The following is a 60,128-nucleotide window of genomic DNA, read 5'->3' as shown; positions in this document are numbered from 1 at the left end:
AAAAGTTCTTCACCAACACTTCTTGATTCACTTTTTTTGATTTCATGACACATGGAGCAGACTCCTCGGTGTATATACAGTATATAAACTTTATTTACAAATAACTGAATCCCATGGTCGTACAATGAACAGGTACAGCTGAGAAACTCATTACAGATTACCAATATAAACAGTCAAAGATCCATGAGAAGCATGTTTGTTACTGAAGCAGACAGAAAATCAGCAGAACAGAAAGAAGAGAATCAAATGTAAAGAGCACGTTGTTGTTCAGCCTGATTACAGCACCCCCTTTTGACTGATCTGTGCCAACATTTACCTGAAACATTCACACATTTATCTCTGTAAAAACAGACGTGGCTATTTGATTATTTGGAGATAAACTTCCGTTCACTATCAGGAATCTGTGGACGCTGGAACAAAGTCACAGAGGAAAAGTCTTTAAATCAGATGGGCAGAGACTGAGCTGTGACCACAGCGCCACCTGCTGACACTACTGTAAACAGGCAGAAATCTGTCTCTATATTCATCTAGGTGAGTATTTGTTTCCTGTTTGTACATTAAATGTTTGTGTTTTCCTTTGGCGAGGGAAGCTTAAGGCGTTGGTCACAACAAAATGTAGTTTTCTTAATAAATCCAGTGACTTCCTGTTGAGTTTTCTGACCCTTTGGTCCCTGGACACTCGATAAAATCTTTGCATTAAAGTAAAGAAAGAAAAAAACAAAAACAAGAAACAAACAAATCCTTCCTTTGTTAAAAAAGAAAAACATGGCTTCGGTGCAGACGCAGCGTACAGGTTATTAAATGATGAACAAGCAACAAGATGCCTGAAAACCTGTAAGTCAGATGTTTTGCAGTGAGGGAGGGGTTTCGTCCATAAATCAAACATCACTGTCAAAGAAGGCAGCTGTCGACCAATCAGAGGACAGCAAAGAGTAACGTCACACTGATCCCTCCCCATCAGACAGACGTGGACACAGTTAGAAACCAGAGTGTGTGTTGAAGTGGTCCAGGACTCCCCTGGCCCCGCCCACAGCAGGACTCACTAGTCTGAAACTGGAAACACTGGATATGTACACATGATCACCGGCCCAGACCAGAACCACGGCGCCATGAACACGGAGATGGAAACAAACATGGCGGGAAAAACATCACACAGCCGCTGCTTTTTACATTTAAAGGGTGTTTAGTTTGCCTTTCACCCCTCAAAATCTGATAATTGACTAAAAATTCTGTAATTTTCAGGCTCCTGGGGTTGAAATCCATGTGGTTTTACCAGCCGTTCCCTCAGTTGTCATCCAATGACGTCATTAGTTTTTGTTAGAGCACTGGAAAAGAGAGTAACGACACCACCATTGACTCCCGTGGTAAGGGTTTAAGGGTTTAAGGGTTTAAGGGTTTTGTGCCCCCTAGTGGCAGGATATGGGTATTGCAAAAGTGCCCAGAAAACTCATTCACTCCAATGTATGTGTGTTGCCCACTGGCTTGTAAATGGATGAAAACGGCCGTGTTTTTGTTTTTAGGTGTCTAGGTCATATCAAATTACACTTATAATTTGTTTATTACAAAATGTAGATTGAGACATTAATGTAGACAACTGTTTTTTTTTTTGTTTGTTTGTTTGTTTTTACTCACCTATGTGTTAATGTTTATCTGTAAAGGATCCTCAATGATGCTATTAACGTGGGTGATCTATAAATGTCCTTAAATTATTAAAAACACCACACTGCTCATTCACCAACAATGCAGAGATGTCAGTTCTTTTGCAAAACCCATATTCCTCCACCAGGAGGCGCTTCCATTGGACCAATGCGTGTCGTTAATCTCTTTTCCAGTGCTCTAGTTTTTGTATTTGCATAATCCCACCCCTACCTGCCAGTACAGCTACAGGTAGAGGGGGCGGGGCCTGGTGAGCAGTGGCACATTTGCATTTACAGGGACAGACACTGAAACCAGCCGTTCTGAATGGAGAGAGCTGTGATGTTTGATCATTGGGGGATTTTGACCGAAGCGTGTCAGTCACAGACACGGCTTTAAGAACCTGGGAACTGTTTTAATCTGTGGAAAAGGGGCAGAATGTGTCTCTGATGAAGCTGGTGTCACTGGTTGAAGCAGAGACCCGTTGGTAGTTGTCTGTATTTACATCAGAGTCACACTGACATCTAGTGGAGAAAAAAATCATTCTTAAGATTACATCATAACTCCAGCTCCAACTCAGAAAACCAACATCTACCATATGGAGCTTCAACACAAACATCTACCTTTATACTGTATGGAGCTTTAATACAAACATCTACCTTTATTCTGTATGGAACTTTAACACAAACATCTACCTTTATACTGTATGGAGCTTTAATACAAACATCTACCTTTATACTGTATGGAGCTTTAATACAAACATCTACCTTTATTTTGAAGGAGCTTTAATACAAACATCTACCTTTATACCGTATGGAGCTTCAACACAAACATCTACCTTTATACTGTATGGAGCTTTAATACAAACATCTACCTTTATACTGTATGGAGCTTTAACACAAACATCTACCTTTATACTGTATGGAGCTTTAATACAAACATCTACCTTTATACTGTATGGAGCTTTAACACAAACATCTACCTTTATACTGTATGGAGCTTTAATACAAACATCTACCTTTATACTGTATGGAGCTTTAATACAAACATCTACCTTTATTCTGAAGGAGCTTTAACACAAACATCTACCTTTATACTGTATGGAGCTTTAACACAAACATCTACCTTTATACTGTATGGAGCTTTAATACAAACATCTACCTTTATACTGTATGGAGCTTTAATACAAACATCTACCTTTATTCTGAAGGAGCTTTAACACAAACATCTACCTTTATTCTTAAGAAGCTTTAACACAAACATCTACCTTTCTCAGTGACTGAAGTTTGAATTCATCAGCTCCTTTGTAGAATTTACATTCGTCCTCCTTAGGTTTTAAATCACATTTCAAAACTTTCCTTTCTTTTTTCAGTATTGTTCAAAATATTTGAGTACAAACACTTCCCTGCATCTTTTTGAAAAATAGTTATTAAGTCCAACGTCTGTAACAGTTAATGTTCCTATAATATTTAAATTAAAAAGAAGTCCTTCAAAAGTAAACCGCAAATGACACAAAACATGATTAAATATTTGTTATAAAATGCTATATATGGTTTCAACAAAGCGTGAAGCAGCAATGAATGTGGTCCAAATTAATTTATACCAGGTGAAAATGCAGCTAAATTACAAGATCCTGCCAAGTGATCATCTGTGTGTGATGGAGGCTAGTCTGACTGGTTTTCATTGTGTTGATCTGTCTCTTTAAATTATTCCTCGACCAAGAAGAGACCACAGAGTTAAGTTTCACTTTCGTCTGAGGTGCTGGTGGTGTAACGCAGACTGACGGTGCAGTGTGTCCTCCTCTCTCTGTGACACCGACATGTCTCATAATGACTCAGGTGAGAGCTGCTGTACAGTCTGAGTCCACATGTTGTAAAGTAGTGTTATCATTACGGGGAGGTGATTAGGTTACCAGCATGGTGGCATTCATAACGTGAGCGTGTGGCTCGGGCGGGGTTCACCTGAACGCGTCATCAGTCCGTCGCAGGGAAGAAGACCAACACAACAACACTGACATTAACACACTGCGGGCAATTTAGAGTCATAAATCAACCTTTACAAGATATGTGTTGTAAACTCAGCGAGGAAATTGAGCCCAGAATCGTTTTGCTGCGAGCCAGGCTGCAGTGATAAGTAACTAACTAGTCTACCGCCCTGAACAGCCTATTCATGTGTCACCTTGTTGTATTTGGTGGACAGCAATGTACTAGTACTGCTACTGCTACCTACTGCTGGAATTAAATAATATACATTACATTGTATATGGTGGTTGACATGGTGTTGATATGGTGTTTATGTACATGTACATGATTGTGTCAACAACCTGTTGTTGTCGTCGTCCTACACAGAGTTTCTCTCAACACAAGAGGAGGAGCTGAGGATCGTCATCGTGGGGATGGATGGGGCTGGGAAGAGCAGCAGTGGAAACACCATCCTGGGACGAAGGTGCTTTATTTTGGAGTCAGTGCCGCACTGCTCCGAGCGCAGTGCTGTGTTGAATGGACAACACATTTCTGTCATTAAAACCCCATACGAGTTTATGGGACGTCCATATGGAAGACTGATGGACCAGTGTGTCCATTTATCTGCTCCTGGACCACATGTCTTCTTGGTGGTCACCAGACTGGGCAGATTGAATGAGGATGAAAAGCAGATGATGGAGGACATGAAAGAAAGGTTCAGTCCAGATGTGGACAGATACTGTATGGTTCTCTTCACCAGTGGAGACCAACTAGAAGACACGATGGAGGAGCTCCTGGACCGAAGCCCAGACCAGCGAGACCTCGTGGCCTGGTGTAACGGCCGGTACCACGTCTTCAACAACAAGCTGAAGGATCAGTCTCAGGTCACCGAGCTGCTCCACAAGGCCAGGAACATGGTCCAGGAGAACGGAGGACGACACTACACCAACAAGAAGCTCCAGGAAGAAACAAGGAAAATCGAAGAGGGGAAACGACAAAGAGGAGCTATGGTGCCCAGAAGAAAAGCGTGGTGATCAGAGGCCTGAATGCTGCTGTAACATTATATAGAGAGTTTAGCTGTGATGGGTTTAAGCTTCAGTCTGCAACTGGTTGAACAACATGTACATGTTAATGTAAACAAGGTCTGAAATAAAATGAGAATCAACAAAATCTGAAGTGCCTTCATGTTTTAAAGGGGACATATTATGGAAATATCACTTTCTGAAGGCTCTTTAACATATATTTGGGTGTTTGGTTTGCCATTCGGCCCCCAAAATGTGAGAATTGACTAAAAAATCTGTGATTTTCATTGACTGAAGCAGAACAGACATGACTTTAAGAACCTGGGAACTAGTTTAATTTGTGGAAAAGGGGCAGAATATGTCTCTGATGAAGCTGATGTCACTGGTTGAAGCAGAGACCTGTTGGTAGTTGTCTGTACATCAGCGTCACACTGACATCCAGTGGCCGGTTTTAATTTCAGAGTAAAAATCATTCTTAAGATTACATCATAACTACAAACATCTACCTTTATTTTGAAGGAGCTTTTAACAAAAATATCTACTTTTATTTTGAAGGAGCTTTAATACAAACATCTACCTTTATTCTGAAGGAGCTTAATACAAACATCTACCTTTATTTTGAAGGAGCTTTAACACAAACATCTACCTTTATTTTGAAGGAGCTTTAACACAAACATCTCCCTTTATTTTGAAGGAGCTTTAATACAAACATCTACCTTTATTTTGAAGGAGCTTTAACACAAACATCTACCTTTATTTTGAAGGAGCTTTGACACAAGCATCTACCTTTATTTTGAAGGGGCTTTAACACAAACATCTACCTTTATTTTGAAGGAGCTTTAACAGAAACATCTACCTTTATACTGTATGGAGCTTTAACAGAAACATCTACCTTTTTACTGTATGGAGCTTTAAAGGGATATTCCGGTGTAATACCCAGGGGGCAAAGCAAAAAAACGGACACGGAGCGTTGTAAAAGGTTTGACACCAGAAATTATATCTAGGACCTTCAAGGATTAAAACCTGGGTGGACAACCCGGTCAACTAGCTGCTGGAAAGCTACAGGGGCCAAGACCCCTTTCTGGGGTCATTTTGCTGGCGAAATGATGTAAATGCAAATATTTAGGTACTACAATGGCATAAATAGTCATACAACTATAACATTTGGCAGAGAGTATCTTGACACATAGGGGGAGGCATGAAAAAAAGATTCTGGGGTTTGTTGCAACTCGATTTTAAGATATCACATTCAACATCCCAAAAAAGACCAAAAAAAGTACTGTTCACCTGACAAATTCTCATGAAAATTATGATTTTTCACCACTTTATGGAGAATATCTATGCCTAACATGTATATAGAAAATTTCCTTAATTCATAAGCTTCCATTTGAGTCCAAGATAGCCTTTCTATCTCAAAAGCCCCACTTGCTGTGGCCAACGGTCTTCTCTATCTATCTGTTCACTTTGGGGAGACCAGAAATAGAATGGTTTCTGATCAGGCCAGTTAACACGAGTTTTTCACAATAGGTGTTGCATTGTTTGGAGACAGCCTGTAGCTTTCCAGTAGCTAGTAGAAAGGCTATCTTGGACTCAAATGGAAGCTTATGAATTAAGGAAATTTTCTATATACATGTTAAGCATAGATATTCTCCATAAAGTGCTGAAAAATAATAATTTTCATGAGAATTTGTCAGGCGAACAGTACTTTTTTTGGTCTTTTTTGGGATGTTGAGGGTGATATCTTAGAATCGAGTTGCGACAAACCCCAGAATCTTTTTTTCATGCCTCCCCCTATGTGTCAAGATACTCTCTGCCAAATGTTATAGTTGTATGACTATTTATGCCATTGTAGTACCTAAATATTTGCATTTACATCATTTCGCCAGCAAAATGACCCAAGAAAGGGGTTTTGGACCCCTGTAGCTTTCAAGCAGCTAGTTGACCGGGTTGTCCACCCAGGTTTTAATCCTTGAAGGTCCTAGATATCATTTCTGGTGTCAAACCTTTTACAACGCTCCGTGTCCGTTTTTCAAAAAACTGGGATTTTGCCCCCTGGGTATAAGTTTAACCCATGGTCCAACACACCATAACACCGAGTTAGACCCCCCCCCGAGAGATGAAGTCTGCTAACCGCTAGCTTCTCTAGTTGAAGCAACTTTAGCAATGACCGCACCATAACAAACAGCACAGTATACGGATCCACTATCAATCCATCAAAAAGCCCCTTAAAGCCACAAATAATGCTCAGAACAACACCAAACGTCATCAACAGTACAAACAGGGTCCCATCCCATAATACGAGGCATCAAACATCTGTTAGCTTAGCCTGGTTTCTATTGAAAAGAGACGAAAACAACTCACCCACTCTACTCCAGTGATACGCTATGCAGCAACTTTCCGCGTCCAGCATAGAGTCCAGCACTGACAACACACGTCCGAGTCCGACTGGTAGCACAAAAATCTGGTTTCAGCGGCCACCGACAGGCCCTGACCACACTGACGACTTCACCAGCATTTAGACTCCACCGGCTCTCTCCCTCTTTCACTTTACTCCTCCATTTCCTTCAGCTTGTCTTCAGTAAACTCGGTCTCAAACTGATAGTTGGCACCCATTGAAATGAAACCAGTCGTCGTTGTTCTCAAACTGCATAAACTCAGCCGTGTTGGCCGCAAATAGCACAAAAAAACACGATTAAATAAATAAATGAAAAATTCTGTATGGTTTCAACAAAGTGTGAAGCAGCAATGAATGTGGTCCAAATTAATTTGTACCAGGTGAATATAGGCTACATCCTTTATACATCATTTTGTATAAAAAATATATTTTTCAAGATATTTGAGTACAAACACTTTCCTGAATCTTTTTTTATGTCCAGATATTTAATAATACAGTTGTCATTTTTTATCCTTCATAAGCAATCGGAAATGGCACATTTCGAACTGTGTGTAATGTAGCCTGACTGGTTTTCATTGTGTTCACCTGTATCTTCCGATTCTTCTTTGACCAATAAGAGACCAAAGAGTTAGTTTCACTTTAGTCTGAGGTGCTGGTGGTGAAACGCAGACTGACGGTGCAGTCAGTCAGAGACTTTGTTCTTCAGCTTCTTCACCTCCGCTGCTGTTTGTCCTCCTCTCTCTGTGACGCCGACATGCCTCATAATAACTCAGGTAAGAGCTGCTGTACTGTCTGAGTCCATGTCATTATGGGGTGGGGTGGCATAGAAGCCGAACAACACACTCACATTCACACACTGCGGACAATTTGTTGGATATTTGTTGGGACACTCGGAGATTAAATCGAACACAGAATCTTTTTTGCTGCGAGGCGACAGTGATAAGAAACGAAAAAACAGAGATACCTGTCAGGCAGGTTTTTCCTGACAGCAAACTTTACCTGAGACTCCGCCCTCTTTGTTTTTGTTTTGTGACGTCACGCCATTCCATTGTTATGTTCTCATGGCGACAAAGAACGACTTCTTGGGTCGTTTAATGAATGTTCGGTCATGGCGGGAACACCCTGATGAAGGAGCTCGATAAAAACACAACAAAAAAAATTGTTAATGTTTCTCAACTGATTTCAATGAATTGTTTTTAAAGACAGAAACTAAGCAGGATCTCTTGTTGATGACAGATAAGACTACACAGATATACACATGGTAACATGGTAGATGATAAATAACGTTATCCACCGCTCCATGGATTGATTTCTCACCGGCTTCGTTGTTGGAAACAGATGCACATGGAGGAGAGGAGGGTTAGAGACACAGAGGAAAGGTCCCCTTTAAATGTTATGATAACTGATGATCTATAGGCTACTTCAAGTTAAGACATTTGTTGTACGATGTTATTACTTCTAGGCCTGTTTGTAATTGTTTAAGCTGCAGTCATCAGTGTTACGTTAGATGAACAGAATCACCTTACAGTTGTATTTAATTAAATTAAATATTATTTCTAGTTGAACACAATGGTAATACTGCAATAACCTATGTTAACAGCCTATTCATGTGTCACCTTATTATACTTGGTGGACAGCAATGCACAATATAGCCTACTGCTGGACAATATAATATACATTACATTGTATATTATGGTATGATAAGGTCCTACTGTATATGGTGGTTGACATCCAATGCAGTGTTTATGTACATGTACATGACTGTGTCAACAACCTGTTGTTGTTGTCGTCCTACACAGAGTTTCTCTCAACACAAGAGGAGGAGCTGAGGATCGTGATCGTGGGGAGACGTGGGACTGGGAAGAGCAGCAGTGGAAACACCATCTTGGGAAAAGAGTGGTTTTATAGGACAATGTTTAGGTTGTCATTGCTGCACTGCTCCAAGGACAGTGCTGTGGTAGATGGACAACACATTTCTGTCATTGACACCCCATACACGTTTATGAGGTGTCCATATGGAAGACTGATGGACCAGTGTGTCGGTTTATCTGCTCCTGGACCACATGTCTTCTTGGTGGTCACCAGACTGGACAGATTCACTGAAGAGGAAAAGCAGATGATGCAGGACATGAAAGAAATGTTCAGTCCAGATGTGGACAGATACTGCATGGTTCTCTTCACCGGTGGAGACCAACTAGAAGACACGATGGAGGAGTTCCTGGACCGAAGCCCAGACCGTCGAGACCTCGTGGCCCGGTGTAACGGCCGGTACCACGTCTTCGACAACACGCTGAAGGGGAAGGATCAGTCTCAGGTCACTGAGCTGCTCCACAAGGCCAAGAACATCGTCCAGGAGAACGGAGGAGGATACTACACCATCGAGATGTTCAAGGAAGTGATGAGGAAAATAGAGGAACAACTCCAGAGGAAAATGGAAGAGGAGGAACAACGGAGGCAGGCAGAGGAGGAAGAGGAGAAACAACTGAGGCAAACAAAGAAGGAAAAGGAGCGTGGTGGTCAGAGGGCTGAATGCTCCTGTAACATTATATAGAGAATGAGTTGAAGCTTCAGTCTGCAACCGGTTGAACAACATGTTCACTTTACACACTACATGTTAATGTAAACAAGGTCTGAAATAAAATGAGAATCTTTTTACCATCAAAGTGTCAGATATCACTGATTGAAGCAGAGTCCTGTTGGTAGTTGTGTCACACTGACATCTAGTGGCCGGTTTAGAGTAAAAGTTATAGAATCAAGCTTTAACACAAACATCTGCCTTTATTTTGAAAGAGCTTTAACAGCAGAAATATCTCCCCTTATTTTGAAAGCTTTAACACAAATATCTACCTTTATTTTGTAGGAGCTTTAACAAAAAACATCTGCCTTTATTTTGAAGGAGCTTTAATACAAACATCTACCTTTATTTTGAAGGAGCTTTAATACAAACATCTACCTTTATTTTTAAAGAGCTTTAACAGCAGAAATAACTACCTTTATTTTGAAGGAGCTTTAATACAAACATCTACCTTTATTTTGAAGGAGCTTTAACACAAACATCTACCTTTATTTTGAAGGAGCTTTAACACAAACATCTACCTTTATTCTGAAGGAGCTTTAACACAAACATCTACCTTTATTTTGAAGGAGCTTTAACACAAACATCTACCTTTATTTTGAAGGAGCTTTGACACAAGTATCTCCCTTTATTTTGAAAGCTTTAACACAAATATCTACCTTTATTTTGAAGGAGCTTTAACACAAACATCTCCCTTTATTTTGAAGGAGCTTTAAGACAAACATCTACCTTTATTTTGAAGGAGCTTTAAGACAAACATCTACCTTTATTTTGAAGGAGCTTTGACACAAACATCTACCTTTATTTTGAAGGAGTACTTTCAAAATAAAGGCATTATTTAACCGATCGTGCGTTCGCAGGTTTGGCGTGAAGCTAAAGAAACGACACCGACGCAGCCCAGTAGTTTGTCAATAGGACATTTTATTTCATACGTCTGTTGTCTTTATTCAAATTACAGTAATATACTTGCTGAGATGACCACCGGCTGCAGCCTGGACAGCTAAAACTGACAGCTGTACTACTTGAAGCAAACTTTTTTTTTTCTTTTTTTTATTACCGTTTTTTTTTTTTGTCCTCCTTTGTTTTTTAAAATTAATCTTGCAACAGAAAAAAAGCACATACTGTATATGCCATGAGATGTGATGAGTGGTGGTGGAGGTGGAGGTGGTGGAGATGTCAGGTAGGTCGGGTTATAGTGCTGGTCTAAAAAAAAAAAAAAAAAAAAAAAAAACAGAAACAAAAAAAGAAAAAAGAAGAAAACCAACCAGAAAAAACAAAAAACGAGAAAGAAAAAACAGAAGAACAAAAAGAAGAAAACCTTGCACGTTGTACATGTTGTAAAAGGATCAGAATATGGCACATTTGGTCCACGTTGGTAGTTTTATTATCTCGTTTTCAAACATGTAATAAACAAAAAGAAAAGGAAAAAGAAAAGAAAGAAAGGAAACAGATCATCATAGTTGTACGTGTCGTTTGTTTTTTCCCCAGAAGCACAGCATTAATTAATGACAGCATATTGAAACACGACTGTAGAGGGGGCCGCTCTTGCTCTTTGTTATTAAAATCTTGGATTCATCATCAGCCAATCGTTTGTTTCTATTTCTCCCTGGTACAGTAATCATCATCATCATCATCTTCATCATTATTAATAATATCTTCTTTCCATCCAAAATGAAGAAGGAGTGGGTGGGGCGAGGGTGAGGGGGCGGAGCTTCGTGGATGATTGACAGGGGATGGCGGCGGCGACGGCTTTGGGACATTCACAGGAAGTAGTCGGGAGTGCGTCTGGTCACGTGGGGCTCGCCGCGGCGGGGGGCGGGGTCAAACTGAAGGCTGAGGAGGAGGAGGAGAAGAAGAGAGTGTTAATGACATCATCATCATCATCGTCGTCGTCGTAGCAACACGTCGTAGTTTGTACTTTTGCTTCCAGTGTTACTAGAAAAAAGAAAGCATTTCCAGCAGGAAATGCGTGTGAATGCTGAAAGCAGCTGAACGCCATCGCTAAAGAAATGCTGAATGAGCTGAAGAAATCATTGATACAAGAAAGAAAGAAAGAAAGAAAGAAAGGAAGAAAGAAAGAAAGGGAGGGAAGGAAGGAAAGAAAAGATAGAAAGAAAAGGAGGGAAGGAAGGAAAGAAGAGATAGAATGAAAGGGGGGAGGAAGGAAAGAAGAGATAAAATTAAAAGGGGGGAGGAAGGAAAGAAAAGATAGAAAGAAAAGGAGGGAAGGAAGGAAAGAAGAGATAGAATGAAAGGGGGAGGAAGGAAAGAAGAGATGGAATGAAGGGGGAGGAAGGAAAGAAAAGATAGAAAGGGAGGGAAGGAGGGAAAGAAGAGATAGAAAGAAAGGGGGGGAGGAAGGAAAGAAGAGATAGAATAAAAGGGGGGAAGGGAGGAGGAGGAAAAGAGAAAGAGGGTGTTAATGACATCATTGTCGTCGTCATAGCAACACGTCGTAGTTTGTACTTTTGCTTCCAGTGTTTTATTTTTTAAGCTCAGAAGCACGACAGCTACATCGAAACACTTGCAAGTAAAGAAAAACACTATAAACACATGTAGAGCTGCAACAATTCATCGATTAATTGAACAATAATTGATTATTAAATTAATTGTCAATTATTTTGATCATCTAATAATCGGTTTAAGTCGTTTTTTTAAAGAAAAAAAGTCCAAATTCTCTGATTCTAGCTTCTTAAATGTGAATATTTCTGATTTCTTTGTTCCTTTATGACAATAAACTGAGTCTCTCTTTGGTTTGTGGACATTTGAGGACGTGGTTTGATATTTTTCAACATTTTTAATCATTTTATTGACCAAAAACTAATCGATTAATCGTTTAAATAATCCATAGATTAATCGATAATGAAAATAATCGTTAGTTGCAGCCCTACACACATGTAAATTCACATAAATACAACAAAAAGCCAGGGGAAACGAAAAGAAAGAAGCATAAATAACCAGGAATGCCGGCAACTCCAAGATTCACCTCTACGCTGATGACACCATCCTGTACTCAGAGGGCCCTTCTCTCCACTCTGCTGCGGCCACTCTACAACACAGTCTCACTTCTGTTGAACAGCACTTCCATAGCCTTCATCTTCTCCTCAACACCAAAAAAACCAAATGCATCATCTTTAACCGTAAACACACTCCCACCCCTGTCCCAAAAATCCTCTGTGCCGACGGCTCTGAACTAGAGTTTGTCTCCAGTTACAAATACCTTGGCCTCTGGTTGGATTCATCACTCTCCTTCACCACCCACATCAAACACCTTCAGTCCAAAGTCAAAGCTCGTCTGAGCTTCCTTTACCGGAATAAGACCTCCTTCACCCGTGCAGCCAAACATACACTCGTCAAAATGACCATCCTGCCCATCTTCGATTACGGTGACTCCATATACAGAACGGCATCTCACTCCACTCTCAGCAAACTGGACCCACTCCACCACTCCGCCATCCGTTTTGCCACTGGGGCTCCATTCACCACTCACCACTGCGACCTCTATAACCTGGTAGACTGGACTTCTCTTCACACCAGACGGCTGCATCACTGGTTTCTGCTCATTTACAAAACCATTCTCGGCATCACACCTCTCTACCTCTCTTCCCTTCTGCACCTCTCTCACCCTGCCCGCAATCTAAGGTCCAGTGCATTCATCAACCTCTCCATCCCCAAAGTCCGCACCGTCTTTGGACGCAGTGCCTTCCGGTTCGCTGCAGCCTTTGACTGGAACACCTTACAAAATACCCTTAAACTTTCTGTCCTCACGTCTCTCTCTGTTTTCAAACAAAATTTACTACAAATCACAGTCGACTCCTGCACTTGCTAACAGGCTTCTTGTCATGCCCCATTGATTAATTACATTGTATTGTATTGTATTTTATTGATTATATTGATATATTGTATGTAGCCTACTGTATTGTATAGAATTTTTCTGTGTAATTTATTAACCTTGTTTCACTTTTAGCACTCCCCTCCCCCTTCCCCCTCAGGCTGCACTTGAAAATAAGAATTTTGTTCTTAAATTGCTTGCCTGGTTAAATAAAGGTTAAAAAAAAAATAAAATAAATACAACTAGAAAAAAGAAAGCATTTCCAGCAGGAAATGCGTGTGAATGCTGAAAGCAGCTGAACGCCATCGCTGAAGCAACGCTGAATGAGCTGAAGAAATCGTTGAAACAAGAAAGAAAGAAAGGGAGGGAGGGAAGGAAGGAAAGAAAAGATAGAAAGAAAGGGGGGAAGGAAGGAAAGAAAAGACAGAAAGGGAGGGAAGGAAGGAAAGAAGGAAAGAAAAGACAGAAAGAAAGGGAGGAAAGGAAGGAAAAAAAGACAGAAAGAAAGAGAGGGAAGGAAGGAAAGAAAAGACAGAAAGAAAGGGGAGGGAAGGAAGGAAAGAAACAACAGAAAGAAAGGGAAGGAAGGAAAGAAAAGACAGAAAGAAAGGGAGGGAAGGAAGGAAGGAAAGAAAAAACTGAAAGAAAGGGAGGGAAGGAAAGAAAGAAAGAAAGAAAGAAAGAAAGAAAGGGAGGGAAGGAGAGGAGAGGAGGAAAGAGGAGAGGAGAGGAGGAAAGGAAAGGAGATGAGAGGAGAGGATAAAAGAGAGGAGATGAGCGGGAAAGGAAAGGAAAAAAGGAAATGGAAGGAAAGGAGAGGAGAAAAGAGGGGAGAGGAGAGGAAAATGAAAGGAAAGGTAAAAAGGAAATGGAAGGAAAGGAGAGAAGAGGAGAGGAAAGGAAATGGAATCAAAGGATATAAGGAAAATTAAAGAAAAGGGGAAAAAAGGGAGGGAAGGAAAGAAAAGACAAAGAAAGAAAAAATAGAACAGAAAGAAAGAAAGACGGAGGGAAAGAAAGAAAAATAAAAAACAGGGAAAGAAAGAAAAACAAACACTGCCAGAGATATCCATCATATAGTTCCTTTTCATAGCTTTCTTGTTTCTGTACTTACAAAGAGTATTTCAGAGTGTCGTCCAGTTCCATGATGGCCGCCTGGTTTCCACAGCGGTAGCAGTAGTTTGGAGCACTGAAGATGGTCACCACGTTCTTGTCGTGGCCCCAGTTGTAGCCCTGAGGGAACAACGCAAAACAAACGCACCTTAGATTCAGACTCAAGTTACCTTTAGAATCAATAAATAAAACTTATCGACTGACTGGACGAATCCCTGACCCTATCCACATGTTTCTGAACTTCAACAAACGGAAACCGGTCTCCAGAATAGGGATGTCACAATTACTTGTTTTCACAATTAATCGCGGTATTAAACGCCACAATTATTTAATCGTATAGATTCCTAAATACCGTTACTTTCACAAAAATTTGATGTTGGAACCTTATCAGCAGATGTGCACAAAAATAAAGGTAAATGCACAGATACTGGTCCATTTAACTAACGTAACATTGAATTGGTAGGAATTTAAATGTAAGCGTCTCATTTTTAATTAAAAAAAAAAAGCTAAACAAAACAAAAAACGATTAAAATAAATGCAAACATTTGGTATAGATGATAATTCATGACCTGTCCTGAATATTTCAAACATTTCCCCTGGGGGATTAAGAATTGGTCCTATATTAATAGATACTTGAAATATTTTGTGTAAACAATGAGTAATGTAATTATATTTTGACTATATTTGATTTTACACATCCATAGTGTTGTGAAATTAATTAATTAATGCAGAATAATCGTAATAATCGCAATACCGTGATTATTTTTCTGGCAATAATCGTATCAAGAAAATGTATAATCGTGACGTCCCTACTCCAGAAACATCTGGATAAACCGTCTGGTGTGAAGTCTTGAGTTGTGACGTCACTGTGACCTCGACCTTTGACCTTTGGCCTCCTGAACCTCAGACCAGTTCGAGTGTCGAGGTCCAACTGAACGATACAGATCCAGGAAACACAGGAGGAGGAGGAGGAGGAGGAGGAGGAGGAAGAGGCCTCACATCCTCATTACTCCAGGTTGCCATGGAGACACGGGGATCCTTTTTATAGGATGTCTCAGTTCAAACTGACTGAAAAAACACTGAAACACTGAGACCAGAGCAAACTGGGTCTAGAAGAACCAGTTCCTTTTCCACTGTGACGAGTTCAGTCAGAGCTTCTTCGCCTCCCGTTGCTGCTGCTACGGCAACAAACCGACCTGGACGTTAAAACCTGCTCCGACCCGCGGGTGTCGAACAGTGATCAGTGATAACTCTCAGCCTAAACTGACTGCTGGAAAAAGAAAAGAAAAGAGGAAGTCGTCTTCGTTGTAATCTCAGCGACCGGCGACTACGTTTTAACGGCGAGATGTTGTGATACGACACCGCGTCCTGACACACAGCGAGCGAAACAAAATCTCATCCGAAGGTGTCCTGAAATGCAGCGTGACGATTTTCTATTGGTTCAGAATCCAAACCAATCAAATTATCGAGGGACGTAAACTAACAAACAAACTGGTGCTATTTTTTTTAGATTCCTGACATTTCCTAGTTGCCGTTTTTCACATCGTGGAGTATTTTTTTTAATCTCATTTCTCTCATATTCTCCTCTCTCTGCTAACTGGCTGGTCAAGAGGAAGCAGCGTGGAGAAGTGTTTAGGGGCGGCACACCGCCACGAAATGTCGTCCAGATAGAGACAGAGTGATGTCGCTCGCGGCGTGTCAGGACAGGCTGATTGGAAAGTAACGCATAAATCACTTTTCCTCGCTCCCATCTCTGTCAGGATGCGGTGTGAGCGTTAGCTGCTGTTAGCCAGCGCCTGTAGCTCAGCGACTTAGCTTTAACTGTGCGTTCTAGGGCTGACCCGATTATCATATTTTGATAATCGCAGCTTTGCGGACATAAAATCGATTTTAATCGAAGCTTCGACGGCTGGGGGGGTGTGCGATCGTAAAGTCTGACGGGGGTGGGGGGGTGGGTAAGTAATGGCAAACAGACACTGCATGTCTCCAAAATCAGGCAGGTTCCCAGGATGCCAAGTCGCCTACTCATTTTAATGTAACAATTGCCGATGAGAACCGGTGTCAAACAGGAAAAAAGGAAGAAAAAAAACAATCAATCACGGACTTCATGATCGATTACCATGGCAACGAACGAAGCTTCGAAGCGTCGATTTTTTTGGGTCAGCCCTGGTGCGTTCACACCAAAAGCGACCGGAGCGATGGCCGCGATCAGCTGTCATTCATTTTCAATGTACACTGGCGACAAGGAGCGATTGAACTTGATGCAAATGAGCAGCGGCGCGACCATGGCGACAGCCAATTGCGGACTGGGATTCTCACAGCGGGATAAATTGAGAGAGCCTGATTGGACACATCTGCAGCACAGCTTGCAAGTCCCGCCCCTTTGGTCGCTTAGTGCAAGGGCTGGCAAGAGACGCGAAAGGAGCGACCGGAGCGACTACAGGCGATTTAATCGCTTTTGATGTGAATGCACAGTAACTGTGTTTACATCGATTACACAGCAGAAAAACAAACTTAATACGGCATCCATAACGTCTCTGTATCTTCACGCTGGTCCTGTTGCTCAGGTAACCCCGCCGCCAAGACCTGGAAGAACCGGTTCCTAGTTCTAGACCAGGAGTTAGTGCTGGTCTGGGACCAGTTTTAAGAACAAGGAGCCGGTACTAAGTCAGACTCTGGCTCTGAACCAGCTGGGTGGAAAAGGGGCCAGTGATCCCCAGTCTAATCCCCAAGACAGACCATAATATACGCCCAGATGTGGTCTCTGATCAGCAGACTATACAGGGGACCAGAAAATAACTTTTCCCTGACCTATGAAGGACTAGCCTCGTAAACCAGCCACTCCCGGAAATGCATTTCATTTCATTTCTCAGAGAGTCTGGCCTCATCCCCCCTGTAAGCGTTTGGAGTGGGTGGGAGTAGTAGCAAAGAAGGTTTAATATCTTTGGTAGTAGCGTTGACAGACAACCCCATTCAGCCAATCAGCAAGTTGGTGTAGTGACGGGGCGTTGCACCAGTCGGTCCCTGATTGGCCAACAGCGGTGACGCTGATTGGCTCGGCCTTCTGAGGGTTTCAGGCCAAACGCTTACAGCGGGGATGAGGCCAGACTCTCCCTCGGAATGAAATGAAATGCATTTCCGGGAGCGGCTGCTTTACGAGGCTAACGAAGGGCGAGACTTCGCCACTAATGGCGGCTCGCCAGTCTGATGTCAGTGCGGAGGCTGGAGACGCAGGTTAGCGCCAGGTGGAAACGTGGAGAATCTGAATCTAAACTTCACGTCCTGGTCGTTCTCAAGTCGTCTGACGTCACAGCTCAACTACTTCCTGTGTTTCATGTTTGCGTGTGTGTGATGTGATGTGTGTGCGTTACCTCCATGACCAGCTGATGGGCGCGGGACACCAGGGTGAGGCCGTTGGCGTGGTTGAAGGTTTCGGAGATGTCCTGTCCGAAGGTGTAGCCGGCGCCGCGGGGGGAGATGCCCCACCCACCGCGGTCGTCAGGGTCCGACCACAGCAGGTCGCACATCGGGCCCTGAGCGGAAAACACACACACACACACAAACAGTCAGCTTCTGTCTCTGTGTGTGTGTGTACGACGAGCCTGGTGTGTGTGTGTGTGTGTGTGTGTGTGTGTGTGTGTGTGTGTGTGTGTGTGTGTGTGTGTGTGTGTGTGTGTGTGTGTGTGTGTGTGTGTGTGTGTGTGTGTGTGTGTACCTCATGTGGGACTTCTTGCAGGCGGTCCAGAGCTCGTATGTGATCCAGAGTGTCTATGGAGGGAGACAAACCTCCGTGGAGACAGAAGATCTGAAACACGAAGAGGAACGAGTTTCAGTTTCAACTCAGACACTCGTTCTATGACTTCATCAAACAGGGTTAAAGGGCAATTCCGGGCAAATTCAACTGGGGGCTGTATGTTCCTAACATTTTAGGTCTAACAGAGGGAATCTGAAGGTTTTCAGTTTAATGTCTCCTGTTTTGCGGTAGTTGTGTCTGTTGCCCGCATCGCCACGGCAGCAATGAATGGGAGCGGATTGAAGTTACATCCCTCAAAGCCACAGACAGCGTCAGACGGCGACTCAAACATGCACCCAGAAGTTTATTTTACTTGAAGCAAGTCATGAGTTGATATTCCTGTGTTTATGACACAAACGGGAGCTTCCAACTGCACCTGAACACACAGAGCGTCAACTTGGACTTTGAATTAGATCTAGTTTTACAAACACGTCGGCTTGACAGAGTTGTTTTAGAGGGAAATTCATGCAAAACCGCTGATGCGTGTTGCCTTCAGGGACAGTTTTTCATCAACAGTCTCTGTATTTCCCTCTAAAACAACTCTGTCTGGTAACGTTGTGTTATTATCTCATAGCGTGGTGAATGTGCAGGTCACAACTTGTCCACCAGAGCGTTGTGGAGTTGTTGGATTGTGTATTTGATGAGTTTGATGAGGGAAACCAAGAAATCCCATGATTTTAAATTGATAAAAAATAGCTTGCAGCGACAATTAAAGGTAACGAACCTACTGCTGTGACTATAGGGATTATGGCAATGGGAACAATTTGCCTAAATGTTGAACTATCCCTTTAACCATCAACTCTTCTTCTCTCAGTCTGTGAACACTAAAGCGACTGACCTGTCCGTCGACCAGCGCGGTGAGCGGCAGGTAGTCGAACAGGTCTGTGAAGTACTTCCACACGTTGGCGTTGCCGTACTTCCTCAGACACTCGTCGTAGAAGCCGTAGACCTGCGTGATCTGTCGAGACTCGTGGTTCCCTCGCAGGATGGTGATTCGCTCCTGGAATCGAACCTGGAAACAAAACAACAACCAGTTAATGACAAAGAGCCAGAGCTTCTACACCGACCACAGTTTGTTCTTTAGATTTTACTATTTTATTATGTATAGTTGGTTCTTTATATTCTTATACTATATGTTATCGTCACTGTGTGTAATGCTGCTGCACTGTTAGCTAGCTAGCTATCTATCTATCTATCTATCCATCTATTCAACTATCTATCCATCTATCGATCTATCCAACCATCTATCCATCCATCCAACTATCTATCCAACCATCTATCCAACTATCTATCCATCTAACCATCCATCCATCCAACCAACTATCTATCCATCTATCTATCGATCATCCATCCATCCAACCAACTATCTATCCATCTATCCATCTATCCATCTATCGATCGATCGATCCATCCATCCATCCATCCATCCATCCATCCATCCATCCATCCATCTATCAAACAGCTGATCGATGGTTGTTCCATAATCAATTAACATCTTGATTATTGATGATGAAGATGAAGATGTGTCGTTTCCTTTTAACAGTTAGAAACTCAGAGATTTTCAGTTTTACAGTCACATCTAAGAAGCTGGAGCCAGAAAACATTTTAAATTCTGCCAATCGATCGATCAATCAATATGTTTTCATTTTCTGAGTCACAATCAAACCACCGGAACTGCAAAGAATTCTAGATAAAAAATAAAGGTGAGATGTGTTGAAACGCTGACAGGAAGGACGGCGGTCGGTACAAAAACTAAAAGTTTTAGATTTTATGAGCAAAACTGAAGCACTGACTGAACGTTGCTGTGGCGATGACATCACTTCCTGGTTTAACTCACCAAACACTGATCATGTGACTGATTTTACACAGTATTGATTTATTGATTCAAGCTCCTGTTCAGATGCCTGATGCTTCTTTTAGATATTATTGTAGTTATGTATTAGGTGCATGTCAATATAGTAGAATATCATGGAAAAGTTTTATTTGTGTCAGTGATTCAATTAAAAAAAGTGACACCAACACATTATATAGATCCACTATTACACAGGATGAATCACATCAAGTCTTTGTTTTAATAATTATGGCTTCACATCTAATAAAGACCTACAACAGAGTATTAGTGCCACATTGACAAATAAAAATAATCACAAACCGAGAATAAAGTCGTACATTTACAACTTTATTCTCGTAATGTTATGACTTTTTTCTCGTATGAAACGTACGACTTTATTCTCGTAAATTTACGACTTTATTCTCGAAGTCTGTGTTGTTTTTTTCTCAATGTGGCCCTAATACTCCGTCGTAAAGACCTAAAATTCAGTATCTAAAAAAATATTGAATATGACAAAAGACCAATTAAAAAAAACATTTTAATATGGAAAAGCTGTCCTTCTGAAAGGTTTGTCCTTCTACTGCTCTCAATACTTTGAACTACTGGACTATCATAGACTTTTCCATGATATTCTCATTTATTTATTGATCTTTATTCCATGTCCACCATCTTGGCTACAGTTTCCCTCCAGTTCAACAGGAGAAACTCCTGCGTCGGCATCAGAGTCACTCGTGTTTCTACCGACGTGTTTATTATGACGCAGTGAAACTTTAAACTCATCAACAGAGACGAGACGACCACCAACACCACCGCAGCTGCAGCTTCCTGTTCCTCTGTTTTATCACTTCTGTTCTGTTTGAGGAATTAACTAACTAACTAACTAACTAAAAAGGAATTCAGCCGCTGGTCGTTGGTTTGTTATTAACGGTCGACCATCAACACATTCACACAGACACCTGCAGTCAATACAGATCTGAATCAATACAGATGGATGAGCAGGTTTGATCTTCATTCATCGAGGAAGTTAATCCAACACCACGGAAAACTCTCAATGTATAAAACTTACTATTTTATTGAGTTCTGTGTTCATTTGTATCCGTGGAAACAGTTTAAACCCCTGACGTCGATTAAAACCGTTGCTGTTTCGTATTTTAAATCATTTCTGTGTTTTTTGTTGCTCGACTGCCGAAAAATAATAAATGAATAAATAAATAAATCTAATCTTCAACTCAGATATTTCAGTCTCTGTGACACACGAGTGGGAACCACAGGAAACCAGTTTAGACCAGCGGGACAGTGAACGTCTCACATGACTGGAGAGAGAAAAAGTCCCTGAAGGATCCAGAGAATCGTCCTCTGTTCCTCTCTCTCCGTGTTTACACACAAACACACACACCCGGGTTTCATGGGAACTGACAGGACGGCACATCTTCATCATCATCAGAACAAGTCCAATGTTTCCCAGGTTTTACGTCTCCATCACTCGTTTTCACCATTAAAATCCACCGTTAATGAACTAAATACGTCTGTAATGTGTTTCTCCACTAAAGATAAATGAGTTAATACCATAATGTCAATTTACCTAATGTGACTGGTAGGAATTTAAATGTTAGCGTGTCATTTGTAAGAAAAGAAAAACAAGAAATGATTGAAATAAATGTAACGTTTGGTCTAGATGACGGTTAATGTCGGATCAATAATCGGTTTTATATTAACAGATACTTATATACACAATAACCCTGACTTTTATAGACCCACCTCTTCTCACCTTCAGCTTTTACTGTCATTTTGTTAACTTTTATTGTTCATTTATGTTGTTTTCTCACTGTTATTCATATTTGCTGGCACTGAACTGTACTCATGTTGTTTTTAAACGTGCTATATAAATCAAATTTGAGTAATATATCATTTTGTGTATATGAGTAATATCATTATAATTTTGACGATATTAGATTTTACACATTCATAGTGTTGAGATAGTAATTAATCAGGGATGCAAACGGGTCAGGACCAAAAAAGAGAGGAATTTCCCGGGGGGGGGGGGGGGGTGCTCACCATTAACAAATAAGTACATTACAATATCACTGAAAGGCAATTTCCAGTAGTTCAACCCCAACCAAGTATTGAGTGCATATAGATAGACATAGTTTTCCAGAAGGTCAACATTTCTATATTAAAAATGCTTAAAAAAAAAAAAAAACCTTTGCAATATTTCCATTTTGGAGATACTGATTTTTAGGTCTTCACTGAATGTTAGTCATAATTATTACTATTAAAATAAACTGAATAAATAAAGACATGTGATGTTTCATTCAGTGTGTAATGGACATATAGGCCTATATAATGTGTTAGTTTCACTTTAATTGAACACATTGTACATCGCGGAGGTTTATGTCTTTCCACTCAGGGCTTCCTTCACCTCTGAAACGGGGCAGAGCTCCGTGGAAACACCTGCCTGACACAGCAACGTAGGGAACCGTGCATGTCCGCGGCCACAGCTCCACATGCACGGGGGGAAAAACGGCGTCGCCGTCGCACCGACTGCACGCGGATACGCGCCGCTTTAATGAGCGCGGATGTCGCGCGTCAACATTGGAGGTAGCTGTTATCAGTATAATCAGAGACAACCATGAATGAGTTCGCCTCAGTTTCACATGATTGTCACTGTCAGCCTGTTAGAAAAACATTTTACTGACCCCAGCTGAGACCCCCCCCCCTCCCAAAAAAAAAACTCTTCGGATCTGAACGATTCACACAAGTCACCTAATTGGTCATGAAAAAAGCGAGTTTCGCTTTTCGGCGCGCTGTTTGCATCCATGATTAATGCATAATAATCGTGATGATCGTAAAGCCCTGATCATTTCTATGATAACATATACATACGACATATGATAACAATAATCGTACCAAGAAAGAAAAATCCTGACATCCCTAACTGGGGGTGAGGACCCTGAACGCATCGTTACATCAAGGCTGCAGTTTGTTGCAACACGCAAAAACTGAACAAACCTCAGTGTGTGTTTATAATAGTAAGTAATATCAATAGATTATAGACAGAACTCCAGCTGTTGGCGGCGGTCTGACATGGCGTTATCGTTGGCGATGGCGACGTGTACCTTTAGCGTGACGAGCAGCGTGACCGTCTCCACGGAGTAGTAGCCTCTGTCGACGTAGTCTCCCATGAACAGGTAGTTGGTGTCCGGGGACTTCCCTCCGATCTTAAACAGCTCCATCAGGTCGTGGAACTGACCGTGGACGTCGCCGCACACCGTCACCGGGCATCGAACCTGCGGAGGGAGGAGGGGGGACAGACGGGTCAGGTCGAGTCAATCACCGTTAAATCTGGACTTTTTAGATTTTATTATGAGTCGACTCTTTAAATAAAGTTGGTTCTTCACAGTTAATGTGAGACAAATGTTTGAGAAAGTAAAAAATGTAATTTTATGCAACTGCAGAATGTAAATGTTTGTTTTTGTTTTATTACCATGTTTATAACCGTACTTATTTTTCTTGTACTGTCCCTTTATGTTGAGCTGTTCATTTTTCTTAAGCCAATAAAAAAAAGCACTTAACCAGAAGTTATAAAACAGACTTTTAGAACAAATCTTCTGCTCAGAAAAGATGAAAATCCTCTCCAATGGTTCTGTTGTTACTGTTTAATACAATTAATCGCACAATTATCTATTATTACATTAATAGTCAGCTATTTTAATAATCTAATAATCAGTTTGAGTAGTAAATTCTCTGATTTCAGCTTCTTCAATGTGAATATTTCTGGTTTCTTTGAGTCTCGACAGAACAAGACATTAGAGGACGATGTCGTCTGGTGGTTTGGGAAACATTAATTGATATTTTTTAACATTTAATTGGCCAAACAATTAATCGATTAATCGTTTAAATAATCCACAGATTAATCGATACTCAAAATAATGGTGTTGCAGCTCTAGTTCAGGTTGAAAACATTTACAAATAACTGAATCTTCCGTCCCGCTGAGAGCTGCAGCAGCTTAGACGGGGCTCAAACAGGCGATCGTGGGCTTTTACATGAAGTTGAACAGAAACTAGAAACAGACTCGACTTCGACCTCTAACGGAGACTTCACGGTGTTTAACCAACGACTGAAGCCTGGACAGGTGCGTTAAGCCCCGCCCACCACGCAGGTTACGGAGAGTTTTACATTAAAACTTTATTTCACTCTTCACACAAACACACAGACCTTAACATGATGCATTTAGGGGACGTCTGTAAATCACAGCGCCACAAAACAACCAGGTTAAACTGACTGAGTCTCTGATCTTTTAATCTGTGAAACAACGCGTTTGTTTGGTTTTTCTACGTTAATTAGTAATAAACTATTTCTCTCCTTGGACCGACTCGGGTGGGAACTGTTTCTACAAAGTGTTTGTGTTGTTTAAAACCAGATTCTGTTCATTTTTTCCCCTTTAGAAACATCATCAACGTCCATTATTAATTATTATAGTCAGAGTTTCAGTCCAGCTGAAGCATCTGTTGTTCAGGACGTTAACGCGACTTCTTGCACAAAAACCATTTATCATCTTTTCTATTTTCTTTATTATTTTAATTCTAGTTCTTTTCCAGCAGCTCGATGTTTCACCAGCTCGGTGTCGCTGCTTCTCTGCTGGTTGTTGGTCTGGTTGTTTGGGGTTTTGGGGCATTTTTCCTTTACATTTTGCAAATTATTCCTTTAAAACAATTGAAGTTGGTTGATACGAGTGAAGATATTTAACATCACTAGTTTGCTCTCCACACTTAACTCGCCCAATTATATAATAAGTAGAGCTGCTGTCTACGTATTATATAACAGGGCTGGGTTTAAAAAATCTATGTTCTGATTCATATCATATTCATTTGAACGATCGATATTGATTCATAAAATCGATCTTTTAATGTACGTTTGCTGTTGCACTGTTAGACTTCTGGAGTGGGTTGTGTTAAATAAATAAATATATATATAAATGTGCATCGACGTCAATTTAATGTAAACATGAATAGTTTTCCTTCCATCTTGGAACAATTTGCAACATTAGTTTTGTGAAAATCTCTTTCGTAACCAAGCCAACTGAAATATTGATACTGAATCAGAATCAAATATTACATTTTATAACTTATTATGGTATATATTGAGTTAACGTAGGGAGAAGAGGTGGGATTGAATAAGCTCCAGCTTCTTCCTACTCCTTTTGAACATAGATGTGGTAAGTTTTGTTCTTGTTTTATGTTGCTTTGTCGTCTTGTGTCTTTTATTCTGTGTTCAAATAAAGGTTCATTCATTCAAAACGATTCAGTAAATCAGTAGCAACACACAGATCTGTTACATAACACACTAATAATTACATGTATATTGACCGACGTGCGTCTTCAGACTCAAAGTGTTTGATTGTTGCCGATCAGAGAATTAGTCTTCACATGGACATTAAATGAACCGTCAGTCATCCAGGTTTCGTCTTCATTTAGTTTCTATCTATCGTCTAAATTCCCTTCGTACGAGACTGAAAACAACGAACGGTCCCAGAGAAAACTCACCTCCTGAACGTTCGACTCCTTGGTCAGAATCTCCTTGGCCTGGAGGAAAAACACACACACACACACACACACAGAGACACACAGGTTAAAATAAAACTCTTCACAGACACACACACAGCAACTCATGTCAGACGCGTCCACGTTTAGCCGAGCGCCGCGTTATTTAGAGACGTGGAGTCGCTGTGACCTCACAGGACACCGTAGTGGTGGAAATGAGTGTAAACTACTGAACTGAACTGCATCGGCCTCTTTAACAACTCTTTGATATCTTTTATGGTTTAAGTTGTTTTTGTGTTGCCGATATATATTTATCTGGCATTATTCTTCTTAGTATTTCTATTAAAATGTATGAAGCAGCTGACTATCTATAAATATATCTATCTATCTGTGAGAGTTAATGCTCATCATGCCCCAGGGTCAGATTACTTATATTACTATATTATTATTATTCATCCAGGTCAGAGCTCCACAACCAAACAAGATGTGATCAAATATCCAACTTCTCTGATTCCTACACAGGATCAAACTGTGAAAATCAAAAACGTAACAGAACTAAAACCATCGGGTGATCGATCAATTACAGAGGGAAAAAACCAGCACAGATGTGGATGCACCGATCGATCCATCGATCCATCGCCTCAGATTTGAAACGATGACACGGATGCTACAGATTTAATTCTGTGTTTGTGTGTAAAAACTGAACATGTTTCTGTGTAGAAGACGATTCAGAGACTTTAATCACAACTAACAGATGAATAAAACAGAGTGACGGGTCTGTGCAGCTTCACAGGCTCATGAGACCTGGATACAAGCGATTGATCGATCGATTGCTCTTAATTCACATTAAAAAAGACGATTACATGGAATACAACATTAAAACAGTGCAGCTGCTTTTTAAAGCTGGAAGCGACATGTTTAAACATCTTATTCTAATATTCTTTTTTTTTACAGTAGCACCTTAAAAGATTAGCTCATTATTTTAATCATTTATCAAAGCAGCTGATTATTTCAACAAACTGAATAATTAAGTGGTTGTTTCAGCTCAGTTTGAGGCCCTGCAGCTCTGTGGAGCTCACATGAGCTGCTACCGGTTGTGATCCACTTTAATATTACTGAGTTACATTCCTTCTTTACCCAGTATCTGTAAAAATAAAAATAAAAAAACACTTCACATTTTTTAGTCTTTGCTTCTTTAATTCTGGCAAAAAAAACCCAGAGGACTTCAATTATCCCAGGAGAGGGATCAACAGCCTGCAGCTTCCCGGCCCTGCCATCAAAACCTTTATTATACTAGATTGTGTTATGACAATAATAAATAATAAAAGGTCGATGATGCATAAGAAGAAGGAGGAAGGAGAAAAAAAGCCACCTAACGAGTTGTTTGATGGTGCAACAACCCGGAGGTGACGCCTGAAAACCAGAGAGGCTCATTGACAGGTTTATGCAATAATAATAATCTGTCTGATCAATAAAACACAGGGCGCGGTGCGAGGAGAGCACACGGTGTATAGATCCATCCACACACACACGTAACATCGAAATAAGAGGGATAAAATGCACCATTACAGCATAAACCGAGCGCTTGTTAATGAAAGGGCAGTAAAAAAAAAAATGGTCGCCGTCTATTTGCTGGTTATGATGTAATGAAAAAAAAAAGAGATGCCAGTTCCTCCTCGGCCTGTTGAGTTCTTCCGACACGACGGACGGTGTCGGTGTCGGAAAACACACGGTGCTGGACGGTCGGAACCGCAGAAAAAACACCACACATTACAGATAGGCAAAGCAGCATCGATGCCTGGTTGAAAACGGGGGGTAAAAATAAAGAAAATAGCCGCCTTGTTGCCCCCAGTTCGTTCGTTCTCCGCTGCTGCTGCGCTCCAAATCCAGGAATTAGTCGGCGCCGCTTTCGCAATCTACGGTAGTTAACTAGGCCACAGCGAGGCCGAGTGACAAAAAAAAAAGGGAGATACAATAATTAAATAAAAACACAAACAAAAAAACACTTCTTACCTTCTCGCAGAGTGTCCGGACTTGGTTTTCCGTTAGCTGCTTGCACTCGTTTAGCTGTTCGATCCATTGGTCTAACTCTTTAGTGAAGGATTTGTCTTCCATGACAACAGCCGTTATAGCCGCGTTAGCTGCGTTAGCCGCGTTAGCACCGTTAGCTCGTCGTCGTCGTGTTCGCTAGGTTAAAAACCCCGATCTAGTCCCGCCAAACCGGGTTGGAAAATCTAACCGATAACGCCTAAAAAAAAAATTAACGAATCCCTCACTCAACCTCTATCATGATAAATAATAACCGATGTTTTATCGACTTTTAAAAAAAAATCTGTTTGGTTTTTTTTTTTTTAAAGGGGGCCGGGGGGAGTAGGTAGGTAAGTAGGAGAAAAAAAGAGGTTTGAAAGTCCCAGATGATGCGGCAGACAGAGAGCGGAGACCGGACCGTGTAGCTGCAGGAGCGGCAGCGAGCCCACGGAGCTAAAAGAGCTAGCTGCAATAACATCCGGGAACTTCAGCAGCGGCGGCGGCGGAGGCGGCGGCGCGCACAGGCGGCGAGGACGCGCACAGTCAGTCAGTCAGTCGACGACACCACCCAGCGGACACAGGCTGAACTGCAACATGACATGAGGGTGTGTGTGTGTGTGTGTGTGTGTGTGTGTGTGTGTGTGTGTGTGTGTGTGTGTGTGTGTGTGTGTGTGTGTGTGTGTGTGTGTGTGTGTGTGTGTGTGTGTGTGTGTGTGTGTGTGTGAGGCAGCAGTGGTAAACATAAAGGTCGTGTCAGCAGGAGAGGACGTAGCGTACATAAAAAAAATCATATAGACCAGAGCGGCATCTCTATGCAAATGAGAATGACTGATGCATCCTGGGTAATTTAGGGGCAGCGCCCGGCATTTTCACATTGCACTCAGTGGCTTTTTGTGTTTTGATGGAGCGTAGACTAACTAACAATCAATCTGAATGTTTTATTTTGTGTTTCTTTTGTAGCACTATGTCTCATAATTATTTTGACACCCTCTTTGAAACCCACCGTTCACGCTATCTTGAAAAATTACAATGAATGAATCTAGCGGTATGCTCCTTTAGCCTCCCACAGTGATCAATGACTCCACACAGCGGCCAGAAATGTCTGACCCAGACATCAACACGTATTTGGTGGAATCACCGGGGAGGTTTTGGCTCAGTGTTGTCTGTAAACAGCCTGTTAATAGACAACTTTTTGTTAGTTTGTCAAGCCAGTTAGGCTGAACTTTTCAATGGAGGGATGCCGGGCGCTGCCCCTAAATTACCCAGAATGCATCAGTCATTCTCATTTGCATAAAAAAGCCGCCCTGGTCTATACACTAATCAAAAGTATTTAAAGGGACAACGAGGAGTTTCTCCATCGGCAGAACGAAAAATTCTGTGACAATAAAAAAGTCTCATATTAAAGCAAAAGTAAGCGGAATGTTTGTGTTAGTATAAGTCTTAAATAGTTGTATCTTCCAACAGCAATCACTTACATAGAGTGTTTGGTCTGAAACACGGGTCTGTCAGTCACTCTGCTCTGCTCTGAGCCCAGGAGAAAACTACTTGTATACTTCCTTGTATCCTACAAGCTTTATCCAATGAGGAGAGAGAACGGCATGCAGGGCTGTGTGTGCAGCCAAGGGATGCGCGTGAATGTGGTGACGTAGGGACGAGGACCAATAGATCCATGACGAGGGCGGGGACTGCTAACTCCGTCGGCTGACAAGAAGTTAGCCAAATCGACCGGATCGCTTTCTTCTGCTTTAATGTGGATGAATCTACGTTACCACTTGTTAATGGTCCATTTTAGATAAATATATGGTTTTGTCTCTATGGTTATTTTGTTATTATTAGTGGTGGTGGAGATGCTGGTCGAGCCGACCAGCGTTTCTTTACTTTCGGTTTCGTGGCGAGTCATGAGAATAACGCCGCCGAATCACCGTTTATGGTGGGAACTACGACGGTATGTGATCGTCTTCCAACCTCTGACTTTAATTCTTGATGAATGAAAACATGAGTCTGTCTTGCGCCGGTCAAAGAATTTCACGGTGCGGAGGCTCATAAATGTAGTGTGAAAACACTTCGCTTTTCCAAAACTCCTCGTTGTCCCTTTAAATCCGGGATGAAAGTGTGGTATTTTTTTTTCGTATTGGATAATGCAGGCGCACGGATTATACGTCAGCCTGCTCACGATTCATCAGCCACTGATATTGGCTCCGTCATCCGTCATTCAAACGTCTGAGACACACACACACACAGAGCTCGGTCTCGCCCCAAACTTTGAATTAGATCTAGTTTTACAAAGTCTGCTAAAATTACTCAAATCATTTTCCCAGTTAGACGAATATACTGTTCCCTGTTTGTTTACAACAGGGGTCTCAAACTCCCGGCCCGGGGGCCACATCCGGCCCGCGGCCCCCCTACATCCGGCCCGCGTCTTGATGTAAAAAGTAAGGCTGTCAAAGTTAACGCGTTAATGCAAAATGCTTTTAACGGCACTATTTTTTTAAACGCGCAATTAATACGCTAACTTCGGGCCGCTCCGTAGTTTGGCCGTCTTATAATGTTACAGAAAACCTGCATTTTCTCCTCATGTTCCTACACTAGAGAACTTGTTCTTCTTGTCACCAAACGAGGCTGCTCTCTCTCTCTGACAGATGATTTTTAAATACCACGAAAATGGTATTTGGAAAGCATGGAAAGCATAAGAAACGTCCAGATCTGGATGTTTCTAATGCTTTCCATTCATCTTGCTGGTATTTCAAGCAAAAAAAGATGCGATTAACTCAGGAAATTTTGAGATTAATCGCGATTAAAAATTTGAATCGTTTGACAGCCCTAACTATCATACAATATTTGAAAATAAACCCCATTTTCAGAAATATTTGTGACTTTTTTTTATACTTGTCTCGAACACTGAAGTGGCCCCCCACTGAGATGACAGTGCCAGCAGTGGCCCCCAGCTCATTTGAGTTTGAGACCCCTGGTTTACAACATCTAATCGCGTATCGTGTTTAATTCAATCATTAATTCTACATACCTAATTTCATTCATTCTGTATTATTTAATCATTGGTCTGATAATAACTATGCCCCGCCCCTCCGCCGCACTCGCTGCCCTGAATGAAGCGCTCCTGCCGGTTGTCAACAGTCAGTGAACGGGCCAGAGCTGCGGCCGTGTGGCTGCGTGATTTACCCACAGACTCGTGTGTGTTCAGAGGGGAAGTCTGAATCATATCTTTAACTTACAGCGTTTACAGCTGCTGAGCTATCGACACACACACCGGAGGAGCTGGTTCGGCCTGAACGATGGCTCATCTCACCCAGAACCCGGCGGATAAGGAGAGGTGAGCTCATTATGGGGAAGCTAACCTGTTAGCCTAGCCTAGCCTAGCATCGCTGAAGCTAAAAGCTAACAGACGAACCCCGTGTTGTGGATTTGTGAATTTTACGACAACCCGGTTTATCTACCGAGACATACTCGATTCCTCAGTATCACAGTGGTGCCTATGTCACATTTAAAGACTACTCTTCAACTCGGCGTGTGTTTATTATTGATTTATAGACTTAAATGAAACGTAAACCTCCTGTTTGTTGTAGTCGACTCGCTGCAGCAGAAACAGCTGCTAGCGGCTGCTAACGGCTGCTAACGGCTAACTGTGTGTTCAACCCGGGCTAAATATAAATTATACTAAAACCTCATTGTGTTTATAAGTCTATAGTTTATAGTAGATTCTATATAGCTGCGGTTTACGAGGTCTTCAGCTGTAAAACATTAAAACAGTGTCATTTTTAATGGAGTTTGGTTTGGTGCTCGGTGTCTTTAGCGTGACGTGTTCTAGTCGTTAACACCGCCCGCCCGGCGCACCACGGTCCGCGATCTCATGTCCAACTTAAAATATAAAATATAACAGGAGATAAATCTGCTACAAGTCTCACAGTTAGTTAGTTATTTAGTTATACTAACTTTGTTTTTAACCAGTGAGTTATAAACCTCTGTGTGTAACACACAACGTCTGCTAATGAACCAGAGTTTGATGGTGATACACAAACTTTTCTATAACCTGTTATACGAAGACTATAATATATACACATTTCTGGATAAATGAAGAGAGCAGTTTAACAAATGTTTCTGTAAAAGCTTCTCTACATGTCCGGCACTCGTTCCTCTCCAGGTTTTATGACACAAACACAACTGATTCTTCTTGATGAGACACTGATGAACCATAAAAACACTGCTGGGATGAAACATTAATAACATTATCCCACCAAACCTGATTTATAAACTCTTCCCAAGGTAAAATATCCATGTTTTCTTTGCATTATTATTATTATTCAAGGTCTGAAAAGACATAATACAAACGCTCTAAATAACAATATTTTCCATTTCAAATTTGGGAGAAATGTTGTCGGTAGTTTATAGAATAAAACAAAAGTGTTAATTTTACTCAAACACACATAAAACCAGAGAAACTCATCATTTTTTCCGTGTGTGTGATCAATACCATCACACTGTAATCACTACGTCTGATCATGTGATCACAATGGGATGTTTTTGTTTTGTTTTTGCAGGTCATGCAGTCTAAATTTTACGTATCATCACATTTTTTTTGTTATAAATGTCTTTTTCACTTCGTTTTCATTGAGGCGTCTTTGTTTTCTCATCTCTATGAACTGCAGAAACATGTTGATTCATCGATTGGTCTATTGGCTGAAATATCATTTAAATAAAAAAAGCAAACATTTCAAACATTTGTCATTTTCAGCTCATGTGACGATTCTCTGTTTTCCTTCTGTAACTCCTGACTCTAAACGTCTCGTCCTCTTCCCGTGTTGCAGGTTCGTCTGCGTCTACCCCGTCTACATCAACAGTAAGAAGACGCTGGCCGAGGGACGCCGCATCCCCTCAGAGAAGGTGAGTTAGTGCGGTTGCGTTCACACCTGCTTTTTGTCACTCGGGACCAAACTTGGAGAACGTCATGTCTCCATGACTACCGGTTGGAATCTGGAAGCGCTGATTGATAAAACTTTCCTGATGGAGACTCGAGTAGAGCCGGTTGTTAGTAGCTCTGGTCATTTATTTCTATATTGTTTGCATGTGTAACTCTGTTTGGTTCCGGCTGGTTTCCGGTTGCGTTCACCCAGCTCGGTCCCGTTAGTTCCCGGTTAAACGTTAAACACGGGCGGACCTCGATCTGCTGCTCGGTAACCACGGTAACCAGCTGCTCCGCGGACACAAGGGACGGACCCGCCGACCTGTCGGTGTCTGAGCGACTCAGCGGACACGCACCGACCGGCTGCTGCTGCTTCGTTTGTGGGGACAGAGCTCCGCAGCACCGGGCGGTCTCCCCGCTGCGTTAACCCGTTGTCAACGACTACGGGAGCCCTTTTAGCTCAAACGTGTTGAGTTCGCCTGGCAGTTGGCTCGCTGCAGAGTGCGGTTGCTTTCACACATCAACTAGTGCACCAGAGTTCAGCTGGAGCCGAACCAGGACGAGACGAGACCACCTCCTCAGGCCGCACTAGTTTTGGTGCATTAGAGTGCGATGTGCTTTCACACCGACCCAAACTGGACCAAATTTAGTGCGCACTAACACTGCAGGTGTGAATACACCCTCAGACAGGAAGTAGATCCTCTGACGCCGACCAGAGGCCCAGCAGCGGCGCTGTGATGTCATCGAGACGTGTCATTACTGTGGTCGAGGCTGACGAGCCAATCAGGACAAAGAGACACCAGAGGATTCACAATAAAAGCCAACTCCAGTTTTCAAAATAAAACCCAAGCGTGTAGTTTTCAAAATAAGATTCAAGTGCAGAGTTTTCAAAATAAGTTACCTCGGGATGCGTTCAGGAGACATGGGAAATCCGATCGCTCAGGCACTGTCAGTGTTGGTTGGTTTTGATTGGTCCATTTTCTAATTTTGTGTGTGTGTGTGTGTGTCTCTCTGTGTGTGTGCTTGTGTGTGTCTCTGTGTGTGCGTGTGTGTGTGTGTGTGTGTGCGTGTGTGCAGGCTGTGGAGAATCCGTCCTGCTCTGAGATCAGAGACGTCCTGACGGCTGCCGGGGTGAACGTCTACATGGAGGTAAGAAACACACTCACACACACACACTCTCCTTTCGGACTTACAAACACATCACATGAAGACGTTGCTCAGTGTGTGTGTGTGTGTGTGTGTGTGTGCGTGTGTGTGTTACAGAACAAGATGCATCCCAGAGAGTGGAACAGGGACGTTCAGTTCCGAGGTCGAGTCAGAGTTCAGCTGAAGCAGGAAGACGGCAGCTTCTGTCTGGAGAAGTTCAGCTCCCGTAAGTCACACACACTCTGCTCGCAGTCTCATTAAAGGGATAGTTCAACATTTAGTCAAATTGTTCCCATTGCCATAATAACCCCTATAGTCATAGCAGTAGGTTCGTTACCTTTAATTGTCGGTGCAAGCTGTTTTTAGAACGGCGGAGCAGAGCCGTGAGCTGCTCAGAGCTACGCTACGGAGGCTCATTATGGGATTTCTTGGTTTCAAACTCATCAAATACACAATCCAACAACTCCACAACGCTCTGGTGGACAAGTTGTGAGCTGCACATTCACCACGCTATGAGATAATAACACAACGTTACCACACAGAGTTGTTTTAGAGGGAAATACAGAGACTGATGATGAAAAACTGTCCCTGAAGGCAACGTGCATCAGCGGTTTTGCATGAATACATTTTCATCTCATGATTTTTAAAGTATATTTTTGGGGCTTTTGGGCCTTTAATGACAGTTGAGAGAGAGAGAAAGACAGGAAATGGGAGGAAGAGAGGGGGGGAATGAGATGCAGCATAGGGCCGCTCGGTGCAGGATTCGAACCGGGGCCGCCTGCAGTCAGGACTACAGCCTCTACACATGGGGCAGGTGCTCTACCAACTGAGCTAAACCACCGCCCCTTGTGATAAAAGTCTTGAACACAATATGTAATGAGCTCTGCCGCGTTTTATAATAAGTTGTTACATAATGCACTGAATTATTAAAAACATTTTTTTAATAAAATAAAGTGCAACACCTGCATTTTGTTATACTACGGTGCATTATGTCACAACTTATTACAAAATGCGGCAGAGCTTATTACATATTGTGTTCAAGAGTGTTCTTACAAAATGCAGCGTGTTATATTATATTTAAGCAATATATCACTCCAGGCCGTGGTCTGTGCTCATTATACCACGGCTAAGTGGCGTTGTTCGGCCCGACGCGAAACGGTTACCAATAATGACAATATGAAAGAGGGATACACAATCAATTTCATGTAGTTTTATTCAACCAGAAATACATATTATCCAATAAAATAGCCTCACTGTGGAAAAACTAGTCCCACCTCTCCAGACGTTAGCTCCAAGTAGCTCTGCATCTGGTCTTTTCCTCCGCTTTTTTTCAGGTGAAAGCTGTAAATGTGCTCCAATCAGACCCCTGTTCCTTTACTTTGAGGATGAGATGTCAATATAATTTTTCCCCCCGTGTAAATATGTTCCAAATTCAGTTTTACTGGAAGTCACATAATCCAATGGGGCTGCCACCCGGTGACGTCACAATATGCAAATTAGATGAGTACATTTACTCCTATCACAAACTTTAGGTCATTGTGAATATTTTTCTCATTTACACCATAGATTTATCTCTGACCATTTAAAAGCTACAGCCTTGTGAAATCCTGAAATCCAAACTTAATATTTTCCTAAATAAACTCTGGCGCCTAGAGGGTTAACAACCAATCAGATGGCCGGATTTCACCTTTTACGTTTTATAATATAACATAATGTGGCTACGAGCTCCTCTGATTGGTTGTTGCTACTGAGTCATAAAACGTGCAGTTTCCAGTGAAAGCATCGCTGCACGCTGAGTCTGAGCCTCTTTCTGTGATGTAAACAGACTTTTCTTTTCTTTGTGTGTGTGTGTGTGTGTGTGTGTGTGTGTGTGTGTGTGTGTGTGTGTGTGTGTGTGTGTGTGTGTGTGCCAGGTAAAGACGTGATGCTGTACGTGGCGGAGATGATCCCCAAGCTGAAGACTCGGACCCAGAAGAGCGGCGGAGGAGACAGCAGCTCCCAGCAGGGGGAGGGGGGGAAGAAGAGCAAGAAGAAGAAGAAATAGAACTGCAGCTGTTTATTTTATGGTTTTAGAGGAACATGAACGCGGCGCTCGCTTTCAGCCGGGAATCGAACCCAGAGCCTCAGAGCGTTTTGGACTTCTGGAGGTTTCAACACAGAGACTCTTTTTTTTTTTTTTTTTTTTTTTTCAGCTCTGGAGGACGAGGACGAAGAGGACGAGGATGGGGGGATGGGGGGTTATTATTATGGGATGGATGAAGACGTGTGTCGGTGTTTGTGTTTTACACCCGCCCCCCAAGTTTTGTTAAAATCTCACACGACCAGATGAATAAATGTTTTCTTCACAGAAACCGACTCCTCGTCCTGAAACTAACTAAACTGGTTCAGTTGAGTTCATTATAGTTTTAAAGGGATAGTTCAACATTTTGGCAAATCGGCCCATTGCCATAATAATCCCTATAGTCATAGCAGTAGGTTTGTTACCTTTAATTGTCGGTGCAAGCTATTTTTAGAACGGTGGAGCAGAGCCGTGAGCTGCTCAGAGCTACGCTACGGAGGCTAATTATGGGATTTGTTGGTTTCCCATCTCATCAAACTCATCAAATACACAATCCAACAACTCCACAACGCTCTGGTGGACAAGTTGTGACCTGCACATTCACCACGCTATGAGATAACAACACAACCTTACCACACACAGTTGTTTTAGAGGGAAATTCCTCTCTTTTTTGGTCCTGACCCGTTTGCATCCCTGTGTATTTCCCTCTAAAACAACTCTGTGTGGTAACGTTGTGTTATTATCTCATAGTGTGGTGAATGTGCAGGTCACAACTTGTCCACCAGAGCGTTGTGGAGTTGTTGGATTGTGTATTTGATGAGTTTGATGAGATGGGAAACCAACAAATCCCATAATGAGCCTCCGTAGCGTAGCTCTGAGCAGCTCACGGCTCTGCTCCGCTGTTCTAAAAACAGCTTGCACCGACAATTAAAGGTAACGAACCTACTGCTATGACTATAGGGATTATGGCAATGGGCCGATTTGCCAAAATGTTGAACCATCCCTTTAAAGTTTTCATTAGTTTTTATTTTTATTCCCTCCCTCCATCTTTCTTTCCTTCCCTTTTCCCCTTCCTTTTTTCCACAATCCGTATTCCCTTCCTTCTTTCCTTCCTTTCTCCCCTTCGTCCTTTTCCTTCCTCTTTTAATCCAATTGTCCTGATCAGTTCCCTCCCTATTTTCCCTTCTTCCTTCTTTTTCTTCCTTCCTTCCTTGGACGAATCTGTTCCCTCCCTCCATCTTTCTTTCCTTCCTTTTCCCCTTCCTTCTTTCTACAATCCTTATTCCCTTCCTTCCTTCATTCCTTCACTTTGTCCTTACTTTCTTTCTCTTGATCCAATTGACCTCTGTTCCCTCCCTTCTTTCCCTTCTTCCTTCCTTGAACAAATCTGTTCCCTCCCTCCGTCCATCTTTCTTTCCTTCCTTTTCCCCTTCCTTCTTTCCACAATCCGTATTCCCTTCCTTCTTTCCTTCCTTTCTCCCCTTCGTTCTTTTCCCTCCTCTTTTAATCCTGACCAGTTCCCTCCCTATTTTCCCTCCTTCCTTTCTTGGACGAATCTGTTCCCTCCCTCCATCTTTCTTTCCTTCCCTTTTCCCTTCCTTCTTTCCTTCCTTCCTTCCCTCCTTCCTTCCCTTTGTCCATCCTTTCTTCCTCTTTTGATCCAGTTGACCTGATCTGTTCCCTCCCTTCTTTCCCTTCTTCCTCCCTTTTTCTTCCTTCCTTCCTTGAACGAATCTGTTCGCTCCCTCCATCTTTCTTTCCTTCCTTTTTCCCTCCCTCCCTCCCTCCCTTTCTTCCTTCCTTCCTTCCTTCCCTTCGTCCTTACTTCTTCCTTCCTTTATGACCCAATTAACCCGATCTGTTCCCTCCCTCCTTCTATCTTTCCTTCCTTTTTCCCTTCCTTCTTTCCTTCCATCTTTCCCTTTGTCCTTCCTTCCATCCTTCTTTCCCTTCCTTCCTTCCTTCCTTCCTTGTCCCACTGAAGCTGAGTCTTCCCTGCAGCAGCCCAGGTATAAGGACGAGTTTCCTCTTGTGTGGAAACCAAACGACTTCCTTGTCCCACGCTGACGACGACAACATACTTGTACTTGTAAAGTACATTTTACCACCAGGTAGTTTTGATACTAAAGTACATGTAATGTGATGGACTTGAATACTTTTACTCATGTAGTTTTCTTCGGGGTGAGTATCTGTACTTTGACTCGAGGACGGTTTTCAGGTATTTTTATTTTTACAGTGTTGAAGCGTCGTGACGTGTTTGGATCAGAGTCAGTGGTGTGAAGCGGCCTGTAGGTGGAGCTGTTGTGTCAGGTATTGACCACACACTGAACTGGTTCATGACCGGCCGGCGAGGTGGACCGCTCAGAAATTAAAGGGATAGTTCACCCAAAATTGAAATTTCATCACTCATTATCTCCTCCCCCTCATGTGGACTAAGGGCTGGGAGAAGTTTCAGAGTCCTCCGTGGCTTCTCTGAGTTACAGGGGGTCTCGGCGTAGCAGTGCATGTCCATATGACGGTTGCAAATGGATACCAACTGTCTTCGTAACAAAAAGACACACCAAAAAACATCCAAATACCTCCATGCTGCTCGTATGTAATGTCCGTCTTGTATTGAAGCCCCGACATGAGAAATTGTTCCGCCGGTCGAAGAGCAGTGAACTGAGACACTGGGAGCTTCTCAAACAAGCTTAAAATATAGACTTATTTAGTTTTTTTCGGAACAATTTCTCATGTCGGGGCTTCAATACAAGACGGACATTACAGACGAGCAGCATGGAGGTATTTGGATGTTTTTTGGTGTGTCTTTTTGGACGAAGAAAACAAAGCGAGCTCCGTTCTCAACCGTCATATGGACATGCACTGCGACGCCGAGACCCCCTGTAACTCAGAGAAGCCACGGAGGACTCTGAAACTTCTCCCAGCCCTTAGTCCACATGAGGGGGAGGAGATAGTAAGTGAAATTTGAATTTTGGGTGAACTATCCCTTTAACCCCAAAGGTTAATTCGAACTCGTCAAAGGGGGCAAAGTCACAGTGACATCACACACACGACATTGTGACCATAACACCTTGTGGGTCAGAGGTGAAACCAACATCCAGGTTATAAGTTTGACCTGTCTGACCTCCTAACACGCTGGTTGTTGTTGTTTTTTGGTCTTTATGTTAACAGCAGGAAAGTGCAAGTGCAGTTATAAATACACAAATAATAGATATGCAAACAGGGAGATTTCAACTAAAGATATCAAATAATTAGCACAAATGAAAAGTTTTAGCAGCTTTCTTTTCTTTTTGTGTCAGATATACTTTGGATGTTCAGTTTCACTTTCAAAGGCTCTAAAATGAAGTTGAGTGACTAAATTTGGTTTTATGAATATGGTCTTGCCCTAAAATGATCAGCAAATTTATATCATACAACTCTTGATTTCTTCTTTTTTTTTGCTATTGTTGTTATGGAAAGTGGACAGTAAAGGGACAATGCCATCTGTTTTAACATTGCTAGTTGGTGTGGACCACATTCATTCAGTCTGAGACTCTGTGTCTTTTTTAATCTTGTTTTATTTACAACATTAGGCACTTTAAAAATAGCAACTTATGACAGATTCTGTCTTATAAATGCACTTTAGTTACTGTCTGATACGTTCCAATTATGTTAAAACATAAAATGGCAAATAAATGAATCTTGAATCTTAAATATAGTTAACTACTGATGCAACCATTGTGTGATGTATTGTATTTGTACTATGCTTATCTTTTGTTTAGTTTTTTGTCTTTATTTGTGGACCATCGGGCTACAGATGGAAATGAGTGCATCCTGAGCTAAATCTGGCATATTTAGGCTACAACACATTATTTTTGTAGGCTAGCCTATAATGTTCATGAATATGCAGCGTCCCATTGCAGATAGCCTAAACGAATAAATAAAAGAGGAGCCAGGTGTTCGCAGTTATAATAACACTGAACACTGAACATTGTAAAATTAAAAACATTAAAACCCTCCTGTTGTCCTCCTGGGTCAAGGAAAAAAGAAAGGAAGGAAGGACGAAGGGAAAATGGGAAGAAAGAAGGAAAGGAAAAAGGAAGGAAAGATAGAAGGAGGGAGGGAGGGAAGAGATTGGGCCATAAAGGAAGAAAGAAGTAAGGATGAAGGGAAGGAAGGAAAAAAGGATTGTGGAAAGAAGGAAGGGAAAAGGGAAGGAAAGAAAGATGGAGGGACGGAACAGATTCATTCAAGAAAGAAGAAGGAAGGAAGAAGGGAAAGAAGGAAGGGAAAAGGGATTGTGGAATGGAGGAAGGGAACAGATTGACAACAGGAGGGTTAAAAACAGTTTAGAAACTCTTCTTTCCCACAGACCCGGAAACGCAGCATCGTCGCTACTGTTGTTTACATGCTGTTGCCGGGCAACGGTTGCTAGGAGTTCAGCCCGGACTCAAGCCGCAACAAGCCGCCGCTTCACCATCTAGTCCGGTCTGGTCCGGCTCGGCTCGGTTCTCTCCTGCTGGTTTCTACCTGGTCTCTCTCTGGTCTCTCTCCTCGGCTCCATGGCGGCAGCTCTGGTGGACTCGAGCCGGGCCCCGGTGGCCTTCGGCCGGCGGGCGGTGCCGCGGCTGTTCGAGCAGCTGCAGCCGAGCAGCGGCACCAGGCTGCCGGCTCTGGCGTCTCTCTGCGACCTGGTCCACGACCCGGAGCGGCTCTACGAGACCGTCAACGGAGGTCGGTCAACTTCATAGAGATATATGCTGACAGTCAGTCCATCTATGGGTCAAGTTCACCGGTTTACTGCTGTTTAAAGCCCCAGTGTGTAACTTATTTGGCTTTTTATTAGCAATAATCCAATATGTCTTTCATAAATACGTAGAATCACACCCGCATACAAATGAAAGCTTTCTCGTCGTACCTTAGAATGAGTTGTTACAAGTCGTTTAAGTGGGCGAGGAGGAGAAAGTTTTCCAGGTAGCGCCTGTTAAAACTGTCACCACTGTGTAGTGTGAGGAAGGACGGAGGCACTGGTGTTGCATTCAGGTGCAGTCAGGCCGAAGGCCGTCGGCAAACCAACCGGATGTTGTTTTACTCGACGGTAAAACGTGGGTCAATACGACATCTCTCACGCCTGTATTGTTTTGCCTCGTGCTGGCGGACCACTTGTTTACACAGACGCTTGTTTATCCTGTTACATGCATCGTCTGTTGTCTGTCTGACGTCTGCCTGATTTCATGTGAATGCAACATCAAGAATACGTTCCGATATGCAACCGCACTTATTTGGCTTTTTATTAGCAAAAATCAAATATGTCTTATATTTCACTTAAGTGGAATCACAGCTGCATACAAATAAAAGCTTTCTCGTACCTTAGAATGAGTTGTTACAAGTCGTTACAGGGCGACGCACCGAACTGAGGCGGCCATGTTGCATCGCCATTTTTTTTTTTTTTTACGTTGAGTGGCAGCGTGACCGTAGGTAACCACGGAAACTGAGCGGAGCTGTGGGCTCGGCCTGTTAAAACTGTCACCACTGTGTAGTGTGAGGAAGGACGGCGGCACTGGTGTTGCATTCAGGTGCAGTCAGGCAGACGGCCGTCGGCAAACCAACCGGATGTCATTTTACTCCACGAGAGAAAGACGGTAAAACGTGGGTCAGGTAAACAATACGACATCACCATGACAACATGTTGTCACGCCTGTATTGTTTTGCCTCGTGCTGGCGGACCACTTGTTTATCCTGTTACATGCAGCGTCTGTTGTCTGTCTGACGTCTGCCCGATTTCACGTGAATGCAACATCAAGAATACGTTCAGATATGCAACCGCACCGCTAGATGGGGAGAAGTCCTACATATTATACCTTTAAACTTCTGGAATAAATGATGCGTTCACTGTAACCTGAAACAAAAAATGTAACTTTTCTGACTTGTTCTTGTTATGCAGGTTTTCTGGAGCAGCTGAAGGTTTTGTTGACAGATGAAGATCCGTCAGTCAGAGCGAAAACCTGTGAGCTGCTTCACCTGCTGACGGCTCACAGCATCGGCAGGTAGATCTATCTATCTATCTATCTATCTATCTATCTATCTATCTATCTATCTATCTATCTATCTATCTATCTATCTATCTATCTGTCTCTGTCTTCAGAGTCTCTGTTCTTCTCCTCCCTCAGACAGGCCCTCCTCTCCTCCTCCCTCCTTCCTCCTCTGTCTCAGCTGTTGGACGACTCCTCGTCCTCCTGCAGGAGAAACGTCCACCGAGTGTTGAACCGTCTCGTCCGGCTGCCGGCAGGTACAATATGTAGCTACCTCATGTTCCTTAAAGGGACAGTTCAGACCTGGTTCACACGTCTGATTTGCATTTTAAGGTGCAGACACAAAAACGTCTTGTTCTTTCTTTCTTTCTTTCTTTCTTTCTTTCTTTCTTTCTTTCTTTCTTTCTAACCCCTTTCTCTGTCTTTTTCTTTCTTTCTTTCTTTCTTTCTTTCTTTCTTTCTTTCTTTCTTTCTTTCTTTCTTTCTTTCTTTCTTTCTTTCTACTCCTCTCTATCTCTTTCTTTCTACCCCTCTCTTTCTTTCTTTCTTTCTTTCTTTCTTTCTTTCTTTCTACCCCTCTACCATTCTTTATCTCTATCTATCCACTCCTCTTTCTTTCTTTCTACCACGTTTCTCTGTATTTTTACTTCCTTATTTCTTTCTTTCTACCCCTCTTTCTTTCTTTCTTTCTTTCTTTCTTTCTTTCTTTCTTTCTTTCTTTCTTTCTTTCTACCCCTCTACCATTCTTTATCTCTATCTATCTATCCACTCCTCTTTCTTTCTTTCTACCACGTTTCTCTGTATTTTTACTTCCTTATTTCTTTCTTTCTACCCCTCTTTCTTTCTTCCTTTCTACCCCTTTCTCTGTCTTTTTACTTCTTTCTTTCTTTCTTTCTTTCTTTCTTTCTTTCTTTCTTTCTTTCTTTCTACCCCTCTTTCTTTCTTTCTTTTTTTCTTTCTACCCCTCTCTCTCTATCTTGTTCTTTCTTTCTTTCTTCCTTTCTACCCCCTTTCTCTGTCTTTTTTAGATAGCTTAGATTTAGATTCGATGGCGACGATGTGGTTGGACCATTAGACCTGTGTGAAAACAGCATCATGGGACCTTTAAGAAACTTGTGTGTGTGTGTGTGTGTGTGTGTGTGTGTGTGTGTGTGTGTGTGTGTGTGTGTGTGTGTGTGTGTGTGTGTGTGTGTGTGTGTGTGTGCGTGTGTGTGTGTGTCCAGGTGCTCAGTCTCTCCTGACTCTGGTTCCTAAACTGATGCTGAAGCTCAGAGAGCAGACTGCTGCTGCTGCTGCTGGAGGGGGAGGTGAGGAGGAGGAGGAGGAGGAGGAGGAGGAGGAGGAGGTGCTGCTCCTCTCCACCGTCTCCTGCTGCTCCCGGCTCGACGCTCTGCCGGCGCTGGCCTGCGACGGCGTCTCGCTGCTGGGACAAAAACTCTCACATCGCTCCCCGAACATCCGCAGAGAGGCGGCGGCGGCCATGTTGGCGCTCAGGTAGGTCAGGTGACGCCTCAACTCACCTCTATCCACAAGTTTCTGAACGTCATCTATGGTCAAAACTGGCTTTCGGTTTGCCGGTTTGGTGGAATTTTACGTTTACGTTTCCATGGTTTTCAGGCGTTGTCATAGTTGCGGTAAACGCATGGATCTATTAACGCTGGCTTTTAACACAGATGTCAATTTGTGTGATATCCACTGTTAAAAGCTGCTGTGATGATCCATGCGTTTTACAGATTTTCATTGGGGAAAAAAAAAAAATCCATGCATTTACCGCGGCTACTGAAACCATGGAAACATAAACATAACACTCCAAAACCGGCAAAACAGGCTACGTTTTTGACGTTCGGAAAAAGGTGGATAGAGCCTGCTACTGTGACGTAAACAGCCTAATGCGGCGCAAGGCATTATGGGAAGTGCGGCTTTTGGAAATTCTGACACTAGGTGTAAACGCAAAATTACATTGAGTTTGGTAATGATATAGGCTATAATAATATAAAATCAGCCCATATAGAGCTGATACGAGCAGAGTTTTATCTGTCTTCATGTTGCCCTTTCATTCATCATCCTGTTACACTCTGAATCAAACAGGTGGGGAATGAGAAATCTGCAGCACTAGTCCGTTGATCACCGTGTCTGTAGTGCTGCATGAAGCGGACTAGTGTGATCTGGCTGAGGAAAAAAAAACCTGATGCCCGATGATCCGGGTAGAAAACCAGCACATAATTTGAATGAGAACAATAGTAACGAACGAGAGTTTAGCTATATATCATATTTTTCACGCCCTATCACCGTTTAGACAAATCTGAAATTATTGAAGAAACATTACTATTTCTGTGTGTGTGTTTTGTGTTGCTATGTGTTGTATTTATTCAGTTTGGGGGAATCACAGTGTCTAGAAAGCATCAGTGGCTCAGCTGACAGGGACAGCTAACGGTAGCTAAGCTAACGGTGGTAGCTAAGCTAACGGTAGCTACGCTAACGGCGGTAGCTAAGCTAATGGCAGCAGCTAAGCTAACATCAGGATGTCAGCTGTTAAAACCCTCCCGTTGTCGGACACGACATGAAACTACTCCAGTTAGCTCAGTCATGTTGTAACTAACTTATCCTCTGGAAAAAAAAAATTTCATGGAGCATTTATTGAGTCACTGAGTTATTAACTTATTGAGTGCCAACCACGTAATTTCTCGTTTTTCGTTCCCATGTGTTGAGTGCCAAAAACGAGATTTTAAGTTTTTTGCTTTTTTTTTTAATTATGAAAATAGACACTTTAATACACATTATATGTAAATTTGGGGACTCTACGACGAGCAGAACTGAAATAGATGACGATCAAAGTCTCATGACAGCTCATGATCTGGAAGTTTTTATCATAACTCGGCTTTTGCAAACGGAGTTCTGCATGATGCAGATGCAGCAGCTGCTCTGTTCTCACCCGCGCTGCTGCTCCAGCTGCTCGAGCTGCTCGGAGCTGAACCAGGAAGCTCTCAGCCGACTGTCCCGCCCGGTCTTCATCTGGAGCAACACCGTGTCCTCCCCAAAGTCCCCCGCGGTAAAATCTGATGGTCTCTGGGCCAAAGCAGACCGGCATCACCGACCCGTACCACAGAAGGACCGCGACCACCGGCGGGACCGGTCTTCCCGAGCCGCGGTGGCCGACAGACCCTCACGTTCCGCGGCGAGAAGCTGTGACACGGCACGGTGCGTCTGTGTTATTGTTGTTTAGTGGCGCCCCCCTCCCCCGATGGTGGTTTTGTGAATAGAACAACAATTGTTGTATATATTTATCTTACACGAGCCCTTTGATCCAGAAATGCGAGTGTCAGAAGAGCGACAGACACAAACAGCGCACCTTTCATAAAAGACGCTCTATCTCCTTTTCTAGAAAAAAAGGAGGGATTTTGGTGAAACCCAGCCATGTTTAGCTTGACTTTTCTCAGGAACAGAGGCACGTAGAAACAAACGGTTTGTGGCCATTTGACGCATAAAGTTAAACCTTTCAATTGAGCTACAGTATGTGTTGGTGGCAATAATATAGAATACACTGTGGCTCTACATAAAAAGTCAAAAATGGTCTAAATTGCCGGTACACTTGACTAAAACTTTGGAAAGGAGCGCGGCACTCAATGAGTTAAAGTTAAACAGGTAGCTAACCGTTAGCCCGGCTAATCTATGATAACCATGACTAATTACAAAAATGTGCACACAGAAATAGTAATGTTTGTCCAATCATTGGTTTTATAAACTTTACAAACATCAGATTAGTCTAAACGGTGATATAGTGACATGAAAAATTAGATATATATAGCGAAACTCTCGTCTGTCACTATTGTTCTCATGCTGGTTTTCTACCAGGAAGTAGTTGTAAACAACGAGGCAATTCATTCTGCGTCGCGCTTTCAGCTGTCAAAGGTCTGTTGGTGAGGAGAGGAACTGCAGCTCATTGGTTGTTTGTCATCGTCAGCGTTCCTGAGAGCGGGAAGCGGCAGGTGTGCGAGGAGACGGTGCTTCCTGTCGTGGTCGAGCTGCTGCAGGACCAAGACATCGAGGTTCAGGCCAACGCCGCAGGAGTCCTCATGAACGCTGTCATCATCACCACGGGTACTCACACACACTTACACACTCACAATGCAATACCATAAACACACACATAGTTAATAATACTGCAGAGAATATCAATAAAATCGTGAGCTAACCTTTAAAAACCACCCACAAACCATCCGTAGAACTCTCGGCCTCCTTATTCCTATATTCTTACTTTACTCTTAGCGTTTCTATCGTACCCTTTTGGTTTGTTTTTTTGTTTTTTCCTGCTTTCCTCCATATTTGCGCCTGAAACTCACTGGTTGTGTCATTGTGTAACCTGATGATTGTCGTCTGTCGATCACTTTCTTCCCCCTCGTTCCTTTTTTCTTCAGATTAAAATGCATTTATTTAACACTATGAGTATCCATGAGTAGGCCCTAACTCAAAAGAGAAATAAAACACAGACAGAGCACAATTAAAATGTGTACCGACAGGATTGACGCCTCTGGACGAATCTCCGTCTGTCCGTCCGTATGTCCTTTCCTTTGTGCCGTCCGTGGTGCTGAAATAACGCGGAGCACTTATTTCATTTTATGTCGATTTATTTACATAATAATGATAATAATACATTTTATTTGTAACGCACTTTATATTTAAAGGGATAGTTCACCCAAAATTCAAATTTCACTCATTATCTACTCCCCCTCATGTCGACTGTGAGAGTTTTCAGAGTCCTCCGTGCCTCCTCTGAGTTACGGGGGGGTCCACGCAGCAGTATTTGTCCATATAACGGTTGTGAATGGATACCAACTTTCTTCGTCCAAAAAGACACACCAAAAAACATCCAAATACCTCCATAGTGCTGGTCTGTAATGTCCCTCTTGTATTGAAGCCCCGACATGAGAAATTGTTCCGCCGGTCACACAGGAAGAGCAGTGAACTGAGACACTGGGAGCTTCCGCTACAAACAAGCTTAAAATATAGACTCATTTTTTTTTGGAACAATTTCTCATGTCGGGGCTTCAATACAAGAGGGACATTACAGACGAGCAGCATGGAGGTATTTGGATGTTTTTTGGTGTGTCTTTTTGTTACGAAGACAGTTGGTATCCATTTGCAACCGTCATATGGACATGCACTGCTACGCCGAGACCCCCTGTAACTCAGAGAAGCCACGGAGGACTCTGAAACTTCTCCCAGCCCTTAGTCCACATGAGGGGGAGGAGATCATGAATTTGAAAATTTGAATTTTGGGTGAACTATCCCTTTAACAAAAAATCTCAAAGTGCTACAAAGCAAAACAAGAGTTAAAAGCAGTTATCATGAGCAAACAATTACAACAATTGGTAACACTTTACAATAAGGTACACAAAATTAGAGTAGTTAATGAGTAACTAATGAAGAACTAATGAGGAACTAATGAGTAGTTAGTGAGGAATTGAGCTACACAAAATTACAGTAGTTACTGAGGAACTAAGGTACACAAAATTACAGTAGTTACTGAGGAACTAAGGTACACAAAATTACAGTAGTTACTGAGGAACTACTGAGGAACTCACTATTAGTTAATGGTGAGTTCTTCAGTAACTCCTAATCAAATTACTGAGGAACTAACTATTAATTAATCATTAGTTACCCTTTTTGTGTACCTTAAGGTAAAGTGAGACATCAAAATGAGTAGGTAATGAGTACTGAATCATTACTTAATCATTAGTTACCCTTTTTGTGTACCTTATAGTAAAGTGAGAAATCAAATTGAGTAGGTAATGAGTACTGAATCATTAGTTACCCTTTTTGTGTACCTTATAGTAAAGTGAGACATCAAAATGACTAGGTAATGAGTACTGAATCATTAGTTACTCTTTTTGTGCACCTTATAGTAAAGTGAGACATCAAAATGACTAGGTAATGAGTACTGAATCATTAGTTACCCTTTTTGTGTACCTTATAGTAAAGTGAGACATCAAAATGACTAGGTAATGAGTACTGAATCATTAGTTACTCTTTTTGTGCACCTTATAGTAAAGTGAGACATCAATATGAGTAGGTAATAAGTACTGAATCATTACCTAGTCATTAGTTACTATTTTTGGTACACAAACATTACAGTAGTTACTGATGAACTAATGAAGAACCAAAATAATCATTTGCCTCTATGTGCACCAAAATAACTTTTGTCTTCACGGGCACCAAAATAAGATTTTACCTGCACAGGTACACCAAAATAACATTTTTTTTATGTCCACACACAAGAAAATATGATAGAATGTAAAAAAAATAAATAAATAAAAAGAGAAAGAAAAGAAAAGAAAAACCTTTGTAGCTTTCTTGTTTTAATAATAGCCTAATAAAAAATAACAAGTGTGTAGCGTCCCCAGCTAAATGATGGTCACAAATGATGAAACTGATGGTTCACATTCCTTCATTCCATGGACCGTATTCAGTTGCAGACACACCGTAAGAGCTATGAGAAGAAGAAAATAAAATACAGTTACCTTTCCTTTTACATAAATGAAATTATTTTTAACTGCTTTTATCACATAAACAATCATGTAAGTTGACTCCCTTTTTATCTATTTAATCAAAAGACAATATCCAAATGGAGTGCTGTATTACCATGAAATAAATATTTTTAACCGTTTGTTTTTAATCCAATAAACTGTTTTTAACCTTACCAGACCTCACATCAAACAGACAAAACAGTCCTGTTGCATTAATAAAACAATCAACGAGTTAGCTTAGCTTCATCTCACTTCAATGTATTGAAGTGAGATGGAGCTAAGCTAAGCTAACTAAGCCGAGCTGGCCAATGCTAATAGCTACCGCTAACCACAACATGTTCCATACATGAGACTATCAACGGCGACCAAACTCGAGCCGGACATAAATATAACATGAAAAGGTAACAAAAACAAACCTTGTGCCCCTTATTAGCCGGGTGCTAGGGCGTTTCATGTAAATTAGGCACACATTTAGTATTGAAGACACTCTGGCCTTGCAGACACACCGCCGGTAAAATCCGTAGCACCGGAAGTTTATGAGGTCTCGGCGAGACGCTTTCAAAATAAAAGCACTGAATATAACGTCGGCTTAATATATAAGAAATAAAGCCCTGACCTTGACTAATGTTCAGAAACTAAATAAATAAACATAAAAACAACAAATGAAGTAATGTTCTTATCATATTAAAGGTCATTTACAAAGTGTCATTTGTCTTTTATTTTGGAAACGAGATCATCATTTCCTGTGCACCTTTACTGTGAGGAGCAGTGAATTCACTTGGCACAAGAGAAGCAATTGACCATGCAGGGAAAAGCAAAAGAAGGAAAATCCCATTTCGACGATATCTCGAGGATGAGGGTGTGACCGTACAGTGATATTTGAATGGTATCTGTCTTTTTTTTTTTTTTGGAAGATGTGTAAGATGACTCCTCAAATTTTACTATGCTAACTTTCTCCAAAGTGACCTAGCATAGCATTGATGCTATGGTCGGTAAACAGAATGTAGCATTGATGCTACACTTGCACACATTGTACAAAACATTAAATAACCTGTTAACTGCATCTGAATCGCGGGATTCTTTGCTTTCCGAGGGTCCTTGAATGGTGCCTCTATGAAAGTATGCTCAAGTGTTGCATTGATGCTAGCTCGGTTTAGCTCTGTTCCCTTACCATGTGGTTACATGACGCATATCGTCCCTTGTTGTCATAGAGGCACCATTCAAAAAATCCAGTGATTCAGATGCTGTTCACAACTCGTCTCTATCATATACGGTTCATAAGTTATTAAATATTTTGACAAAAATGTGCAACCTCAGCATCAATGCTATGCTCGGTTTAGCTTCTCTTCCAGTGTCACGTGTTGTCGTAGAGGCACCATTCAAGGACCCTCGGAAAGCGGATAACCCCCCGATTCAGATGCTGTTCACAGCTCGTCTCTATCATAAACGGTTCATAAGTTATTTAATGTTTTGTAAAACATGTGCAAGCGTAGCATCAATGTAACGTTCGGTTAACCAAACTACGGTCGGTTTTAGAGGGCTAAATTCACTTTGGACAAAGTTATCTTACAGTAAATTTGAGGAGCAATCTTACCGAATTTGTATATAAAAAAAAAGAGAGAGATACCATTAAAATTTATACTGTACGGTCACATCCTCGAGATATAGAACGTCTCTGATATAGTTGAGATGGGAGCTTCTGCTCTTCCTTGCTCTGTCCATTACTTCTCTCATCGTCGTCAAATGAATTCACTGCTCCTCACAGTAAAGCTGCACAGGTGAGCCACCGGAATTGAAGATCTTGTTTCCAAAATAAAAGACAAATGACTTTTTTTTTTTAAGCAAGTAAGTTACAAAGGTTTTTGTTGTTGTTTTACATTCTATGTCATTTTGGTGCACATGGAGGCAAATGATTATTTTGGTTCCTCATTAGTTCATCAAGTAACTACTGTAATGTTTGTGTACCTTACACAAAAATAGTAACTAATGATTCAGTAATGATTCAGTACTTATTACCTACTCATTTTGATGTCTCACTTTACTATAAGGTACACAAAAAGAGTAACTAATGATTCAGTAATGATTCAGTACTCATTACCTAGTCATTTTGATGTCTCACTTTACTATAAGGTACACAAAAAGGGTAACTAATGATTCAGTACTCATTACCTACTCATTTTGATGTCTCACTTTACTATAAGGTACACAAAAAGGGTAACTAATGATTCAGTACTCATTACCTAGTCATTTTGATGTCTCACTTTACTATAAGGTACACAAAAAGGGTAACTAATGATTCAGTACTCATTACCTACTCAATTAGATTTCTCACTTTACTATAAGGTACACAAAAAGGTAACTAATGACTAAGTAATGATTCAGTACTCATTACCTACTCATTTTGATGTCTCACTTTACCTTAAGGTACACAAAAAGGGTAACTAATGATTAAGTAATAGTTAGTTCCTCAGTAATTTGATTAGGAGTTACTGAATAACTCACCATTAACTAATAGTGAGTTCCTCATTCATTCCAAATTTGTTTCATAGTAAATAACTACTCTAAATTTTGTGCACCTCAAACAACTTTATTGTGAACCACGGTGTGATCAGTATACAGTACTACACAGCCCCATGATACATTTATTTAGCCTACCAAACATGTGACAAACTATCATATTTATTTCGAAGGCAACATGGATGGTCATATTGATGTGTATGTGGTCTGAAATTAATGAATAAAATCTTCTAAAGAATCCTGCTGTCTGTGGTTTTTTAAGGAACTACTAATGTAAAGATGAAGATGAAGAAATGAAAAACCACTCATTATGTGTCACTTTAGGTCATAAAGGTTAACTACTGGACATTTTATTGAGTAATGATTCTGTACTGATGAAGTAACTAGTTCACTAATCATCAAGTTGTGATTAACTTTCTATGAAATTATATCATGAGTTAATGAAGAACTGATCATTAATAGTTCCTCATTAGTTCCTCATTAACTACTCCTCTGAAATTTGATCAGGGGTTCCTGAAGAACTGACCATTAACTAATAGTTAGTTAATCATTAGTTCCTCAGTAACTACTGTAATTTTGTGTAGCTTAGTTCCTCAGTAACTACTGTAATTTTGTGTAGCTTAGTTCCTCAGTAACTACTGTAATTTTGTGTATCTCATTTCCCTAACTAACTACTCATTAGTTCCTCAGTAACTACTCCTCTGAAATTTGATCAGGGGTTCCTGAAGAACTGACCATTAACTAATAGTTAATTAATCAGTAGTTCCTCAGTAACTACTGTAATTTTGTGTAGCTTAGTTCCTCAGTAACTACTGTAATTTTGTGTAGCTTAGTTCCTCAGTAACTACTGTAATTTTGTGTAGCTTAGTTCCTCACTAACTACTCATTAGTTCCTCATTAGTTCTTCATTAGTTACTCATTAACTACTCTAATTTTGTGTACCTTATTGTAAAGTGTTACCCAACAATTCGACTGGCTCCGCCCCCTCTCTGCAGGTAAAGAGCGCTGTCTGGACCTGGACGTCGTCCCCGTCCTCCTGCACCTGGTGTCCAAGGAGACGCAGGAGGAGCAGGAGGAGCAGGAGAAGGAGGAGCAGGAGGAGGAGGAGGAGGAGGAGGAGGAGAAGGAGGAGGAGGAGGAGGACGAGGAGAGGAGGAGGAGGAGGAAGGCGCTCGTCCTGTACTCGCTGCGCGCTCTCACCTCATTGGCCGAGGCTCCTGACGGGCGGCGCCTCCTGCTGGAGCAGCTCCCCCTGCTGGAGAGGAGGAGCCGCGACGCGCAGGAGGACCGGGACGTCCAGCGCGCGGCTCAGACCGCCGTCAGGGTCGTCACCTGGACGCCCTGACCACCTCTGACCCCCAGAATAAAATAAAAATTTAAAAAAACAACTAACTATGCACGTTATCATCAATCTGTGTCATATTATTGATTATTGATAATCAATCAACGCATTGAGGTGAGACACTATAAAATTTAAACTAACAGATATCACCATGAAACTTCCCAAGTTTATCACTCACATTAAGACAAATGTTTTTTGTATTACAAGTTTTGTCAAATTTTATGTTTCAATATATGTAAATGAAGCAATGTCTAATTAAATATGCGCTAATTTTCATACATTTCCAGAACAGAAATCTGAACAATGGATAAAGCTACTTTTAAAATTTAAAAAAGACGTTTTTACAGAGGAGGATTTTGGATATCTCTTTATATCACTCTGTAAATGAGAAAATACTGCCACCAGCCCTAAAAAAAAAATCTCCATGTTTTTAGTGATAAAATGTTGTATAAATGAGGATCAACAATCCCCTCTGTAAAAACCTTCAGAATATAGAAAGGGATCAAAGTGGAAGGTTTGGTGTCTAAGTGCTGCTGAAGTGGAGATTTCTAGCTCAGAGTCTGAAAAACTATTTCTGAGAAAACGGCCTTTAAAGACTTGGACTGTAAAATTACATAGATTGTTATTGTCAATCGTACTTTTACGACTGGTTGCAGATACGGTGGAAATGACAGTTTTTGGAGCCTGGAGAGAGCTTTACAATGACACCTGACATGACATGGGTCAGACTAACTTTTGGTAAATTTAGGAGAAATTTACAGATGAAAGAGACAAAATGAAGTAAAATAAAAACCTTAATGTCGATTTTCTACCATTTCTTTCCACTATGAAAAAACAGTGGTTTTTCCTGTAGTGTTTCTTCTTAAAGGGATACACCAACATTTTTTTTTTCCGTGTCTTGCCTCACTTCCGAGTCCATGACCAGCAGATAGACACCATCCTTTCGACTGTGTGTGCAGTAACAATGGAGATACAGCCGTATCGCCCGTAATTAGCTTAGCTCAAACACTGGAAGTGTATGGGTAGTGTTAGCCTGCCTCCACCTAAAGTCATCAGAGAAACTCTTCAGCAACTCTAAACGGAAACCGGCGGGCCGATCTTCGTCTCAGAGCTGACAAAACTCTCCGGTAAGGCATCTTGAGCGGTCAAATGCCGGTAACGGGACGAGATCGGTCAAAACGGAGGGTTCAAGCTAAGACGGTTTATTTTGGTTTAAGCTAGCTACATCGAGGGTAGGTTAGCTTCCTATTTCAAAGTAAAAGCACAAATTCTATTGTCATGGTTTTCTGTATGTAAAGGGCAACGGGTGTTTTATTTTGTGAAAGTAACCGGAAGTGCGTTGGTCACAACGGCTAGCTTGAGTAGCGCCGAATTCGTCCGAACAAAATTGTAAACAGCTGGTATTTAGACAAATTAACGACACACTGCTGATCTAAACGGCTACTTCCTCACCTAAACATGTTTGAAATGTTAATAAAGTGATATATTTACAGAGTTTAGAGCTAAAATGAAATCAGCTTCTGACTGCTGATTACGGCTCGGGTAGCAGGCAGGCTAACACTACCCATACACTTCCAGTGTTTGAGCTAAGCTAATTAGCGACTTTAGGTGGAGGCAAGCTAACACTACCTATACACTTCCAGTGTTTGAGCTAAGCTAATTACGGGCGATACGGCTCTATCTCCCTTGTTACTGCACACACAGTCGAAAGGATGGTGTCTATCTGCTGGTCATGGACTCGAGAGTGAGGCAAGACACTAAGAAAAAAAAATGTTGGCGTATCCCTTTAAGTTGAGGTTGGATCCTGCGGAGGCCTCGGTGACCTCGTTGACCTCGGCAGGGCGACGCTCCGCAGCTCGAGTGGAGAGTGGAGAGTGGAGCGTCACCTTCACAGCGTCGGAGCTGCTGAATAGTTTCCCTGTGACCTGCTGATCTGAAAGCAGCTGCACTTCAGTCACATTAAGGCCATCGCAGCCACATAACGGAGCTTTATCTGGGAGCCACACTCAGCTCCTAATGCACCGAGCTGCAGGCGAGGAGGAGGAGGAGGAGGAGCACACAGGAGGCTGCGGTGGGGGAAGATCACTTCTTTTATAAAACTATACAATGTTTGTGTCAGTTGGTGGCTTCAGATCACGAGTTACTACACACTGAAATAAATTACAGCACTTTTATTTTATGACAATGATCACTTTTAAGATAATAAATGTAATGTGTAAATGAATAAGCGTCACTTTAAGAGCCAAACAGTGAACGAAGGAGTTCAAGTTAAAGCTCCATACGGTATAAAGATGTTTGTATTAAAGATCCTTCAGAATAAAGGTAGATGTTTGTATTAAAGCTCCTTCAGAATAAAGGTAGATGTTTGTATTAAAGCTCCTTCAGAATAAAGGTAGATGTTTGTGTTAAAGCCCCTTCAAAATAAAGGTAGATGTTTGTGTTAAAGGGGACATATTATGCAAAACTAACTTTTTCATTGTTTTAGTATGTGTATTTGCGTATCCGGAGTGTTTTGACAACTACGTCAACATTTTGTAAACTGCCATAGTCAGAAAATGTGTCTTAAAGCAGATATCAGTGGAATGTTTTTGTTAATATAAGTCCTAAATAGTCCTATTTTCCGTCAGCAATCACTTACATGAAGTATTTCAGCCTAAACACGAGTCTCTCCGTCACTCTGCTCTGCTGTAACCCGAGGAGAAAATTTTCCTTGTGGGATACAAGTGTTATCCAATGAGGAGAGAGAACGGCATGAAGGGCTGTGTGTGCAGCCAAGGGATGCGCGTGAATGTGGTGACGTAGCACGAGGACCAATTGATGCCTGACAAGGGCGGGGGCTGCTAACTCATGGTGCGTTCAAAGAAACTCGTACTTTGTGTTTTTCCTTCCTGTGAAGTCATACCAGTTCGATCTGGTACGAGTTCACGGGTCGGAAGTTACGAGTGGCCGTTATAGGGAACTTTCACAGACAACAGGATGGTAAAAACACGAGCTACGGGTTACCTGGAACGCTACCAAGTCGTAGTTGTGACTTGAAGCTGTAACTTACGGTTTCAAAAGCCTGCCTTGAACGCAGCATTAGCCGAAACGGCCGTGAAGCTGATATCTGCTTTAACGAGCCGTTTTAATTTCACCCAGTTTATTACATCACAAGCCGGGTGATTTGAATATTCAAGCCCTCGCTCCCATGGTTACCATGGTTACCTCAGCTACCAGAGTGACGCTTCTAAACCGACCCTTTAGAGCAGGGCTGTGGTGTGTAGAGAACCAGCTGTGCTCAATCTGTTGGTTTTTCTGACCAAAGCATGTTACTAACATTACTTTTAGACATCAAGGTACCATATCAAGAAGCAGAAATGAGCATAATATGTCCCCTTTAAAGCTCCTTCAGAATAAAGGTAGATGTTTGTGTTAAAGCTCCTTCAAAATAAAGGTAGATGTTTGTGTTAAAGCTCCTTCAGAATAAAGGTAGATGTTTGTGTTAAAGCTCCTTCAAAATAAAGGTAGATGTTTGTGTTAAAGCCCCTTCAGAATAAAGGTAGATGTTTGTGTTAAAGCCCCTTCAAAATAAAGGTAGATGTTTGTTTTAATGCCCCTTCAAAATAAAGGTAGATGTTTGTGTTAAAGCTCCTTCAAAATAAAGGTAGATGTTAGTGTTAAAGCTCCTTCAAAATAAAGGTAGATGTTTGTGTTAAAGCCCCTTCAAAATAAAGGTAGATGTTTGTGTTAAAGCCCCTTCAAAATAAAGGTAGATGTTTGTGTTAAAGTTCCTTCAAAATAAAGGTAGATGTTTGTGTTAAAGCCCCTTCAAAATAAAGGTAGATGTTTGTGTTAAAGCCCCTTCAAAATAAAGGTAGATGTTTGTGTTAAAGCTCCTTCAAAATAAAGGTAGATGTTTGTATTAAAGCTCCTTCAAAATAAAGGTAGATGTTTGTGTTAAATCCCCTTCAAAATAAAGGTAGATGTTTGTGTTAAAGCCCCTTCAAAATAAAGGTAGATGTTTGTGTTAAAGCTCCTTCAAAATAAAGGTAGATGTTTGTGTTAAAGCTCCTTACAGTATAAAGGTAAAAAAAAAAAAAAAAAAAAAAAAAATCCCAGACTTTTCATATTTTTTATTTTATCTTATTTTATTTAAATACATTTTTTTTATTTTTTTTATTCAGGTCAAACAAACAAGTTATTTATACACACAGCTTCCACATGGCCATGTTGCACTGTCATGTTTAACCCCGCCCCCCCCTTTCACTACTGCAAATGGACTGGTCCAGAGAGAGAGAGGGAGAGAGAGAGAGAGGCACACTGCTGTTATCATACACACACACACACACACACACACGCGTGCACACACACTCAGACTATATTTGGGACGGTGCGCGGTGAGGATCAGAGCTGCTGGATGTTTCTAACAACCACCACCACCACCACCAGGTAAGACTCACCTGCTTCTCTCTGCTTCTGGTCCATTAAAAACAAACAAGTAGCCTATACCTACCTACTGATGGTGGAGTTACGTTACATTACAATACATTACGTTACATTACATTACATTAGACATTACGTACACAGCGGTCGTTTCTAGAAGTTGCCGTGTTGCGGTGAAATCACAAAATGCGGTTGAGGGTTTTTTTTCAGCGGGAGTTCCGTCCGGATTCTCCCCGGCTGCCGAGCGACCTTGTCCGGGGAGAGGGAGAGCAGAGAGCCGGTCGGTCTGCGGAGCTTCTCCTCCTCCTCCTCTCCTCTCCTCTCCTCTCCCTTCTCCTCTCCTCCTCCCGTCATGATGAGTGAGTGAGTGAGTGAGTCAGGTGCTGGTGATGATGGTGATGGTGATGCTCCCAAATTATGTAAGAGGCCGCTGGAAAAGTGAGCACACCGCGGGAGGAGAGGAGAGGAGGAGAGGAGGGATGGAGGGATGGATTAAGGAGGGGAGGATGGTTTTATGTAACAACCCCCCCTTCATTCAGTATTAACATCTGCCGGTGTCCTCTCTGAAATCCTCCCCATGACATCTATCTATCTATCTATCTATCTATCTATCTATCTATCTATCTATCTATCTATCTATCTATCTATCTATCTATCTATCTGCTGTTTTATTTTTGTCTTTTGAACAAGAGTTTTGGGAAACCCTGTAATTTACAGGCCGCTAATGTCTAGAAACAAACTAGAAATAACAGTTTAATATAATGTCATGTTTTTCATAAAGGCAAAGACGCTTTGAATTTCTTTCCACCAAGTCTTCTTGCAATTGACAGATCGTTATTTCTTCTTGGCTATATTTCTCTACATTACTATGGAATTGACTGTTATTTCTGGGCTATTTCTTGACATTATCACGTAGCTAATTAGCGGCCGGTAAACTAAAGGGTTAGCCTACTGAGTTTTACTCCAAAACCAGAGCGAACAGAAAGTTCCTGATTGTCTTATAGGTGGCAGTGAAGGCATTTATTTATTATTTAATTTTATTTATTGGTTTATTTGACATGGACAAATATCTATCTATCTATCTATCTATCTATCTATCTATCTATCTATCTATCTATCTATCTATCTATCTATCTATCTATCTATCTGTCTATCTGTCTATCTGCTGTTGTCTTTTTGTTGTTTTACAGTAGTATTTTGAACAAGAGTTTTGGGAAACCCTTTAATTAAAAAAAAGGCCGCTAATGTCTAGAAATACCCTAGAAATAACGGTCAGTTTCATAGTATCATGTTTTTCATAAAGGCAAAAAAAGATTTCACGCTTTGAATTTTTTTGGGTAAAGGCCAGAATTATTCTCCACCAAGTCTTCTTGCAATTGCCCGATATTTCTGAGCTATTTCTATACGCAATCAATAGTTATTTCTTGGTTATATTTCTCTGGTATTGACCCTTATTTCTAGGCTGTTTCATGACACAATTAGCCTAATTGTTATTTCGTTTTGCTCCAAAATCAGAGCGAACAGAAAGTTCCCGATTATCTCAGGTGGCAGTGAAGGCAGCACACATTTGTTTGTTTTATTTATTATTTTATTTTATTTATTGGTTTGTTCGACAGGATCAGTGCAACACTAATCAACAGTAGTATTTAAAAGAAACTGTAAAGTGAAGATCTGGAGTTTGCCAGTAAAGCTAATTCTCATCCGCTGTCCCTGGTCCAGATGTTAAAGGCCTAAACCGAAAAACTGAAAAAGGGCAACATTAAAGGTCCAGTGTGTTAAAATTGTCAAGGTTTATTGGCAAAATCTGAAAAAACTACCCATGAATATATGTGTATAAGTGTATAACCGCTCTAAAATCAAATTTGTTTGGTTTTCGTAGCCTTATAATTATTCTTTTATAGCAAGGGTCGTGAGTTTCGCGCACATAAATAAACCCGGCGAGTCATGGGAATAACACGGCCGGATCGCTAGTTGGCATCGTTTATGGTCGGAGCTACGACGGTATCTGATCGTCTTCCAACCTCCGACTTTCGTTCTTGATCAATGAAAAAACATTCTTGGCAAATGTTTTCGCAAGAATTTCACCGTGCGCGCTGAGGCTCATGGGAAATGTAGTCTCATAGTCTCCTTTAATAATCGTGATTATTTCTCTGACAATAATCGAACCAAGAAAATCTATAATGGTGACATCACAACTCTGGACCTTTAAAGGGACAACGAGGAGTTTTGGAAAAGCAAAGCGTTTCCACACTACATTTATGAGCCTCCGCACCGTGAAATTCTTTGACCGGCGCAAGACAGACTCATGTTTTCATTCATCAAGAATTAAAGTCAGAGGTTGGAAGACGATCACATACCGTCGTAGTTCCCACCATAAACGGAGATTCGGCGGCGTTATTCTCATGACTCGCCACGAAACCGAAAGTAAAGAAACGCTGGTCGGCTCGCCCAGCATTTCCACCACCACTAATAATAACAAAATAACCATAGAGACAAAACCATAGATTTATCTAAAATGGAGCATTAACAAGTGGTAACGGAGATTCATCCACATTAATATCAGACTTTTTTATAACCAAATAGAAACTCCTGGTTGTCCCTTTAAGTAACCTAACTTACATATGAATTTACCTGATAAAAGCTCATAATGAGACGTTTATAGCCTATAATACTGTATATATAGTAAAAACACATAATGATGTAATTAATGGCCGGTGTCACAATAGCACATGAAGCAGTGATGCGTTCAGGTGTCGCTGCGTTCAAACCCCGTTTCCACCAAAACACCCGGAAAATTTCCCATGAGCCTCCTCTTTGGCTGCTGCACCTGGTGGTTTTCCTCCAAGTTCAGCTCCGACCAGGCTCCAGTTTCCTGTTGCCGTGGAGAACAGGACAGATCGGCTCGGGCGTCGTCATGGTAACGTGTGAACAACGGCATCTCGGGGCCGATCGACGATGAACCGCTGAGACTTGAAACTGTTGGTTTTAGTGAAGAGCAAAAAAAACAAAAAATAAAAGCTGCTGAGGGTCAGAGGTCAGAGGTCACAGCTGTGTGAACATGGCAACACACACACTGTAACACACACACACACACACACACACACACACACACACACTGTAACACAGTAACTGATGACAGATCAGCTCCGTCCCATTGAACCTACAGTAGCTGTGAATAATGGGTTTCAGTCCTGTGGGAGCTAGAAAGAGCCTGCAGTGTGTGTGTGTGTGTGTGTGTGTGTGTGTGTGTGTGCGCAGCCCGACAGACTGGTGCTTCAGTTAAATTAAATCTCTTCACACTAGGGATTCTTTTTTTAGCCGTAACACACACACACACACACACACACACTCAGATATTAATTTTGGATATTTACATACACAGCATTAGAGCTGCAACATTTAATCAAACAATAATCGATTATTAAATTTTCTGATAATCTAATAATCAGTTTGAATCGTCTTTTAT

The 60,128-nt window shown here is 41.6% G+C and overlaps 5 protein-coding genes across 5 annotated transcripts; 4 read left to right on the top strand and 1 right to left on the bottom strand.

The window, feature by feature from the left end:
- Positions 1–3,454: 3,454 nt before the first annotated feature.
- On the top strand, positions 3,455–4,630 carry LOC310991880 (GTPase IMAP family member 4-like; the record flags this gene model as incomplete). The annotated part of the gene is made up of 2 exons (XM_083979811.1): positions 3,455–3,473; positions 3,984–4,630. 2 exons carry the CDS (start codon positions 3,455–3,457, stop codon positions 4,628–4,630), a joined length of 666 nt encoding a protein of 221 aa, XP_083835937.1.
- A 3,137-nt stretch (positions 4,631–7,767) lies between these two features.
- Positions 7,768–9,564, top strand: LOC310991879 (GTPase IMAP family member 1-like; the record flags this gene model as incomplete). Its single annotated transcript, XM_083979810.1, has 2 exons — positions 7,768–7,786; positions 8,813–9,564. 2 exons carry the CDS (start codon positions 7,768–7,770, stop codon positions 9,562–9,564), a joined length of 771 nt encoding a protein of 256 aa, XP_083835936.1.
- A 925-nt stretch (positions 9,565–10,489) lies between these two features.
- Positions 10,490–28,224, bottom strand: LOC310991515 (serine/threonine-protein phosphatase 2A catalytic subunit beta isoform). Its single transcript, XM_083979246.1, has 8 exons — positions 27,712–28,224; positions 25,702–25,740; positions 23,274–23,444; positions 19,165–19,338; positions 18,249–18,338; positions 17,905–18,066; positions 14,535–14,653; positions 10,490–11,421 (listed from the first exon to the last, which is right to left on the bottom strand). The coding sequence occupies exons 1-8, from the start codon at positions 27,811–27,813 to the stop codon at positions 11,349–11,351; spliced, it is 930 nt and encodes a 309-aa protein (XP_083835372.1). The 5' UTR covers positions 27,814–28,224; the 3' UTR covers positions 10,490–11,348.
- Positions 28,225–30,826: 2,602 nt separating this feature from the next.
- On the top strand, positions 30,827–36,128 carry srp19 (signal recognition particle 19). The gene is made up of 5 exons (XM_083979069.1): positions 30,827–31,054; positions 32,547–32,622; positions 33,719–33,790; positions 33,905–34,013; positions 35,701–36,128. Exons 1-5 carry the CDS (start codon positions 31,017–31,019, stop codon positions 35,829–35,831), a joined length of 426 nt encoding a protein of 141 aa, XP_083835195.1. The 5' UTR covers positions 30,827–31,016; the 3' UTR covers positions 35,832–36,128.
- A 4,259-nt stretch (positions 36,129–40,387) lies between these two features.
- rsph14 (radial spoke head 14 homolog) lies at positions 40,388–52,243 on the top strand (the record flags this gene model as incomplete). The annotated part of the gene is made up of 7 exons (XM_083979809.1): positions 40,388–40,559; positions 41,770–41,872; positions 41,996–42,114; positions 43,081–43,351; positions 45,819–45,955; positions 51,894–51,979; positions 52,025–52,243. The coding sequence occupies 7 exons, from the start codon at positions 40,388–40,390 to the stop codon at positions 52,241–52,243; spliced, it is 1,107 nt and encodes a 368-aa protein (XP_083835935.1).
- Positions 52,244–60,128: the final 7,885 nt, after the last annotated feature.

Source organism: Trachurus trachurus, assembly GCF_905171665.1.
Source record: "Trachurus trachurus genome assembly, chromosome: 9".
NCBI classification, from domain to species: domain Eukaryota; kingdom Metazoa; phylum Chordata; class Actinopteri; order Carangiformes; family Carangidae; genus Trachurus; species Trachurus trachurus.
The sequence above is the reverse complement of the archived record's forward strand: the minus strand, read 5'-3'. Positions and strand labels throughout refer to the sequence as shown.

Bases quoted from the DNA above. Each gene is read 5' to 3' on its own strand.
- srp19 (XM_083979069.1), top strand. From the start codon at position 31,017: ATGGCTCATCTCACCCAGAACCCGGCGGATAAGGAGAG. The intron at 32,623-33,718 runs GTGAGTTAGTGC...GCGTGTGTGCAG, and splicing joins GCCGCATCCCCTCAGAGAAG to GCTGTGGAGAATCCGTCCTG. The intron at 34,014-35,700 runs GTAAGTCACACA...TGTGTGTGCCAG, and splicing joins TCTGGAGAAGTTCAGCTCCC to GTAAAGACGTGATGCTGTAC.
- LOC310991515 (XM_083979246.1), bottom strand. From the start codon at position 27,813: ATGGAAGACAAATCCTTCACTAAAGAGTTAGACCAATGGATCGAACAG. The intron at 23,445-25,701 runs GTGAGTTTTCTC...CTCCCTCCGCAG, and splicing joins AGGAGTCGAACGTTCAGGAG to GTTCGATGCCCGGTGACGGT. The intron at 11,422-14,534 runs GTAAGTACAGAA...CCTCCTCCTCAG, and splicing joins GACACTCTGAAATACTCTTT to CCTTCAGTTTGACCCCGCCC.